Here is a 72,089-nt window from a genome sequence, read left to right as displayed (position 1 = left end):
AACAAAGCAAACAATAGAGATATAAAGCTGGGCATGGGGCACATTGCTATACAGAAGTGTGTGCAGAAAAAGTAAAAATTATTCGTAATCACCAACAATAAAGAAATAACTACTAGTTGCACAGTGACATATTTCCTCAAATTTTTCCCTTTGTATGTGTATATATACAAAAGCACTCACATATATACAAATATCATTCTACAAGGACAATTTTTAACTCATCTCTCCCCATGACCTTGTATTATGAGCATGTCCCCATGTCCTTAAGAACTTCAAAATATCCCAATTCATAAATATGTAACAATTTTATTTTTCTCCTGTGGGTATTTCAGTTGTTTTCAATTTTTGGTATTATTATAAGTCTGCAATGAACATTCTTTGGGGTGTAAATATCTGCATCCTCTGATTATTTTATTCAGGCTAAATTATTAGAAGCAAAAATACTAAGTACTGGGGAATGAGTATCTCTAAAGCCTTTGCTTCATTTTGCCATACTGACCTCCAGAAATCTTGATCAATTTTTCCTTACTGCATTAGGAAAGCATCGTTAATAAATTTTCATGGACATCATTTTATGAAGGGAACCATACTCCATTCAATATACAGCTTACATAGAGTATATCTAGCTTTGGGCCACTATCTTCAGAGCATCTCTCCCTTCACTTCCTGTTCTTACTTGGAGTGCTTCTGCATTACCCTGTCCTTAATCCATCATTGTACTTTGGAGTAGGAGGCAGATATCTTGTCATTCAGTTCATAGGTTCCCAGATTAAGAAAAGCCACACTTGGACTTGATGTAGAAACCCCTGTGAACCATCCCCTAATGAAGAGACAATCCTACACCACTCAGACATACTGGAGTTTGAATTTGATATCATGACTGGGGGGACTTGGGGGATGTCATCCTCAGAAAGGAGCTGAGTGTACCTGGCATGCAGGAAGGAAAGTGGCCTGAATTTAATTACCAGAGAGGTGAACTATGGCGATTATTTGTGCCTGTGGTGGATTTGTACTTCCCCTGGAAGTTAAGCTCATATGACTAGTTTTGGTCAATGATACGTGGGTAGAAGTGATGGTTCCTTCACTGGCCACAGTTACCCAGAGAAACAAACTCCTGTCTTCCTTTTTAGAAAGTGGTGCTTCCCGAGATCTGCCACTTTTGTCTCCCATCTGTCTGTTCCACGGCATAGTCTCCATCTCCCTCAGTAATTATTCCTATTTATTCTCGGTCCTACTCACTCAGAGTAGTGCTTTCTCCTTTAGAAATGAATGTTGATGGTAATTTCTAATATTTTCCACAATTCGCCCTCTTCACACTACTCATTCTTCCCTATAAACTCAGTACTTCATCAAGGATTCCCATGAAGATTTTGCTGACCTCAATTGCTTTTGACCGTACTTTCATAGAACATGGAGTTTGTAGGATTTCTTTGTTTCTTGAAGATTCATTTTCCTTTCTGACTATATAGCTATAATGTGTTTTTAAATTATTATTTTAAAGATGATAAATTGAACTCGGGGGGGTATGTAAAATTCCATATTCCACAAATGTTAGCACATATTTATGTCACTACCACCTCAATCAATATACAGAACAGTTCCATCACCCCCCAAAATTTCCCCTGTGCTATCTTTTTATAGTCACACCCTCCCTACCCTTAACTTCTAGTCTGTTCTCTGTCACCACAGTTTTGTCATTTAGAGACTGTCATATCATTGGAATCACATAGTCTATAAATTTTGAGATTGAATTCTTTCATGCAGCGTAACACCTTGAGATTCACCTAAGTGGCTGCATGTTTAACAGTTGGTTCCTTTTTATTGCTGAGTAGTATTCCATTCTATAGATGTACCAGAGGTTGTTTATCCATTTATCCACTGAAAGACATTTGAGTTGCTTCCAGTATTTGCCATTATGAAGAATTCTATAAACATTCATGTTCAGGTTATTTTGAATGGGTGTTGAATTTTGTCAAAAGTTGTTCTTTTTTTGTATCAATTGATACAATTATTTTTTTTACACTATTAATATTGTGGATTACATTGATTGGTTTCCAAATATTGAATCAGCCTTGCTTTCCCAGGCCTCATTGCCTGTGGTGTATTATTCTTTTTATATATTACTGGGTTCAACTTGTTAATATTTTTTGGAGAATTTTTATATCTATATTTATGTGGGATACTGACCCATAGTTTTCTCTTTTTTGGGGGGTGGGGTGTTGGTATCAGGGTAATGATGATCTTATAAAATGCATTGGGAGGTATTCTTTCCTCCTTGATTTTCTGGAAGAGATTACATAGCATTCATTCTATTTCCTTAAATATTCAGTGTAATTTGCCAGTGAAATGATCTGAGACCATAGACTTATTTCTCTGAAGGTCTTAAACCTTAAATTCAATATCTTTAATAGTTATAGAACTGTTCAGGTTACGTATTTCATCTTGGGTGAGTTCTGGCAGTTTTTGAATCTCAAAGAATTCACTCATTTCATCCAAATTATTAAATTTATGTGCATGGAGCTTTTTTGTAGTGTTCCCATTTTATCATTATATATATATATATTATATATATATATATATATATATATATAATATCTGCAGGCTCTGTAGTGACATTTTCTGTTTATAGTTTAATACCACTATGATCAGATGTAGAGTGTTTATGCACTTTCCTTATTGCCCTGTATGATTTTCAGAAGTGGAAACATTTGGAACTTTCTTTTGCATTCTTACTAAAACTAAAATATGAGAAAAACTTTCCTCAGACTTCCAGTGCCTCATCTCTAACCTAGGTCCAAAGATTTAGATTTTAGGTGACAGAGCAACTGTCACCTAAAATGGAAGGAAACTGAGTTTACTGGCAACACTGTATTTCTGCAGGACTGAAACTGGCAGGTCATAACAAACTAGCAATAAAGGAGATTGTCTCATTCATTGGGTAAATATTCTTTGTGGTTTCCAGAAATTATTTGGGAGCAGAATCCTAAAGGAAGAGTGCATAAGTACAGAATATCACATTAGATTTCAATAATTTTAAGAAAATTTAATTTAAAAAAGACATAAAGCACTGTATTTAATAATCACCACAAATTATAAAATACATCAGTTCTCTATTATAGCCATAAGCAAAATATTTATAAAGTTGAAGAAATTTATTTTTTAATCTGATAATCTTTTGACTTTTTACTCACTTAATCGCCATTTTAGTATGTTGTGTTTTGCTGAGCCTTTCTAAATTTGCCCATCACTTCCTGTTACAATTGTTTGTCAAATTCTACAAATGGCCCTATTGTCATTCATTAGTTAATGTGAAGTACTCTTCCAAAGGATTTATTTGTTCTCATGTTGTTCTTTTTAAAAAGGAGAAAAGTAACCTAATAAATCCTGAACAAAGCTGCACTTTCTTAAACCCCCCAAAAAGTTAACTACCTTCTGTGAATTCATCATTTTAGTCTATTCATTTATATAAATTAATATTTGAGGGTATCTCTACATCAATCAATTTTACTGGCAACACTCTCAGATTTTGTTTTTGTTTTTTTTGTGTGTGTGTGGTATGTGGGCCTCTCAACTGTTGTGGCCTCTCCCGTTGCAGAGCACAGGCTCCAGACACGCAGGCTCAGTGGCCATGGCTCACGGGCCCAGCCGCTCCGCAGCATGTGGGATCTTCCCAGACCAGGGCATGAACCCGTGTCCCCTGCACTGGCAGGCGGACTCTCAACCACTGCGCCACCAAGGAAGCCCTCAGATTTTGTTTTTTAAAAATGTCTTTATTAAACTCTCATTTTTGAAGGATATTTTCACTGCTTATAGAATTCCGAGTTGGCAGGTTTTTTCTTAGAGCATGTCAAAAATATCATTCCATTGTCATCCAACTTTCATCTTTTTTTTTTTCTCCTCAGAGCTGATGTGTTTTATCCTCTGGATGCTTTCATGATTTTCTCTTTGACTTTAATCTTAAGCAGTGCCTAGGTATGCTTTCGTTTTATAGAAATTCTTGAATCTTTGGCTTGATGTCTTGTATCAGTTTTGGAAATTTCTCAGATAATCTCTCTTCAATTATTGCTTATCCCCCATTCTCTCCCTCTTCTCCTTCTGGGGCTCCAATTACACATATGCAAGAATTACTCTCACCATTTGCCATATATATCTTGTTCTCTTTTGTACTTTTCATCTTTTTTATTCCATACTTTCTACTTAGCAGTTCAGTAATATTCTGCTGTCTAATCTACTGTTAAATTCATTTGATGAAATCTTTTGATAACTGTGTTTATCAACCCCTGAATTCCCATGGACCATGTTTATAGGTTGCAGTCCTCTGGCAAAATTCTTTTTAATCTATTTTCTTAAATATATCAATCACAACTATTTTTTTTTTTCCGGTACGCGGGCCTCTCACTGCTGTGGCCTCTCCCGTTGCGGAGCACAGGCTCCAGACGTGTAGGCTCAGCGGCCATGACTCACGGGCCCAGCTGCTCCGCGGCATGTGGGCTCTTCCCGGACCGGGGCATGAATCCGTGTCACCTGCATCGGCAGGCGGACTCTCAACCACTGGGCCACCAGGGAAGCCCAATCACAACTATTTAAAAGCATCTAATAACTCCAATACATAGATCACCCTAGGGTCTGTTTTTATTGTTTTTTCTCTTTGTTTTTGGCCATTCTGTCCTGTCTCTCAGGATGCCTGACAATTTTTTATTGAATGCCAGGCATGTGTGATGAATTATAAGGGCTCTGGATGATATCTTTCTTTACAGAGGTTGTTGGTTTTTTATTGTTGTTGTTGTTGTTTGTTTTGTTTTTCCTGGAAGACAGAGGAGTTACAGATCACTTTGATCCAATCAGATATAAGATGATTAAAATCCAAGAGGTCTTTGGAAATATCTGAATCCAGTTTTTCTATTTCTCAAACATTGTGAAACTGCCTAAAGTTCTAGTTAGCATCTTAGCTTCCACTTTCTGCTTTGTTGCTTATATTCTCACTGTGTGTGTCTTATCAAATACACTTACAGGGAAAAAAATTGTAGAATATCAAGCTTACTTATCTGCAATTCCCTTTTCTCCAGGGTCTTGACCCCTGAAGTCTTAGCTACTTTTGTCATAATGAGCTCCAAATTTTGCCTACCCAACTTTGTGAGCCTACCAAAAGTTCTGAGACTTTTCTTTCTGCTTATCTTCACACCCATGCCACTTTCTTATTGGAAACTGGCTTCACAGGATAATCAATAAAGAACATCAGGTTTACATCAATGTCTTGCTCTTGTTTCCAGGGTTTTATCCTGTTAATCCTAACAGGTTGTTAGTTGTTCTCTGATGCTTCCAAATGCTATTTGGCTTTTTTTGTTTTTTGTTTTTAAAAATTTTTACTATCTTTTTTTTTATTGTTCTTGTCAGGGGAAGGGAGTCGATCTGATATAAACTACTCTGCCATAGCTAGAAGTAGAAACTTTCTAATAAGATTTTTACATCATTCTCTATATTCTTACTAAACATATTTTCTCCCTGTCATTTTTCACTTACTATTTCAATTGAAAGAGATTTTACTATTATCATTAATTATATAATGTAGCTTTTTAATTTCTTTCCATTTATTTAAGCCTATAGCCTTATATATTATTTCTTTTTAATCTCTAAACTTCATCTCATAATCCAAATTCTCTGTAAAGTTTCTGTGTCTAAAATAGTATCCATTATTATCCTTATGATTAAATGACTTATTTCTAAAGTTACAAGAAAGGTATTAGGATTTTTAAAAATCTGGCCCACAGATATTTTATTCATGTTGGTATAAATTCTTTTCTTCTATCATTTATTTTATTTCCATAAAGAATTTCAAATTCCCTTGCCTAGATATCCATCCTTGCTTTTCACAGTTTTTAATAATATATTCTACTTAAAGAGAATTTGAAACTTAAATTTTTCTGGGACGCTATAAATATTCTACTTGTATGAAATTTGTATTCAAATAATTGTTTCTTTATTACTTCATTCATATGAGTAATAGTCTCAAGAGGTATGACAAATAATTACATGGATGCAGATGTCATGCAAAGAATGCAAAGACTGTGAATTTTACTCATAATTTACTCTCTTTCATGCCAGTAATAAGTTTTAAAAAAATAAAAACTAAAAGAACTACTTTGTATTGTTCCAGATAAAGTTGAAAAGTTTGAAGTCCCATTTTGAAGGGAAAAAATTCTTATAAATGAATACTACGGCTTCCTGCCACACAGATGTCTTAAAACATAAGTTTTCAGTTCTGTTTCTATCAGAAATTTACCCTCCCAGCATAAAACTTCCCCATGTCAAACTCTCCTCAGTTGTTTCTGAAAGCACCACTGAGCTCCTTCTCACATGTGTGCCACAGCTGATCCTGCATGTGGTTCTTTCGGCCCAAACTCCTGGTCAAGGTACACTTTCCTTTCTTCTCTCCTGATCCACGTTCTGAGATCGCCATGATGCAGGAGCAGCTACACGCCTTGGATGATGGCCTTTGCTAACACCCAACCAGCCTAGGAGACAGACCCTTCCATGATGCAGCTATGTTCAGACGGCAGCATTTAACAAAATTACTGTAGTTTCTCTGACACAGATACCAAATGGAAGGGTCTCTTATAAATGCTACCTTCACAGTTCAGTCTCAACTTGCCTTCATGCTCTCCATGGGTGTCCCCACCAGCCTGAACAGAGTAAGGGTTTGGCTATCCTAACCCCAGGAATGCTCTGCATATAACTGTGCCTACGGGTCCAGGATCACTTAAGATGAGAAAGAAAGATTGTTTACCTTTCCTCAAGTTTAAGGTCCTAAGATTAGCTCCTCTAGCTCAAGGAGGACTGAAGAAATGTCTCCTTCACAGGGAAGTCTAGTCCTCGACCGCAGGAGTGTGTTGCATCGCAACCCCAACAGAACAATGGCACCAGAACAGAACAATGCAGTGACAGCCATCCCAGATTCTGTCTTAACTCCTGGTGACGTTTAGGACACAAATAGTCCCGTCCAGGTGGAGCTGTAGCAAATCCAGTCCTGTTCTCTTTGACTGTTTTTTCTCCAGCCTGAGGTCAAGATTCTTTCCGGAGGGCCTTCCTTCAGTTCTCTCCAGCTCAGTGCATCCCATGCAAAAAAAAAAAAAAAAGCTAACCACCACAAATTACTTGTGGAAGAGCATTTGCAGTTTCACAAGGTCATGCAAAAGGATTCTAAATTCATTACCCTAGACACCCCACAAAAATTCAGTCTCAGAGGCATGGTCTGGGCTTGAATACACCATGCACTTTGTATCACTAGACAGAGCATTCGGCAACAATGTCCTCTGCAGAAAGATCCACCCACAGATGCTTGATTTTCATTTGTATGACTCGATTATCCATTCTAGAGGCTTTATGCAAAATACAAGAATGGTACGGCCCAGAGATAAGCTGTGCCTCTAAGTTAGCAAGCAGAAATGCTGGCTACTTTTTAAAAAGTTTCTTCAGCTTCTACCATTCAAAGTTTCAAAATGCAGCTGGGCCACCTCGTCAACCCGTGTTCCCAATGACACAAGATGCAGGGAAGGCAGAAAGAATACATGGCTGGCTCAGCTCCTCTGGACTTAGCTCTTGACCAACTTATTTAAATCATGATTCCATCAGTTATTATGTATCAGTACTTATGTCACCAACATTTCCAATCAGGCCCCAACGAGGGTCCTCCTGCCCAGTGTCACTGGAGCCAGCAGAACGAGACCGAGTTTGGTTCAGAAGCAAAGCAAAGCTTTCTTCCTTGAGCAAAGAAGTTAGAGCAGAGCATGCTCTAGCATATACGCAATCCAGGACAGGCGCGGGCGGGGCCGCATTATAGGGTTGTCCTCAGCGGGGAGGGGGCAGAGTTCTCCTGGGGGGGGCGCAGGCACGTTGATCACACTCCAGATCGCCGCGCCGGTTGCAGCATCTCTGCACACCACTTGCCGCCGCCATCTTGAATTGAGGTGTCCTGGGAGGGGAGGGGCTTCTGCACACGGCCCGCTGATCTGACAGGTCTGCGCAGCCCTTCGGCACTAGGAACTCTGGCCTGAAGTGGCGGGTGCAAGACCTCCGCATACAGCACCCTATGAGCAAGTGAAACTAGACTAAGCACGGAGGAAACGAAAAAGGTTAGGCGTGTTTATTACCCAGATTCTATTTTTATTTCCCGGGAATGTTAATGGGCCTTGCTGATGACACTTATAAACAAAGGTAATAAGACTTGACGATGTCTGGAAGTGAAACAGAATGACATTTTAGTTTCCAGTGCAATGATAATAAAATTTACCCCAAAAGGACATATAAATGTCCCATTTAATAATTAAAATTCTTCTTCATTAGGTAGCTGGGTGGCCGGATCTTGGTCTGAAGACTTCATAATTAGGCGGAGAGATAGAATGGCCATTCTCAAACTGCCACAAATTTACATCTGAGAGATTGAATTGCAGGGGTAGGAATTTGTAGTTAGGATGGACACCTTCCGTTTGGGAAGGAACACTATGATGAGCATTTCAAAGTCAAGAACCTAATAATTTCCCTTCAGATATCTCTGATCGTGGCTGGAGGAACCCCGAGGCAAGTGCTTCAGCCTGAGACACTGAATATTCTGTTTAATAATGTTAAAGATTATCTCACAGGAAGTAGCACATCTCCAATGAAGGATTTTTTACTCCAAATTGACTGTCACTTTCCGGGTCTGAAAAGAAACAAGGTTGTGGGAGCACAGAGTCTGGGTGAGGAAGGCGAAGGGGAAAGGCTGAACCCAGCACAGGGATGCCAGGGGCACACCTGCCCTTCCTCTGCCTGCACCCGCTGCCCTGGGGCTTGGAATGGCCAGTTCTGTCGGGTCATTTGAGTTTCAGCTCAGATGTCACCTCCGCAAAGAAGGACTGCTTCAACCTCCCTGTGCATGGCAGCTTCTAAGATGGCTTCTCACTGTTACAGTCTTCAAGGAAGGAAAGGAAATTATTTTCAAACGCTTCACTAAAGAAAAAAAATTTACCACAGTTTAAAAATCTTCTCCCTCTTTTGTACACAGGAACGTCATTTTTTATCAGAACCATTCTTAGAAATGTATGGCTCCCAGCAAAATTTCAAGAAGGAATTCCCATATTGTTTGTTAGGTCAAAAACCAAACCAAACAAACAAACATAACCGATTTAACTCTTCCCACCTCCTAAGCATTATAAACGTTGCAACCAAAGAAACTAGCCAGAACTACAGCACCACTTCTGTTTTCAATTTGCTTGCTAGGGCATTTTTGTATTTTCACCCACGCTGTTTAGATCCTTTGAGGAATCAGTGATGAGTTCTAATTTACTAAGTGTGTAATTTGGGCAAGAAGCAGTATTGACTGCTTTCTTTGTATAAGGCGACATAGTAAGCACCTTTTTGGAGGGGGTTAGTGAAGAGAATAGACCTTTAAAGAGCTTATAATACAACTGGGAAGGGAACAAGGAGGAAAAGAAATCACCATTTAATGTGCATCTGGCAAAGCCCTGTGATGTGTTCTTTGTGTACTGTACTGCTTTGAGATCCTGTTGCAAATGATAGAAACTGATTCTGGAACACTTAAACAGAAAGGAAATTTACAGTTAGCTTACTAAATCTAAGAAATAATGGGGAATCAGGTTTGGGAAATGATAAAGAATGAAGGAAATCTAAACAGAAGAGACTTGGCTTAGAAATACTCTGATTAAGGTTATGCTGCTAAAATCTCTCGCAGTAATACCGGGACTGCTGGAAACTCTCCATCCCACTGGACACTTACCACTACCCCAGAAAATAATCTTTGTTCCCTGCATCACTGCATCACTCCCCAGATTCAAAGTTCCAGCTGGGAGTGTGTTTGGACAAGTTTGGGTCATGTGCTCACTCCTAGCTGTCGCAAAGGAAACGGTCCCCTTTACCTTACCACAGGTACGCAGAACCCTGCCCCCAAACAAACCTGATTCACTGATGAATGAGCTTTGAAATGGACAGAAGATTTGGATGTTGGGCAGCCAACAGAATAGCAAGTGTTCACAGCTATCTACCACTTTGGTCTCCTAATATCTATATGCACCACTCATCCTTTATGTTAAAACAAACATTTACATGTCAAAATAAATCCTCCTTCCTAATATAATACAATGCTTGGCAAAAGCTTGGAATGTAAAATATTTAATGGTAGAATCACCATTCCAAAATGTCAAAATAAGTTGGAATAATGAGCCAAACCTATCAGTTTAATAGAGAAACAAGTTAAATCCTTAGGTTCAAAATAGCAATTTAGTTCAAAATACACAAATACAGAACTGGAAAATCATATTTAAAACATATCACATTAAAAACTACCAAAACGGGCTTCCCTGGTGGCGCAATGGTTGGAGGTCCGCCTGCCAATGCAGGGGACGCGGGTTCGTGCCCCGGGCCGGAAAGATCTCACATGCTGCGGAGCGGCTGGCCCGAGCCATGGCCGCTGAGCCTGCGTGTCCAGAGCCTGTGCTCCGCAACAGGAGAGGCCACAGCAGTGAGAGGCCCGCGTACCGCAAAAAAAAAAAAAAAAAAACCAAAACAAAACCCGGGGATTTGAGTTGACTGCAAGTATGGTGAGAGTAAGGCTGCCAGGTAGATGACATTTTGACTACAATGATGTGCGGTGCCCAGAAGAAGGACAGCAATGGTTCCCCACTCTCTGCTTTAGTCGGGCCATAAGGTTCCCATTTCTGGATCTTCGAGACAATACGTAGGAGAAACACAGACAAATTAAAAGAGGAAAACCCGGTGCAGGAAAGGTCTGGAGACTGTGTCATATGAGGAACAGCGGAAGAAAGCAGGAGTCGTTAGATAAAAGGGATACGGTTTTCAGACATTTTAAGGGTTGTCATGCGGAAGTGGTTTGAAATTTATGATCCATCGCTCCGCATAACAAATGCTTAGTCAGGGTCTGACAGGAAAACTGTCTCCATGCCTAAACCATGTGGCATTCAAGCACAGTTGCTGGCAGGCAGACCTTTGTACAGCACATCCTTTCACAGAGAATGTCAAGGGCCGTGTCTCTGGAGCATCCCTGAAGTTTGACCCTTCCCATCTGTAAACATGACCTGGACTAAACATCAAAAACATCAGAGAAATCTTTTCCTCTATTTCCACTACATTCTGAAATGGCTACCAGAAGGAGCCTTGAAAGTGGGGCCAGCTCAGCAGTACTGAAATGAGACAGACTTTCCTCTGATCTCTTTGGAAGAAGATACTGTAAGAACCAAATCTGTCTACAACCTTAAGGACTTCATTTATTTACTCATAAAAATCTACTGAGCACTGACTCTGGGCCCGTCACTGTGTTGAGAACACTTAGATAAAAGACACCATCTTTGTTCCCAAGGAACTCACAGTCTAGTGGTGATATGGGTAAATAGATCATTGTAATGAAACTCAATGAAATGTTATAATCATGAATATTTTCCTAGGTACATCTTATAGTTCCCTACTTGACATTAATATTAATAAATCATTTTGATTTTTTAAGTTTTCCATACTTAATTCTAAATGTTCTGGGGATTAACAGATGCATACTTATTACGAAAGATATTTCCCTTCCTAATTAACTGAGGTTATTTACTATTTAGAGACAGACGGAGGATATGGATCATTCCCAACACCTGAGGATACATGTTCCCAAGAGTTGAAGATACATGCAAACTCTACTAATAGTTATTATGTTAATATTCCATAACTCTGATCAAGGTTATCATCCAGTCCACTTTCCTGGATTTACAGTATCTAACTCTCTCATCTACCTATAGGAATCTATAACTGCTATACAGGATGATCCATTTGGTGTGTTTGGGATTCTTAAACTATGTAAATATGTCTTTGACTCTAAAGACTTATAAACTGATAACAACATAAAACATATAGATGCCTTTCCACTTAATCTTTTTCATAATTGAAATTTTTGTTCCATAATCAGCCCACAGATGTTATGAAACTATTTGTAAATAATTCTTAATACTGAAAAATTTTAAATTCATGAGTTATAATCCATAGCAATTTTCCAATGATTTTCTATCTTAAAATTTGCAGACAAATTGTTCTTAGAGGATTTCAAATACCAATATTTTAAAATAATGATAAGCTGTTAGACCTAATTTCCCTCCAACTTGTAATTTAATACATATACAACACATGCTCAAAAATTTCCAATCTTTCTCAACACATTATTAAAGTAATAAGGAAAACTGGACCACTATCAGAGATGTCACAGTTCTAATGGAAGAGTTAAGGACAGGAGGCAGGCATTTGTGGGAACAATTCTACTTTTAAAAATGGGTAAAAAAGGTAAGTCATTTAAAATATGTCATGTGAATGCATGAATATGACTTCAAATTGCTATTTAGTTACATGTCATATTGTAGGCTATTAAAACTGCACTCCTGCAGCCTATCGAATGCTAAGTTGACAAACAAAACAGTATTCACTTTTTTAACAAGGGTTTGCACTAAGAAGAAAAGAAAACAAAACAAACCCACCTACCTAAATATGTTAAAAAGAAAAAAATAGAATAAGAGGTGAGATTCTTCCCTTTCAAACGTCCTCCTAGAGCTACCAAATATTTGCATTTATAAATGAATTGATACAAATGTTTACCTTGAGATTAACAAAAAGAAACACATGAGGATCACTGCTAAGACTTGGTTTACACAGCTGGACTTGGTTTCTTTTTCACTTGCTTCATCAGAGACCAGACTGCCTTCATGTTTAGCCACTCTGCTTTCTGCAGAGGAGTCTCCTGTAGTTTCTTCATTAGCCACCCCAGGCTTTTCTCTTTTGTTTGCATTTATTTTTATCTGAAGAGCTGTCCTGTCCTGGGCCTTTCGTAGCGTTTTCAACATGCACTTGCAGGCTTGGCTTCTGCTCCTTCGGTTGAATGGACCTCCTTTTTTGCCTTGTGGTAATGTTTGCCTTTTCCACTTACCTAGAACAACGTTTGCACGCGCTGCATTCTTTCACATTCTTTAAAACTGATACAAATGAATTGTGGCTACTTCCTGTGGCGTTTGTCTGACTTGTAGGCACAGCATAACAGAATCTTCTACTGACAATCCCACCTTGCGTCAGAAAATGCCTCCCAACTGATGTATTTAGCATTAGCTAATTTCTATACTCTTTATAGACACAATAAATGAGCCAAGGACACCAAATAAATGACAAGGTTCAGCAGTAATAAATTCTAGTCCCTTCATCTTCTTTCCAAAACTTAATGTAATTTTTTTTCCTTTTGTTCATCATTGGGGAATCATGGCTTTTTAATAGATTAAATGTGTTTAAGTTAACTGGAAGATTTATTATAATTTTTAATGTCACAACTTTGGCCAGCAGTAGCTTCAGTGGTAGATTTTTAGGTAGGTTCCTATGTCTTTTTGGTATGAGTTTATTAATCTTTGAAAGCTTTCTTGCTTTCTGGCACAAGATGATCCAAGCTATCTGGTATATTTCTAAGCCAAGCATAGACTGAGATGTTTCTCCAAGGATCCTTAGTTTCCTTTAGTGAAAAAATACAGAGAGCAAGAACTGGGTGATAGAGTGCAACATGGGGTACCACTGTCCCTAGGTTATTGCAGTATCAAAGGTACAAATTTTTCTTTTAAAGTTTACATCGATATTTCTAATTCTGTTCTAGAATTACAATGTTCCTATGTAATTTGAGGGATTCTATAATTGTAGCACTTTTTCTCTTACACAAGCAAGAATAATTCCTATTTTCCTTATTGAACTAAGAGTTCCAAGATACCCACCCCAATATCAATATGGACGATAAAGTACTAACTAAAACTCAGTATTTTCTGGGTAGCCGTACTGTTTTGAGAAGGGATCCCAGGAAGGATGGGATCCTTCCAGCTACTCAGTTATAGGTTCACTCTTCAGCCTTCATTCTCCGTGGCTATGTAGGTGCTTGTTCGACAGATAGTTTGCTTCACTTTTTTCAACTGGTTTTGAGTCTGAGGTCTTTTGCATCCTCATCACTGCCAGCTCTGCACTGTCAGAAGTGGAAGCTGTGGGTCACTACCCTTCTTGGTTCTAATACCCAGTTTTGGAAGAGAGTCCAACAGCTAGTCTAGTTCACTCTGAGAGGATGGAAATATTTCCCTATGTGCTCCATTATAACTTACTGCACAATTAAAAGTACAAATTCATTTATCCAAGGGGATGCTGGGCAAATTGATTCTTCCCACTTCTCTTTAATTTCTAGTAATTAAATTAAATTAAAATTTAGCTCTCCTAAATTTTGCCCTTATCATAAAACTCTTTAAATGTACCCTGGTCTCTTTCCTAAGCCAAAAGCACTTCCTTGTATATAACACAAAACATTTTCTCATTCCCTTAGCAAACTGATATATCATGGAATGTTGTATTTGCATGAATGAACCTAAGTGATTGTCCCAGTGAATACCACTTCCATCCAGCCTGGGGCCAATTCAAAGTGTTTAATTTTCTGCAGGAAGATCAAAGAAAGACTTTGTGTGCAAATAACATTACATGTAAACTCAAGAGTTTTGAAGTTTAGACTAAAAGTCTCTCCTTTGACCCATGATCCAAAATTCACTTATTTTGAATATATCATCTGATAAATTTTCATGTATCAAAAACACATATCTTTAATTACAGATGACACTGGTGTAGAACTCCAATTTTTCAGTCTTGGACTCCATTTTTCAATCTTCCAGAAACTACTTTAGAATATCAGAAAACAAGCAGAATGCATCAAAATGAGACAGTTCAATAGAAATACTATGTACCTTTACATAAGGTAATTGCATATTTTCACTTCAGTTTTTCTGTCACTTATAGAGAAAAAACACGACATCACATTTAATTTACCAGTTCCATTATACAATATAGGTGTGGTTACCCTTTGAAATTTTAACAGGTTTTTAATTTAAAAAACACCAAATTTTGGAATAAATATTATTTAAAAACCCACCAGATTAATTTTTGTTGTTGCTATTTTTCAACCCCTGTTTTTCTATAACTGGGACTTTTACTATTTAGGACAGATTTTAAAACTATCACATTTTTCCCTTCTCAGACTCAGGCCCAAGATTCCGATCCTTTCCATGACCTTATTTTTTTCTTATTCGTACAAAGTTAAATTTCTCTTCTTGAGTTTAAGTCTCTGATATAAAAAAGTGTTCATTTAAAACAGCTTAGTTCATATAATATTTAACTTTATATACATAAATTTATATGTCATCCTATTTTTTTAGCTAAATATATTAAACACATTCAAGCAAAATATTCAAATTCTACAGATATGCTTCTTACCAATAAAGCTTCATAGTTTCAATTAAGTGTATGGTTTTTGTTTAATTGTTTGCTTGTTGTTGCTTACCCCCCCCCAAAAGATACTCACTCTTTAGATTCTAAGATCTCTGAATTTTACATTTTGAATTTTAAAAATGTTAAATATATTAGTAGCCTGCCAAGTGTAGTTTGTTCTGTCTTGCTTTTCTGTTTCTTGTTTTTCTGTTTTGTTTTGTTAATGCACACACACTTATTTATGATTATACATATTTAAATATGTACTCTGGGGGGAATTAGTCCATTTTTATCTACATCCTGTGACTCTAAAAGTAAGGTTCAGGCAGTGGAAGTGTTGATTTCTGTGAACAGACTTCTGGCGAGGCCCCTTTTTCCGTTCTGTGTGGGACACTGCAGGACTGCACTTCCTTAGGTGAGGATCCAAACCCATTACTTCTAGGCTGTACTCTTCTAATCCATGGGGATGTAGTGATCCATCTCAGGGACTTAATCTTATTTCCAGACAATCTATAGAAAACTTCTTTTCACCAATGGGGACCCTCACAGGAAGGTAGATTTGGGGCTAAGAGTGGAAGTTTACAGCTGGGCTTTCATTACTTTTTAATAATAGTTACATTTTCCCACAAGAAAGTCTTTAAAGAAGTCATCTTTTGCACTTGGTGGCACCATACAGATAGCTGAGAGGATTCCCCTGCATTTTTTCTTCATGCTTTTAATGATTCTGCAATCTCTCTTGCATATCGGTGGGGAAGGCAGTTAGGAATTTGTCCTTTCCAAGGATACCATGACTGCATCTGGCCATAGTTCCAGGTTGAGTCTAGGACCATCATGTTGCAGAAAACCAGTGGGGCCCACATTTATCTTGTTTGAACAGTGACCCCTGGAGTTAGGCAACAAGGCAGTTCTGTCAGGATTCAGCTACAATTTAGGATCATAACTGATAAACAAGATTAACTAATTGATTAACATGATTAATTTGGTACAATTCAAATTGATACGGAATGGATTACAAAATGGTTTAAAGATGACTGGAAGAGGTGAGGTGCTTCCTTTCCAGTTCCTGAACTTGAATCAAGGCCTGCACATGGTAAATTAATCGAATCTAGGGACAACCAGTCACAAAAGATATTTACAACAGGAAAGTGTTCTTAAAGACTAGGCAGGCAGATAGACAAACTCAATTAATAGTCTGTTTCTAAAATAACAAAGCCTAGGCATCCGTGCAACACAGAGGGAGGTAAGGAGGTGACATAATAAAGAGGATTAAAAAGCAAAGGATCAGAGTTCTAACCATTTGCTCACTCCCTCCTAACCCGCTGACCACCTCTGCCTTCTCAGGGTTTCTGTTGTTCCAGATTCTATCAAACCTACATCAAATTATTGTGGAGAAAAACCACACACTTAGAATTTAAAAATAGGTCCATACTCTTTGATAAGAACTGCACTGCAAGAAAGAAGGAAAAGAGTACTCACCGCATCGTAATTAGGTGACCACCACACCCCTGTTTTTTAACACATCAAAATGACAGGCTTTCCTTTAAACATAATTTCAACCTTAGACCCCTTCTTAGAATTGCTTTGTGATCAACAGCAGAAGTGGAGCCTCATGACACTCAGGTAGGGAAAAGGAGAACTCGTGAGCCTTAGGGAAGAAAATCAAAATCAAATCAATTAAAAACTAACACTAGGGGCTTCCCTGGTGGCGCACTGGTTGAGAATCTGTCCGCTAATGCAGGGGACATGGGTTCGAGACCTGGTCTGGGAGGATCCCACATGCCGCGGAGCAACTAGGCCCGTGAGCCACAGCTACTGAGCCTGCGCGTCTGGAGCCTGTGCTCCGCAACAAGAGAGGCCACGATAGTGAGAGGCCCATGCACCGCGATGAAGAGTGGTCCCCGCCTGCCACAACTAGAGAAAGCCCTTGCACAGAAACGAAGACCCAACACAGCAAAATAATTAATTAATTAATTGATTAACTCCTACCCCCAACGTCTTTAAAAAAAAAAAAAACGAACACTAAAAGTGTTAGTTACCAAACCTCAAAAAAATAGCTATTTGAAAGAGATGCCTTTGGCAAACCTTTGAAAGGAGGCACAGTGCTCGAATGGCAAAACACCATGGATCTATCATTTTTGGAGAATTGATTCCTTTATTTAACTATTGGCAAGCAGTGTTGTCTTATTAGGAAGGGCTGATTTTTTTTTTCGTCAAATCTCATCTACCTGAGGATGGATCAGGGTGGCTCTGGACAGGACCTCTGAGTCCAAGGGAGGTGGGAAGATGATCTGTGGGAACCCTTCCCTTGCCAAGATTCTGCAGATGCCACTATAACCATCAAGCCCCAGAACAAGGAGGAAAGAGAAGAGGGGATGGAGGAAAGAAATACACCTGACAGTCAAGTCCCAGTGCAAAACCACAGGTCCTCAAAGTTGGGAACATCAGCAACTGACATTTCAGTCAGTCTGCATCATTGCCTTCTTGTCATTAATTTTGGTATCTTATGACCAGAGTTCTTTCAAAAGGGATATATTTCCCAAGTCTCCTGTGGCGAACATGAGCCAGAGGAAGTGGGACACCACGAAGTGACTGTAACCCTGGAGTTCGGGAATTCTGCCCCCAGGGTTATGCTAGAGTATTCAAATGCCAGCAGGGTTTTCCTGCCAAGCTGCAGCAACAAGCAGACCACTACCCAAAACAGTATCCTAGAACTCTGCTGGATAAACTGTTGGTGACACAGGTTTAGACAGGATGGAGGGGAGAAACATCACCGTGCTTCAGCCATATGGTCTTCCAGCCCCCTTGCTGGCAGGTTAGAACAGTGGAGCCTGTTCTGGAGAATGTCATTGCTGCAGTCCTTGGTGGCCATGAAAACTCAGCTCTACCCTCAGTGCACACATTTCATGTGAACAAGGCAGTACACAGTCCCATGATCCTGGGTCTCTACTACATTCAGCAATGCAGTAGGGAGGGACTCTTCAGAGATGAATCAAATATTACTGCAATATGACAGATTTTATTCTGACCTCCCTTGAACAAAATATTGACATGAGCCAAATCTCCCTTGTGGAATGCATGCAGCAAATCTTTTAAATTGAGATTAGAGAATCTGTGTAAAGGAGCTTACTCTAAAATTTATCTGCATTATTTATAAGAAGAAATTCATGATTAAATTATCATGAAAAAATATTTAAGTGTAAATATTTTTACACTTAAGAAGTGGAGCTTTTCTTTCCAAGTGGGGCACCCAATATTATGCAAATTACAAATGATTTATTTGTGAAAGCTACTTTCACAGAAACAATCCTTGTTTAACTAATTATCACTTTAAAGTAATAAAACTAAATTCTTTTCATAGGGTGTGAATCATACATTTCACTTCTGGAGACTATCTACACACAACTAGTACAAATTAAAGAGGTATCACCATAGGAATCGAATATTGTAACTTGCTGCATGGTTTTGTATTTAGACTAATTGAAAATAATCTCTGCTTGACCACAAGCCCATGCTTTCTCCTATTCTAGAAACACAAAGGTGATGTCTGCTGAGGAAAACAGAGTGTACAGACTTGCTCCTTACCCCAAGACAAATCTAAAGAAATTAAAATCTGAAGAAATTAAAATAGAGCCTAAGTAAAAGACAGAACTGGAATTCATATGGAGGCTGCCTAATTTTCAGGACTATAGCCATAATTATTATACGATTTCTGCTTCTCTTAAGCCCGTGGTAGAATTCATAAACTCTTATATTTGAAAGAGATCATAAGTGAGTCATTTAATCTAATCCTCCCCCACTACTCCTACCATGCAGAAATTTCTTCTTCAGTATCTTTAAAAGAAAGAACAACCAGGCTTTATTGGATATTTCCAAAACTGGAGCTTCTTTCTTTGGAAGATAGTTCATTTCATTGCTGGACTATTATAATGGTTAAGTAGATCTCCCTGAATCCAAGATGACATTATAAAGATTTTTTTCTGACCTCTTTCTCCTCTAAAATTCACTAGCAAACAAGAACAAGAAACAGAAATAGAAACTCTAACATCAATGAAATCAGAACTGAATCCAAACCACAATGAATGAGGACTACAACACAAGACATAATGGCAAATGATCCCACAGAAAAAGTGTGCTTGACAGAAACTGGGTTGGAAGGCCACAGGAAAGGCAGTGAGAAAGTGAAAAGCAAGCTAATTTGCCTGGTAGACTCTGAAAAGACTACTAAAGAATTTCAAGTTAATACTCAGCAAGTGGTGATACTATCAAAAGTTACAGTAAGGCAGGGGACTACAATGGGATCATTTGATGGCTAGTCTTTTGTTTGGTTGGTTTTTCTATTTGGTTTTTTAACTAGGAGAACAGTTAAACCGAAGGGTCCCCAACTCCACATCACAAAGTCAAGTAACCTCTCTCCACCTTTTTGGGATACCTGAGGATTGTTCTCTGGAGAAAGTTAACCAGAAAGGTTCTGGACTCAGGGATATGAGGCCCAGAGGAGGACAAGGTGAGGAACAAATTATAAAGCGGGAAGGAGGTTAAATACATGAGTCTCCAGATTTAAGAACCCATTAAGCACCCAACACAGTAAATGAAAAAAGGCCCACATCAAATTTTATTATTGTGAAGCTTCATGATATCAGAGATAAAGAGTAGATTCTAAGAGGTTCCAGAGAGGAAAAAAGAAATAGATCATACAAAGGACCAGGAATAAAATTTTAAGAAAAAAATTTAAAATGAATAGACAAGGGAATAATGCCTTAAAAACTTTGACAGAGATGTAAAAACGTTTTATCCAACATTTTTTTTTACATTTTGTAAAAAGGTTTATATCTAACCAATTAATCGAGTAAGTACAAGAGTAGCAAAAAGGCATTTGAGGAGTACAAAGTTTCCCATAAATGCTTTCTCAGGAAGCCAATAGACAATATGTTTCACTAAATGAGGAAGTAAACCAAGAAAGAGGAAGAATGGAAATTAGGAAACATGAGAAAGGTAAAGGGAATTCCCAGGATGACAGCAAAGGAAGTGCTAGGACCACAGCTGTGCAGCAGACCAAGAAAGTTACCAAACTGGACCAGAGCAGGAAGTCAAGGCTCTGAGGGTGTTCGTATGTGGAAGTGATGTCTCCAAGAAATATCAGAATGTATAAAATTACCTGATAGATTTGATCTTGGAGGAAATTGCATAGAGAGGTATTTTATAGAGTTCTTGTACAGGTTGGGAAGACAGAGTGTTCTCAATACCAAACAGATAAAAAGAAAAGGTAATCATTAACTCCAGGAAAAACAGAAAATTGCAAAAGAATGGAACTATTATCACAATGTTCTACCTGATTTAGCATTGAACTTTATTTCAATAATGAGAACATAGAATATGAATTAAAAATTGAGATGTAATTTTCTTGAGAAATAAGGAAAGGAAAAGTGGTGTAAATAATTTAAATCTTTACTTATCATTATGGGAAGACAATAGGTAATGTCAAAAACTGATGAGTTGACAGATAGCAATCTAGGCATCTTATTTACAAATGAGAAAGTAAATCACAGAAGCAATATCTGTAATCGTTTAATATTTTTGCCTGGGGAGCTTTGGGGAGCATGGCAAAGTTGGAGGAAGGGATAGTGGGGAGAACAAAGGAATACTGTTTCTCGTGATAAGATTTTTAGTATCATTTTCAACTATTTTCTTGTAATACTTACATAACAATGTTATTTTCAAAAAGTAAATTTATTCCTTACATTAGCTCAAAGATTGATTTTATAATAAAGCACTGAGCTCTATTAATTTGTCTTTTTAGTTGCCTGCTCCAGTTCTTTGAGCCTCTACCAGGTTACAGATAGATTCTTGGGAGCCACTAGTTAGTGTGTTTGTATATTCATTTTAATTGTAATTAATGTGTACAGGCATACCTCATTTTATTGAGTTTTGCTTTACTGTGCTTCACATATATTGCATTTTTTACAAATTGAAGGTTTGAGGCAACCCTGCATCTAGCAAGTCTATTGATACCATTTTTTTCTAATAGTATTTGCTCACTTCATGTCTCTGTATCACATTTTGGTAATTCTCCAAATATTTCAAACTTCTTCATTATTATCATATTTCTTATGGCAATCTGTAATTAGTAATCTTTGATGTTATTATTGTAATTTGTTGGAACACCACAAACCACGCTCATATAAGATGTGGAACTTAATGGATAAGTGTTGCTTGTCCACCGACCAGCTATTTCCCTGCCTCTCTCCTTCTCCTCAGGCCTCCCTATTCCCTGAGACATGACAATATTAAGATTAGGCCAAGTAATAACCCTACAATGGCCTCTAAGTGAAAGGAAGAGTCATACATTTCTTACTTTAAATCAAAAGCTAGAAATGACTATGCTTCGTGAGGAAGCCCTGTTGAAAGCCAAGATAGGCTGAAAGCTAAGTCTCGTGCACAAGTTGTGAATGTAAACATTCTTGAAGGAAATTAAAAGTGCTATTCCAGTGAACACATGAATGATAAGAAAGCAAAACAGCCTTCTCACTGTTAGGGAAAATGTTTTAGTGGTCTGGATAGAAGATCAAACCAGCCACAATATTCCCTTAAGCCAAAGCCTAATCCAGAGCAAGGCCTTAACCCTCTTCAATTCTATGAAGGCTGAGAGAGGTCAGGAAGCTGCAGAAGAGAAGTCTGAATCTAGCAGAGGTTGGTTCATGAGGTTTAAGGAAAGAAGTTGTCTCCATCATATAAAAGTATAAGGTGAAGCAGCAAGTCCCTGATATAGAAGCTGCAGCAAGTTATCCATAAGATCTAGCTAAGATAATTAATGAAGGTGGCAACACTAAACAGATTTTTAGTGTAGACAAAACAGTCTTATATTGGAAGAAGATGCCATCTAGGACTTTCACAGCTAGAGAGGAGGAGTCAATGCTTGGCTTCAAAGCTTCAAAGGACAGGCTGACTCTCTTGTTAGGAAGAGAAGTTGAAACCAATGCTCATTTGCCATTCCAAAAATCCTACGGCCCTCAAGAATTATGCTAAATCTACTCTGCCTGTGCTCTATCAGTGGAACAACAAAGCCTGGATGACAGTACATCTATGTACAACATAGTTTACTGAATATTTTAAGCCAACTGTTGAGACATACTGCCCAGAAAAAAAAGATTCCTTTTAAAAGATTACTGTTCATTGACAAAGGACCTGGTCATCCAAGAGCTCTGAAGGAGATGTACTATGAGATTAGTGTTGTTTTCATGACTGCTGACAAAACACCCATTCTGCAGTCCATAGATCAAGGAATTATTTCAACTTTTAAGTCTTATTATTTAAGAAATACATTTTGTAAGGTTATAGCTGCCATAGATAGATTTCTCTGATAGAGACAGATTTCTCTGATAGAGATAGATTTCCCTGACAGATCTGGGTAAAGTAAATTGAAAACTTTCTGGAAAGGGTTCACCATTCTAGATACCTTTAAGAACATTCATGATTCATGGGAAGAGGTCAAAATATCAACATTCACTAGAGTTTGGCAGAAGTTGATTCCAACCCTCATGGATGATTTTGAGGGGTTCAAGACTTCAGTAGAGGAAGTAACTGCAGATGTGAAATAGAATTAGAAGTGGAGCCTGAAGGTGTGACTGAATTGCTGCAATCTCACAGTAAAACTCTTAACATGAGGAGTTGCTTCTTATGTATGAACAAAGAAAATGGTTTTTTGAGATGGAATCTACTCCTGGTGAAGATGCTGTGAAGACTGTTGAAATGACAGTAAACGATTTAGAATTTTACATAAACTTCGTTCATAAAGCAGCAGCGGGGTTGGAGAGGACAGGCTCTAATTTTGAAAGCTCTACTGTGGGTAAGATGTTATCAAACAGGATTGCATGCTACAGAGAAATCATTTGTGAAAGGAAGAGTTAATCAGTGTGGCAAACTTCACTGTTGTCTTATTTAAGAAATTACCCCAGCCACCCCAGCCTTGAGCAGCCACCATCCTGATAAATCAGCAGCCAACACTGAGGCAAGACCCTCCATCAACAAAAATATTCCAACTCACTGAAGGCTCAGATCATGGCTAGCATGTTTGATCAAAACAGTATTTTTTAATTAAGCTATGTACACTGGGTTTTTTTAGACATAATGCTATGGCACCCTTAACAGATTACAGTACAGTGTAAACATAACTTTAATATACACTGAAAAACAAAAAAGTTCATGTGACTTGATTTATTGCAATATTAGCTTTATTTTGGTGGTCTGAAACTTAACTCGCAATATCTCCAAGGTATGCCTGTGTAAGTCAATTCTGGATTATCTGGGTAGCTGTCATTTCGGTGTTACCATGTACATCGTTCATTTTGTGCCTTCATTATCATGTGTACATCTAGTTAAGTTAGCACCAATTATTTTAATAATTGCAGGAAGATGAGAAAGAGCAATAAATGATGCATTAATATCAAAGGAAGTCCAGTTGAAATTATGGCAGGTCATATGAAGGAAACTTATGTAGTAATCTGAATGGACCAAGTGTTGATGAAATTGAGTCATTTCATAAAGCCTATTGTAGAAGAGTGCCAGGAACTCAAAAGGACCAGTAGCCAGTACCATATTCATGTTGCAAGTAGCAAGTTGAGTTCAGCAAAATATTATCTGTCACATAAAAGTAATGTTAGTTTGAATTGTATTTATTGGTTCTGTAGGGTTTTCTAAATAATATTTTTTTAATTGTATCATATAATAACTAAGTATCACAAGTTTATATATATAATTAATATATAATATATATTATATATTAATTATATATATTATATACATAATTAATATATACTAATATATATAATTATATATTATATATAATTAATTTCAACATTAAGTTATTCTGTTAAGAGTATATGTACATTACTTAAATTTGAGAAGCACTGACTTATTGTTTGTATTTACTGAGAGATCTCTCTGGGCTGGTTTGCTGCAATCCAATATGAAATATCACTCACTGTGGCCCTCACCAAGTACTCATTAACTTCGAAGGAAGTACTTTTTTCTCTCACCCATTTTAATTCAACAAGTTTATTATCAAATGATGCAGTAAACAGCTTCACTGTCTTCCTCTCTGGAATTTCTTTATCCTGACCTCCACTTACTGGATACTCATCTATCTATAACCTATGTCTTCCCTTACCTCGGAGAAAGGGGCGAAAAAAAGTTGGGGAGGAGGATATTTCAGTTTCCTTTTGCTACTATAACAGGTTACCACAAATCTAGTGGCTTATAAACAACACAGACTTCTTCTTTTACAGTTCTGGAGGTCAAAAATCCAAAATGAGTTTCACTGGGCTGAAATCAGGTGCCAGCAGAATTGCATTCCTTCTGGAGGATCTCAAGAAGAATGTGCTTCCTTGTCTTTCCCAGCTTCTAGGGGCTCCTCACATTCCTTGGCTTGTGTCCCTCCATCACTCTGACCTCTGCTTGGATCATCAAATCTTCTTTTCTGATTCTGACCCTCCTGCTTCCCTCTTTCATTTACAAGGACCCTTGTGATTACAAGGGGCCCACCCAGTAATTCTGGATAATGTGTCTATCTCAAGATCCTCAACTTGATCACATCTGCAAAGTCTCTTTCACCATGTAACATAGCATATTCACAGGTTCCTGGGATTAGGATGTGTAAGTCTTTCTGGTGGCATGATTCTGCCTAACACAGTGGGTATCAGTTTGCCCAGCCAGTCCCAAGAGCAGAAACTCTGATGGGGGAACCCAACTTGGAAAAGTGTGGGAACACATTCTCCAGAAAGAGAAGAAAAGGGGGATGGACGTAGGTTAAGAGAAAGAGGCATTATATGGTGAATGAAGAGGAGGTTCTTTTTCTGAGGAGGATTAAGGAAAAGGTTGAAGGCTTGAGATGGCGGGAAAGACTTGGAAAAGTCACTGTGGAAGGTGGGAAAGCCTGCAACTAAAGAAAAAGCAACTGCTTCACCAGGGCTTACCTGAGTAAAGGCAGTTACCTGAGTAAGACATGGGGTCTGAGGTCACGCCAATTAGCATGTACATGAAGATGGCACTAAACCCAGTGCCAAAAGAGCTGTCTAAATTTTTATTTCAAATTTTAGGACGAAACCAAACAATGACATCAGAATTAAAGTGCTTCTACCATCTCCTTTTTGTTATGCCATGTTTCTTCTTTTTCCTTGATTCCTATAAGAAACTTGACACTAATTAAGCTAGCATAAGAAGGTGGTAAAAAAAGAAGATGAATCATAGACCACACTGGAAATAAACCAAGAAATAAGAAAAACTGATCTCTGCCCCAAAGAACAACAATGGTGAAAAACTGCACTAGCAAAGGGGCTATGTACTGAGAGTTTAAATATTTTTTAAAGGACAAAACATGGAGTCTGATAAGATGTACCAGCTGCTCCTCTTTTCTAAGACATTTGCCCAGGAGACAGCTACTAAAGCTTGAGTGTACTTCTCTCTTGCTGTGTCACAGGATGTCCCTCTCCCCTCCCCACCCCCTCCCTGCTCTCCTGCTGCGTGTGTGTGTGTGTGTGTGTGTGTGTGTGTGTGTGTGTTTGGTTTCTCTCTCCCTCCTAAGAACTCAGCCCCCGCCTGTCTCCTGCTGTTGCTGCTGCTTGACTAGCTTGCTGCCTCCTGCCTCTCCTTTCTCTCTCTGCTTAGCGCCTTGCCTTCTGGTAAGTATGCAAACACTCCCCCAAGCCCTGTGAGATGATGTAGGGTGCGGTTTGTGGTGTTCGAAACTTGCAACTTTGAGACTGCCAGGGAACTGTTGAAGAACTTTCCATTGTTCTATTTACAATTAAAATGTGTTGCTCAGGAAGGGATGTGTGTGTGGGAATCTGTTGGGACTGCCAGGACAACTGAAAAATTCTCTCTCAGAGGAGGCAAAAGATGGGCAATGAAGTTTATAGAAGATAAAACAGAAATAATTTCTTGCTGTAAAACTGATGGATAGAGAAAGAGAATTTAAAAGTAACAGAGTTCTTTGACTGTTTTTTTCCTCTTGTGGATTTGTCTTAAGGCTACTTTTAGGAATTGAGTTGTCCTGTGGTTTACAACAGCTCAGTTATTCTGTTTTAAAGTAAATGTGGAGCATGAGTTTAAAGGAGATCCATGGACTTAATATAAAAAAAATCAATGATTATGGCCTCTGATGAATGAAGAATAAATCAAACACAAACAAAACACTAAAATTCCTACGGACAGTCGGTTTTAAATTCATTGCTTTAAAGTTTGGTTTACTTTAGATTTTATTTCATCCTCAGGAGGCTCCCTAACACTTTAAAACCCACATATGGATTTAAACCAATAAATGTTTACTGTTTTCAATTTGATTTAAAAAGTATTCTCTTCCCTTGATTTCCAAAGATGAAGTGCTAAAGGCCAGGGCTCCTTTTAGAAGAGCTTAAAATAACTTCTGGCTGGACAGCAGGTGCCATGTGTCTTTCTCCAAGTTCAGGGGAAGCATAAGTTATATATAGATGTGTGTGCCCAACAAGCAGGGGTCAGGATAAAGAATTCCAGTGATGAAGACAATGAAGCTGTTTACTGCATCGTTTGATAATAAAGATGGTGAATTAAAATAATTGAGAGAAAAAAGTACTTCCTTCAAAGTTAATGAGTACTTGGTGACGGCCACAGGTAGGTGGCAATGTCTGTACATTGAATTTTCTGTTCTTGTTTGCATTCGAGCATTTGACATCGCCTGCCCTAAGAACCAGAGGAGGAAGCTGCATAGTACATGGAGCAGTATGTTTTAGTTTTCGCTTTCATGCCACCACAACAGCAAAACCTGTGTGTTATTAGGACCCTGTCATAATTGTATGCTGCTAATTAGCAGCATCACCATTAAGTATTATTTACAAATAAAACGCACCATAACTTAAAGGTCTAAGCCAAAGGTACTGCAACACTAGAAATGGTGATAGCCAGAAACCCTCAGCCCATTCCTCACCCCCTATTTCCAAAGAGCCCATATTATACCTGGATTATTCTCCTAGTTCATTCCCTCCCTGCTTTTTAGACATTTCTACTTCTTAAAAAGTATTGTTATCCTAGACCTCCTTGACTGAGAAAAGAAAGTTGTAATCTGATTTTTTTCTAAAAGAAAGTCAGTTTTTATATCAGAACAAAAAGGTATAGAAACTCAAGGAATTGTTATTATGAGCATCACCATGTTTCCATACAAGTTCATTAGTTAATTTATACCTTTCCTCATTCTATCTTATTCCAAAAATGAGGCTGGTTTGAACCTCAGGGGAAAAAAAAGTGTTTTCCTGATTGATAATTACATGTTGCTCATTTGGGAAAAGGAAAATACTAGACAAGCAAGTATCTCCTGTATCCAATATAATAATTCATTTATATTAATGGACTCATACTAATCAATATGGATTAAAATAGAGTTTAGAATGTTATCATTATGAATGATTTTAGTAAGGTCAATGGCTCTTGTATTCAATGTTTTAACTTTGGGGAAAAAAGCACCAATTTAAATTTAAACATTAAATGTATACATCTATGTCTTTATAACAATTGTAAATCTACATAGAATTATATGAGAGAATGGTAACACAGACTGGCTAGTCTAAGCAAAATGACAAATATGACCATGAAAAACGGTATCTTGAATTACTCTGTTAACGTCAATAATAGGAGATACTATAGGAATTTAAAGACCAAAACCAAAAATATGCTAATAGTATGACTCGATTTGGAAAGATGCTTCTCACTGTTCCTACTCAACTAATTGCAATATTGATGGTTTGTGGAAGTACATTCATTCTATGTTAGAAACTGTAATTAGTAGGTGCCCATGTGGGAATAGCCTTACAATTTACCTGTAACTGGGTTAACTACATCAACGCTGTCTGTGCTTACCACCAGATACCACTCCCAGTATGGAGACCAATCAGTCTGTACAGCTGTCGGGGGAGCCACAGTCAACACCTGTGGGGGACAGTTCAGTATTGCCCAGTCAAAATGGCCTGGAGAAGCAAGATGATCAGGATTCCTCAACCCCACTCCCAGCACCTGAGGAGGAGGCAGGTGTGCAGCCTGAACGAGGAGTCCATGATATCTCTGAAGAACTGAACCGACAGCTGGAAGACATCATTAACACGTACGGGTCTGCTGCCGGCACGGCAGGGAAAGACGGTCCCACCATGGCCAAGGAGCAGCCTGAGAACATGGCACCACCCGACAGTGAGGACAGGGACTGCGAGGAGGCCGCTGAAGAGACGGAGAGAGAACCTCCGGCCTCTGGAGAGCCGCCCACAGCCAAAGAGCCTGTCAGCAATAAAGAGCAAAAACTGGAGAAGAAAATTCTAAAAGGATTAGGCAAGTAGTTACGTTCTAATGCATGACTTTTCTTTGTATTATTCCCAAAAAGGGGCACTTCCTCCCATCTTGCTAAGAGCCACATCTCATATTTGGATTTTACCACAATAGCTTCCTTCAGGATCACCAGTACCTTACTGTACTTATCCTCAGCCCCTTAGTGGTGTGTTCCATTACTACATATATAAAATATTTTTTAATTTAACAAAGCTCTTCAGAAATGTATTAATTATAGAATGCTGAAAATCTCAGAAAACAATTTTATTCTCATTAGTTCACTGGTTCAGCAAATATTTACTAATGCCTAGTCTCTATGAGGTACACAAAGATAAAAAAGTCTTTGGTTAAGGAGCTCTAGGTCTGGAGAGAAAAACAGATGTGTACACTAATTGTTATATAGGATAAGTGCTACAACAGGCACAGGAAAATTGTTAGGAGAGCATGGAGGATTGGTAACACCAAAAATGGCTGTGAAAGAAGGATGAGAGAGTTAATTTTTCAGCTATAAGTGAGAGCATGTTACTGCACATAGGAGCATCTGCCTGTCTCGGTGAATTTCACTGAAACACTCACTACAATCACCACCTCCTATGTGATACATTCCCTAACATGCCCAGGTAGCGTTAGCATCACCTTCCGTCGCTCTCCATGAAATTTTCTGCAGCAATCATTTGTTTATATACCTGCCTCCCAAGCTGGAGGGAGAATCTATTGAGACAGTGGTCACATCTTACTCATTTCTGGAAGACAGTGTGGAAGAGTAAAACAGATCATGGGCACTGGAGTCAGAACTGGGTTCAGACTCCAGTGAACAGGTTACGTGTAAACCCCAAAGTATGTCTATGCTGTCACAGGACCTCACTTTGGCACGTGAAACCACTGCTGGCAGTGCTTTCAAGAAGGGCTAAAGGACACATTCAGACAGCTACTTTACCTACTGAGCATAAAGATCAACCCAGATAACACCAAGTTCTAAAGTACAAGATCAGAATCACTTTAGAGTTTTGGAACTCTGGAAAACAGAATAAAGTTGGTCTGTGTTACAGAGCTATTTTTTCTTCTCTATCCAAGGCATCTCAGAAATAACCTTTTGCATTAGTCATTGTTAAACTTTCTGTAAGATAAAACAAAATCACATCGCAGAGGTAAATGATTTTAAGTATTCCTAACCAGGAAAGTTCTCTGGCTTTATCATTTTGAAACTACATCTACATAGCAATTTGTATGTGTTATAATGGGGGGATAGGTATGAAGAAAGCAGGGGTGAAGTTAAAGATGACCAATTTTGGTTTCTACTCTTGTCTTCCACGAGTTATTTCAAAGTCTGTATTAACCTCATACTTACCAAATAATCAAAAAAATTCCCAGAGAAAGAAAAAATTTCACAACTAATTCTGCCACTTTCTATAAGTTACCAAAGTTCAACTGAATGTGTTTATCAGAACCAATGTTTGTGATCAGAGTGCCCAGGTGGGTCCACTCTAATTACATGTGTACAAGCTGCTGACACGTTCATGATGTTCCTCTGAACACTATCAGTATATTCTTCTAAACACTGTACTATTTCAGCTATATTTTGAGTTAAAACAATATATTTTTAAAATTATTTATTTATTTATTTTTGCTGTGTTGGGTCTTCGTTTCTGTGCCAGGGCTTTCTCTAGTTGTGGCGAGCGGGGGCCACTCTTCATCGCGGTGTGCGGGCCTCTATCGCGGCCTCCCTGTTGCGGAGCACAGGCTCCCGATACGCAGGCTCAGTAGTTGTGGCTCACGGGCCTAGTTGCTCCGCGGCATGTGGGATCCTCCCAGACCAGGGCTCGAACCCGTGTCCCCTGCATTGGCAGGCAGATTCTCAACCACTGCGCCACCAGGGAAGCCCAAAACAATATTTTTAAGCTAATTTAAATATATATATATATATATATATTTTTTTTTTTTTTTTTTTTTTTTTTTTTTGCAGTACGCGGGCCTCTCACTGCTGTGGCCTCTCCCGTTGCGGAGCACAGGCTCCGGACGCGCAGGCTCAGCAGCCATGGCTCACGGGCCTAGCCGCTCCGCGGCATGTGGGATCTTCCCGGACCGGGGCACGAACCCGTGTCCCCTGCATCGGCAGGCAGACTCTCAACCACTGCGCCACCAGGGAAGCCCAAAACAATATTTTTAAGCTAATTTAAATATTTTAAACATCATTTCAATTATCTGCAAGTGGTTTTAACAGGTTTCTTGGCTATTTATCAATTAAATGATACTACACTATGGTCTAGACCAATGATTTCAAATTTACTGTGCATTGGAATCAAATGCAGAATTTGTCAAAAAGGCTGTTGCTGAGCAGAAAGATTCAGAATTGGTAGGTCTGGACTGGGGCCAAGGCACCCTGGGTAATTCTGACACAAACAGATTGTGGAAGCAGTGGTTCTGATGCTTCAGAAAGTTCTTCCTCCACCCATTTGGAGAAAATATAAAGTGCCGGCTGTGGTCTTCTTTTAGAAACTATTTGGAGCTTTTATAGAATATTAGTATGTCATTCAATTCATACCTGAAGATATATCTTTAGTCTTTGCTTACATATTTGATCAAAGATGAGTCTTTAATTATTGTATGTTTATCAAATAACATTTGCTTTATTGATACTTTTGAGATACCGAAATGTTCTGACTCTCTAACCCCAAATTTTCCAAAGTATGTACTTTGGGATATTTGACATTTCAGACCAAGCTTGTTTCCTAACTGCCAGAATTCTCTGACCTCTAATATATACAATAGTGAAAAATCTCCAATAGTGATGGGCACAGTTTACAACATTTCCTGAATTTATTGGACCAAAAACACCCTTCTTTCACGGAACACCTTTGAATATTTGGGAAATGTCTCTACAACCCAAGCACTCAAGACTTGTTTTTCCTTTACAGGCCACATATCCTCCCACAGTTAACACACTATACACTGGAGCAGCTGAGGGAACACTTTAAAATCTCTTTAGTTGGTGGAGTCACTTTCTCCTTGGCATTGACTAAAACAAAAAACAGATTCCACATTAGACGGCACCATGACATGTCCTCTTAACATCTAAGTGTCCCCCTGCCTTCCCCCACCCCATCTTCCAGCCCACAAGTGTCTTATTAATCTCTTCTCTGTCAACGTTATGTGGGCTGCACAAGTCCCACATAGTAAGAAGCACAAACAATGATAAAATGTAATATCCTTTCTGATATTTAGACTGATAACTGATTGAGTAGGAATTCATAGGTTTGAAGCATAAACCCACGAGAAAAGCAAAGCTGATCCACAGGTCCATTCTGAGCTCAGAATCTATCTAGTCAACCCATTGATTTACTGAGAGGGAAATTAAAGCCTAGAGAGTTTTAAAGTCTGCCAAAAATAAAAATTATTCAACTAATTGATGTGGTTGTGAGATTAGTCATAAAGAAAGCAAGATGCAGACCTGAAGTCACTAATATTACAGGGCCAAAGATATATAAAAATAATTGGTATGTTGGTTGAGGAGCATTTAATTGAGCTATAGTTCAGTTCATTGGTTTCACCTTTCCAGTGACAGGTGAGTTTCAGTTCTACCTTCTGAGTAGCATCTTGACTAGGACATTGATTTTCTAAAATCTTTTGGGCCATTGACTTACTCTGCCTTAGAATGGTCACCTTCCCAGGTAGTCTGTTTTATAAGATTTTAGCTTGATTTTTCTCTAGTTTCACTCTGAAAAGGAAATAAACTGTTGCTTTGATACAAATGCTAAATTTTCTGGAAGAAATGGTAGAAAACCAGAAGAATTTAGGAGAGAGAGGAATCCACAGAGACTGAAGGGTCCATGAGTAGATTCACAGAGAAGCTCAAACTTAGGCCAGATCCTGAAAGGAGAGGAGGGTTTAGAGGAGTAAGTGAAATAAGGGAAAAAAAAATTTGTCTTGGGCAAAATGATTAGTACTTTCTTCTGACTCAAGTTGGGAATGGATGTATATATTTCTTACTGCTTTTTCTGATATTATTCTTTTTTATTGTAAGGTTTTGCTTTATTTTGTTTTCCCTGGAATAATCTCCTCATTATTAGGCTCAAAGTTGTTTTCTTCCTAAGAAAGTTTTCTTTATAGTTATAGCTAAGAAACTGCTAGCAGTTTAAACACATAAAGCCGATTTTTCCTCTTGTGTCTGACACTGTCACCAAATGACCCCATTTCCTAAAATTGTAATTATAGCCTTTCTTAGAAGATGAGTGGGTCTCTGTCTATCCCCCTCCTCAACATAATCCCACACAGCACTCTAGTCCAGTGAAACCAATGGAAGTTTACAAATGAAGCTCTCTGATGTTACAAAGTTACGTATTCCATACATGCTTGTCTCCAGTTTCTTGGATTTTTTTGTTGAAATCATTTTTGAAGGGTAGACTGATGCATCTGAATGTTAAACTTCTATACAAAATAAGAGAATATGAGAGCAGAAAGACACCTCAGTGAGTGTGACAATAAAAAAAAAAAACACCTGTTCACATCATTAAAGAAAACAAAAGGGGGAGAAGATACTGAATGTGGAGAGAAAAAGAGACCCACTGGACTCACTCAAGACACGATACGGTTTTCTACGTCAATACTCACACTGAAAGGTATGCTAAGCATACATTAAATGTCACAGGGGAGAGTAAAACCTGTCTTTCCTCTAGCTGATCACAGAGTTGTCTTCTGGACAGTGTTTACTTGACTTACATGATATTAGTGCACAGGTTGGCTTTGTTCCATTATTACCAAGATTTACTAAACACTTGCCATGGGCCAAACACTGTGCGGGGTCCTGGGCCAAATCTGACCAACAGTGCAGTCTCTTGCCTTTAACGGATGATCCTCCAACTCAGGACAGCAGTCATCACGTGAGCACAAACTGAAGACAAGGGTGAGGGGATGGCCTGACCAACACAAGTCTGTCCCTGCTGCTACAGAAATCACTCAAAGCCACGCCTGGTGGCGGCGGAGCGCAGAGCTTACCAGTTTAAAGGCAGTGTTATGCCACAGGCCATATTGGATTGCTGGTGGGGCACCACTCACCCCTACCTTCTCCCCTGTCTCAGACTGTGTCTCTAATCTGACCTGACTCACTGGGCAAATATAGATGAAACCAGCTGTTAGGAATGAGGTCACTTTTTTCAAAAAAAGTTTCCTTTAATTTCTCTAGGTTTCCCTGGCATCAAAATTCCACATGGGAGTGGAGTGATTTAGAGCAAGTAGACAAACCTTGGATTCAAGTCTTGGCTCTGCCAGTACTGATTATGTAACTTTGGACTTCTCTGGGCTTTCGATTCTTAATCTATAAAATTAACCAGTTGTCTGGGTGCTCTTTGAAGTTCCTTCTAGACCTAAAATTCTTTGATGCCGTTAGAGTTACCAGTTTTAGCAAATGAAAATACAAGCTGCCCAGGGAACTTTGAATTTCAGATAAACAAACCATTATTTTTTTACTACGAGTGTGTCCCATGTCCTGTATTTCATCTGGCAATCCTAATTCCATGATACATCTGCCTCTCCAGGATGAAAGCAAAAATTCCAGCACAGGAGACATGGCTGTTCTTGGGGGAGAGGTTGTCAAAGTTGTTAATATTCTTAAGCAGATTTATATCAGGAAACTTGGGCTCCACTGTATGGTCTGACCTCCCAACCCTGATTAGAAAGGGTGGCTGTCACAGGTGGGTGAGGACGGGGAAGCTGCTCCGCCTTGACCCTACTGTTTGCAAAGATACATTCAGTGGTACATACACGTAGGCCTCAGGGTCCGGCTCCTGCCTACAACGCTCAGCCCAGTGGGCACTGAAAGACAAGATTTCCAGGCATCATAGAAAGGCTAACCAGGCAGTTTGAGCTGAAGAGGACAAAAGGAAGAACAATGGGGAAAGAAAAGAAAGAATCTGAGGTTCACTGTCAAATAATCATGAACAGATGAGTTTTTAAATGTAGCATAAACTCCGAATGGAAACAGAAAATGAAACTGCCAACAGAGATTAAGGCCTGGATGAGAGAAGGGAAGACCTGGGGAGGCTAAATCTGCAGCCAGAGAGACACAGAAAGGCCTGTGAAAAAAAGGCCCTGCATGTCTTGGGTCCATTTTCTCTATGTTTTGACTTTATTCCCCACTTGTTAGGAAATACAATCAGAGTCATTCCACCCAAACTTCATGGAGTAGGCTCATGCACAGAAACAAGAGAATTGGCTCCCCCCGCAAAGAAAGAGCAAAGAGGTACTGAAGGAACAAAACCAAAAAAATGGGCAGACTAAACTGTCATGTTTCTCTGCTTCAGGCTGGAATTTTAACAGCTCCATGTATTAATCCTGGCTGTTTCACAGTAGTCAGATATTTGGATAGGCTGGTTTGCTTCTTTTTTTAGATAATTAACATGGGGAAGTGGATGACTATTCTTTCATAAAGTCAGTGTTTTTTATTCTTTTGAATATTTTCAGAATGTTCAAAATCCCTTGGAATATTTAGAACATGGGGGGAAGTAACAAGAATGCATTCTTAGGATGAAAATTTGGGGACTACCCTTATAGCAGACATTTATTGAGAATCTACCATGAGCCTGACACTGTACCACACATCTTTACAAACTTCTCATCTAATCACTTATTCTGCAAAATGGGTATCATTCCTTCATACAGGGGAAAAAAACCAAAATTACATCTGTGGCTCAGACAAGTGAAGTGGCTTGGCCAAGGCTGGATAGCAGCTAACAAGCAGACAACCTGAGATTCTAACTCTTATCATCTGACATCAAGTTCAGCACTTATATTTTAAAATGTCTTTATGGTTTTTGTTTTCTTTTAAGGCAAAGAAGCCAATCTGCTAATGCAAAATCTGAACAAGTTGCAAACTCCTGAGGAAAAGCTTGATTTTTTATTCAAGAAGTATGCTGAATTGGTAAGTGCTTTGATTAGCCCTTTTTGTCAGAAAGATTCAAGCTCTGGTTAGAGCTGAGAAAAGGATGCTGTTAGTTTTTCAGGTATATCATTATAGCTGGTTACCTCAGACAAGTCAAAGCCAGAATTCATGAAGGCAGAATTTTTAAAAAAGAAATAATAAAAAGAAACAGAAAAACTGAGGAATAACAGCAAAGGGAAGAAAGAGGATACAGTTGGAGTCTACTGCACCTTCAATTATGTGCATAATTCGGGAGATGGAAGAGAGAATCATAGATAATTAAAAATTGTGAATATTTAAAAGTTCCTTTTGCCTTTGCAATAAAACAGAAATACCCTAGAATAAAGGTAAACCTTCATCTGGTTCTTGTACACAGATTTTTTGAGGGGGTGGTCCCCTCAGGAAGGCAGAGGGTTGAGTTAATCCCACCCCTCAGTTTGTGACACATGCTCGTTTATTCCTGATGACTTGATTGATTCATTCATTCATTCATTCTCTTTGATCTACATTCTTCTCCTTGTCCCCCACGATGGCAAAGCATTTGACGTGGATTGTTTTGTTTCTGGTTATAGGTCCTCCCATGCAGTCTCCCTCTCAATAAGGTAGGACCACTGGCAGGAAGGGAGGCCACTCCCAGACTTCAGAGAATCTGTGAAGTGGATGGTCTCCTCGCCAGTACTCTTATAATAGGCCAGTTGGAAGAAAGAGGAGGGTTCAGTGAAGCCAGACCCCCTAGTTTCAGTGAACCCTCACAAAAACTGGCTAAAGGAGTTGCACCTGAGGTTCGTGCACCACCCCTGAGGTGTACGAGACCCACTGAGGAGATGTGGTGTCCTCTCAAGTGAGGCTGGGCAATGTACCTCTCTCTCATTTCTGCTTCTTCTCCTCATTTTTTTCCACTTTCTTATTTCTTTTGGAGAAGCAGTGACAGGAAAATGAAACTTAAGCCCCTACACACAACAAAACAATTCCTCCAGGCAGTAGATTGAACTGCCCCTGAAGGCAGATTTACCTTACAGCAAAGAAGCTTAAGAGTCAGTGCCTCTCACTTGCATGGGCCCCTCTGAGGCCCTGAACATAATTCTCTTTTTTTTAATTTTTTCCTTTTTTTTTTTTAAAAGAAGGTCTCCAAAACTGAGACCCACAAACCCCTCAGGTCTCTGGCTGCATCGTATCCCTATTGAGGGAGTAGAGTTTAGTGAGTGACTTGTTTTCCTTCTTTTTTTTACTCTAATTTTAGCCCTGTGACCCCTATTTATTCTTTCCTTTCTTCCTTGTACCTCGAGGCATCCTGTTATGCTGAATTGTCACGCAATAGACCCAGAGAAATTCTGAAAACCTGAATGACTAGTGATTGCTTAACTCTACCAACAATACTTTTAAATTATTTTTTGATCACATAAACCACATCACAATAATATAAGGAAAACGTTGAATACACAAGTAAAAATATCTCTAATCCTACAATCTAAAACACAATTGTTGATTTATCTGTCTTCCTTTCCCGTTCTGCTATACATTCAGAGACACCTTTTGTATAACTACCATCATAAGGTGCATATAATTTAGTATCTGTTTTTTTGGCTCATATGACAGACATTTTCCCATGTAGTTTGTAGTCTTCATAATTATATTTTGTCAAAGCTAGGTAATTTTCCATTAATTGACTTTATCTACTGGTTCTCTAATTTGGGGACATTTAGACTCCTTCCAGTGTTTGTTTTACCAAATATTGCTGCAGTGAACATCATCATGCATGAGATTTGTTCATCCTCTTTTATGATCTTAGGAAAAAGTTTCAGAATTGGGATTACTAAATCAAGCAGTATAAATGCTTTTTTAAATGGCTATATTGTTTTCCAAAAGAATGGTAGAAATTTATAAAGCAAGTAATAGTGTATCAATTTTATTGCAACTTGTTTAACATTGGCTGTTAACCACTCATGGGCAATTTCAGTGCCATAAAATGGTAGGTGTCAAATTTAATATTTTTCCCCCAAATCTGGCCCCATCCTCACCTGTCCACCCTTGCTCTTTTCAATAATTACTACATTGATTTCCCTTTGCCCTTCAATTTATTCACTCATACCAAGGCCATTCATATTTAGTTCCTAGTGCCATGTTGCATGCTTGGATGAACTGGGCATCTTCTAGACTACTACTCTTTATGGTGCTGTAGCCCCACAGCAGAATATCGGGAAAGAACCACTTATCCAGTCTTTCCAAGATTTTCTTCATGAGCCAGGGCTGTTCACCCTGGTCTCCAGGAACTCCCCAAGCCCACTCACTCTCCTAGCCAAGAAGTCAACCCCACAGAGGTTATTTTTCCAGAAATTCTACTCAATTCAAGTCTTAACTATACTTTGGCATTTGTATCATACCCCATAATAAACTTTTAAACTCAAAATATCATTCTAGAAAAAATGAATAGGAGAAAATTGACCCCCAAACCCCATCACATATCCTTTTCAGAAAGGAAAAATTATGAAGAATTTCAATCTTTTACTTGGACACTAAAAGCTATTTTCCCTGCTCACTGATTCAGATATTAATACAGAGAGTGTCTGAAATACAAGTGTTAACATAGAATAAATCATTAAATTCAAGGCTGTGAATCAAACTGTCACCCTAGCTCACTCACCCTTACAGATTCTAAATCCTGTAATATCATCAACTATTGTATTTATTAATAAATAAGGATAAGTTCATTAATAAATAAGGACACCTCATGACTAAATTAAGAAATGACCTGGAAGAAATGTTTTTTGCAAATTTCCTCCATTTAAAAGTAGCTAGGTTACTAGCTACTTGGCATTAATTTTACTTTTTTAACTTAATAGTAAAGAAGAAAGAGAGAACAAGAGAAATTCCAGATAAAAATCTTATATGCCTGTTAGAATTGTACAGAAGACACATGTCTAAGGGTATTATTAAATCACAAGGCCAGCATTTGACTGAAGTTGACCCAGCTGCAATATGTTTGCTTTCATTCATTAAGAAACCCCATATGCATTCACATAAATCTTAAGTATTGAACAAAATTAGCCACACTCTAAAAAAAAAAAAATCGTCAGCAAGTTAAGGGGTTCTATTTAGAGCAAAGCAAGACAGACCTAGCTATATTTCAGATGTGTATGATCCTGCCTTAAAACTGGAACATTTAAATGGCCAGTGAGGTATAGCACAAATCCTCTCTTCCAACTTATGAAACACATGCAAGGTATCCTCCTCCTGATGCTCAGATAAATCCACACATAGGGCAGTGTTCCCCCAAACAGGGGAAGTTTTGCCAACCATGGGCCAGTAGGCAATGTCTCTGGAGATACTCTGGATATCACAGTTGGGGGTGCCACTGGCATCCGGTGGGTAGGGGCTGGGGATGCAGCTAAACAGCCTACAATGCAGGGGACAGCCTCCACAGCAAAGGACGATCTGTCCCCAAATGTCAACAGTGCTAAGGTTGAGAAACCCTGACAAATGGTTTAATCTTCCAAAGGTAAAGTCTGAACCAAAACGGCAATAACAATAATAGCAACATATAAATGTCAAGAAAGGACAATAGGTCATGTAAAGTACGAACACAAGTATGAGAAGTTTCACCCCTGTCTAATAACTATGGTGCAAAATGAGGTTAGCATGAGAAATATATAATAAAATATAACTAGTTTTCCAATTGAACCTCAAGAAGGATACCAATTTCAATCAATATTTATAGTAATATGGACTTAGTTTTTCCTGATGCTAATTCTCACTAATAAGTAAAAAATGTCCTGAGGTATGAAGATAGAATATCATGTATGAATACCCCCAGCTTAATCTGGCAAGGGTTTATCATGGACATTTCAGGCTGATGGGAGGGAGGGAGGAAAGGATTAAAATAAGATGTAAACTGAAGAAAGTGTGGCTGTCCTGTTCATCTAGTTCAGAAAGAACAAATGCTTTTTCAAGACAGGGTAACTGAGACATGTATCAGGGCTCACGTTGTGTGTGTATCCATTTGCATCTGGCTCTGCGAGGTACCAGGAGCACCTGGGGTCCAGAAGCACCCAGAGGCTCCCAGGCCTTTTCCTCTTCATTAGCCAACAAGGTCATCATTAGGACGAGTACCCTCCTGGCCTATGCACCATTCAGGTTCTAAGGGAACTAAGTGCAGCAGAGGAAATGGGTCTGGAAAAAGGCTCCAGCTTGTTCGTGGCCACACTGATCATCAATCTGGGATCCACACTCCTACTACGCTAGTCTCTGGAGGCTGAACCCCAAATTCCCCCCATTCCAACTAGATTTCCATAAAAATGTGTTGCCAAGTTTACCAGATAAAAATACAGAACGCCCAGTTAACTTTGCATTTCAGGTAAACCAACAACATTTTTTTTTTTTAGTAAAAGTACCTTCCATGCAATACTTTGGATATACTTTTACTAAAAACTTATTCCCTATTTATTTGAAATTCAAATTTAACTGGGTGTCCTACATCTTACCTGGCAACCCTACCTCAGAACTTTAGCATCCCGAGATGGAAAGCCCAGGGGTTCATTGGTTTCATTTTCCATGCCGCCCTTGATTTCGATACTTTAGCTGTGGCTGCTGGAGGAGGGAGAGAAGAGGCCCCACCTGTGCTCCGCAGATACAAGTGTCATGGTTTATTCACCATAAGCACAGAGGGTGAGGGAGATGGGCAGGGAAAAAGGCTTGTTAAGGATACTTGCCATGTGTGCTGTTGGGTTGTTCAGTGGCTATTTCTGAAACTTTGGTGACAGATCATCAATCCTTAAGTAGTCGAGGGGTACATTCTCCACTCCCCCTTTCTTATAACCACAGACTTCATCTTCTGTTTGCTAGGAAGCTGCTTTTCGCTTTCCTACTTTTAAAAATAGTTACTAAAGCTTGTCTTGAGAAAGAATTGTGAAAACTAAACATAAACCAAGCAGACACACCACTGACTATCCTCCTAACGCAAGGCATTATCATGAATTCTGAGACATGCTTCTATACTGACTGACTTCATTAGACTCAAGAAAGATAAAACTGTTTCTAGACCACCAAGAAGATCAAAGCAAGAGATCAATAATAAGAATGATGAAGGAAAAAACCCCATAAATGTTATGCTCTTAAAACCATATCTGCAAGTACTGCCAAGTTAACATTTATGAAGTTCTTTTGATTCCAGAGGGACAGTGATAATAGCAAAACATTTTCCAAACAATCATACAGTGGTCTTTAGGCGTTTCCTCTTTGGGTCCTTTTCTATCAACTCAACAGAGATCCCTGCCGTTTTCTTTCACATTTGCATCCCCACATCCAGCTGGATGAACATCGCACTGAGCAAAGGAAGTTAAAACTCCTACAGAAGAAACAGGCACAGATCCAAAAAGAAAAGGACCAGTTACAAGGTGAACACAGCAAAGCTATCCTTGCACGAAGCAAACTGGAGGGTCTGTGCCGGGAGCTGCAGAGACACAACAAGACACTGAAGGTATGTGTCACCGAGGCCCCACATAACACACCTTCTTGCATGCTCGGTAGGCACAGGCTTCTGCTACTTATGGTAAGGGTGTGAGTTTCAGAATCAGATACTAGCCCTGCCACTTGCTCACCTGTAACTTGCAATAAATTATTTTACCTCCCAAGCCTGTTACCTCATCCATAAAATGAGGATTATACCAACTTCGCTGTGTGGTCAGGGAAAAATTAAATGAGGCCACACGTGTAAGGTGCTCACATAGTACCTGATGTGGAGCAGAACTTTAGTAAAATGTGTGCCATTCCTCTTCCTTATGTTGAGTTTGTTTTGTTTTGTTTTTTAAGGTAGGCCTTAGTTCTACTCTTTAAAATACAAATTTATAAAAATTCAACATTTTTTGTACGATAATGAAATCTGCATGACATGAAATAAATTGACACAAAGCTAACTGACAGAATAAGGCAAGATTCAGAGCTAAAATGTCAATAGTCCTCTGAAAAAAGAAGCTACTCGAAAAAACAATGAAGCTCTTCAAGCTTAATTATTCAATCTAAAAATAATAGACTGATCACTTCAGTCAGTCTGCATGGGTTTCATTAATTACAGCGTAAGCCTCTAGCAGTGTGGTTAACTTGATTACACACAGACACTAGCTCCATCCAGTGAAGCAAGATGTAGGGCTCTACAAGATAATACTGCATGCATCCACAATCCCCTTTCCAGCTGAAGATCCTAAAGCTTTTGACAAACAAGAATTAATTAGATAGCAATATTCTTGTGAGACAGTTATTATTACACGTGTTTAAAAGAAGATACTTTAAGAAACAAAGAGATTAAGATCATCGCTAAGTTTTTACAGTGGAGTTAGGAAGAAAAATAGCAGGGCTTCCCTGGTGGCGCAGTGGTTGAGAGTCCGCCTGCCGATGCAGGGGACACGGGTTCGTGCCCCGGTCTGGGAAGATCCCACATGCCGCGGAGCAGCTGGGCCCGTGAGCCATGGCTGTTGAGCCTGCGCATCCGGAGCCTGTGCTCCGCAACGGGAGAGGCCACAACAGTGAGAGGCCCATGTAACGCAAAAAAAAAAAAAAAAAAAAAAAATAGAAGAGGATAATGGCTCCTCATATTCCAAAACTGTTTTCCGATATCTGGGAAATGAGAGACCAGTGTGATGAACTCTAACTCTCAAATTATGAGTTGTAGGGGATGGGCTTCTGGCATCTCTTTAATCATTGCACTGGGACAATCGAAACCCAGGTTATATGGGAATGGGGTCATCATCCTCAACTTCAGATATGTAATCAAGTAATAGCACTCTGTGCTTACATAAATCTCCTGGCTTTCAGTAGTGTTGTATAGTAAGGAGATAAAAGTTAAATTTCCTTTAATGATGTGGATGGAATGATGTGGCTTGATCTCTTTGGACAGCATTCAAAGACAGAATGATGAAGTGGCAGGAGATCCTGTAGCTATACCCACACACCCTCAGTAATGGCTTCCAGTTATGGAAATGGAATTAAGTAGCATTATTATGCCAGGACTTGTGCTGAGTGCTTTTACATACACATTAGGTGTAATGTTCCATAAGTAAAAATTAGCTCTAGATCATTTATGTCTTTACTGAATTTTTGTCTTGTTGCTCTATCAATTGCTGAGGGATGGGTGTAAAAAATCTCCTACTATAATTGTGAAATTGCCTACTTCTTTCTTTTAATTACATCAATTTTTGACTATAGGAATCATCTAGTTTAAGCTATTCATATGTCTATATGTAAATTAATAATTTACTGATTCATTAAATAAACATATACTGAATACCCATGGATTGTGTCCCAGGCACAGCACAGGTTCTAAGATGCACAATGATGCTTGAAAAGTTTTCTTAGTTATTTCAGATTTTGTCCCTCAATTTTCTTTTCATTATTAATTTTCACTTTGAATTTTGTGCATGATAAAGAAAATTTTATCTCAGACATTGTCCAAATGATTGCATTTTCTTTACCAGTGGACTCAAATTTTATGATTGCAGTACATTTATTTTTCTCTCATTGAAAAACAATGTAATGTAAAATGCAAGACGCCATTCTGTGGGCCAGGATTGGGTGCTATGATGGTCTGACATGTGTTTAATGCCATATTAACAGCCATACCTTCTTTCTCTAGCCAGTGGCCAGTGAAAAACTCAGACTCGCTGGGTAGCATGGGGTGGTCCTTTCACTTACTCAATCATTCATGGATGGAATAGTTATAAATGCAAATGACATTCAGATCATGGAGTATAATTCTACGACTAGGAGGTTGTTGGCTTCTAAACTAATCGGGAACAATAAGGAGACAATCACTATCATCACATGTATATTCAACTGCTCTTAACAGACGCCAAAATCACTTTTAGTGAAATACATATAGTAAGTGTTAGCATCCAAAGTTCAGGGAAATAACATCTCCAATAGTTAATTTCTTCAGATTAGGAAGTGTAGATTTCTTCTACAATATCCCTAAGAAATTTCCACTCAATAACTGTTTATACCATGAATAAATTATGATTCTGATATCAGGAGTCATATTAGAGTTAGAAAATATGCAAATATTGTGAAGAAAGGGGATACGTAATGATATATTAAAATATTTCCAGAGCCTGTATTTTCAGCATCAACTTTTATTTTGATCACATTATTCTACTGTAATAATAAAGATTTGCACAATTACCTCTGTTTCAATCAGCATTTCTTTTTAAAAATCCTGTTACATAATTTGATCATGGTAGGCAACTAAATGCAGTATAATTTTACTTGCCAACAATGAAGCAAGCTTTCATAATAACAATTAATCAGAACTAAAGGAATCCTAAAATGTCTGTTTCACTTGTCAGCAGTGTCTCTATCTTTGGTATGATGTAGCAAGATTAAGCCCTTTTATTTTAAAAGAATGAGAGGAATAAGTACAACGCAAATAATTCTCAATATCGATATGGGGGAAATTTGGGTACATTGTCAGCAGTTAGCAATGAAGGGAGACTTCTGATTTAGGAGAAAAGAGAACAGAAATGATATAAAAGTTAATTTTCAATTCTTAAATGTTAACAAAGTAGAAGAGGGGAATATTAGATATTTCATTTTAGAGTTAAAGAAGATTTGAAACATCATATTGCTTTCAAATTCAAAATTTACACTGAACATTTCAATTACCCTATGTGACACAATGGATGATTGTTCCTTCAAAAAATATCCAGCACAGGGGACTTCCCTGGTGGCACAGTGGTTAGGAGTCCACCTGCCAATGCAGGGGACATGGGTTGAGCTCTGGTCTGGGAGGATGCCACATGCCGTGGAGCAAGTAAGCCCATGCGCCAGAACTACTGAGCCTACACTCTGGAGCCCGCGAGCCACACTACTGAAGCCTGCGCGCCTGGAGCCTGTGCTCCGCAACAAGGGAGGCCACCACAAAGCCCATGCACCGCAACGAAAAGTGGCCCCCGCTCGCTGCAACTAGAGGGAGACCACGTGCAGCAACCGGGAGCCAACACCGCCAAAAATAAATACATAAATTTATATATATTAAAAAATATCCAGGGCCTCCCTGGTGGCGCAGTGGTTGAGAGTCCGCCTGCCGATGCAGGGGATGCGGGTTCGTGCCCCGGTCTGGGAGGATCCCATATGCCGCGGAGCGGCTGGGCCCGTGAGCCATGGCCGCTGGGCCTGCGCGTCCGGAGCCTGTGCTCCGCAACGGGAGAGGCCACAACAGTGAGAGGCCCGCATACCACAAAAAGAAAAAAAAAAAAAAAAAAAAAAAAAAAAAAAAAAAATATCCAGCATATTTTCTAAGATTTCCTTTTACATTCTTGAATTGCTGTAATTCATCTATGGTTATCTTAGTTTCCTTTTCAAGCTTTTTGATGAAAGTTTTTTTTTTTTAACTAAAAAAAAATTTATATTGTGACCACTTATATTTAAAAAACTTGGGCAATACAATTATGTGATTAATATGCCATCATTTTTATAGAGGCATAAGATCTATTGTTCTTCTTTCTATACCAAACCAAAGGAACACGTGATATGTCCCATCAATCAGTAAAACCAAGTGGCCTTTTTTTCCAGGCTACAGCCAAGAGATCAGAACCTTAGGGATGCATGTCTGTTAGAAATCCCTGCAGTTTGTTCACTCAACAGGGGACCCGTTGTCTTTAAAACAAGCCTACTCATCACCAACTATCAAATTCAAGGCCCTTGCTGCACCTGCTCTGAGTGACCCTGTATTCACAACTGAAACCTTTGCTCAAACATTTATTTTGGGACTGAGCAATGTTACCTCTAGAGAGCTGAGGAAAAAACATCCTTCTTACCCTGCACACTAATCTTTCATTGACCAAACCCTGAGTTCTGTAAACCCTGGTGCGTGTAAACCAGCATAACAAAAGAGTTTGCTTTCTATCCCCAGGAGGAAACCCTTCAGAGGGCACGTGAGGAAGAAGAGAAAAGGAAGGAGATCACAAGTCATTTCCAGAGCACCCTCACAGATATCCAGGCCCAGATCGAGCAGCAGAGTGAGCGAAATATGAAGCTCTGTCAGGAGAACACTGAGCTTGCAGAGAAACTAAAAAGCATCATTGATCAGTATGAGCTCAGAGAGGAGGTGAGAACCACATCAAACAACTTAGAAGCACTGCATATAAAACCGGATCTGGGTTGTGAAGGTGGGGAACCTGGTTAATGACAAAGTTATGGCCAGCCCTCTCGACTGATTAATATTTAGGATTGGATTTCTTTTACTAGCCAAAATAAAAACAGATGGTATTACAAAATACCTGGCTGAAAGTCATACAGGATTTCTTCAAAACTGGAATCACTGCAAAGCAAAGGTAACAAATGGAAAGTGGTGGGCCGTAAACACAGTTATTCCTGAAAATAATATTTCTCAGCCTTTTTGAAACTCTCTCTACAGAACCAAGAAATACCTCACACACTCCCTCTTAAGAAGTACTATGTCATCTAAATTAAAAGTCTGCATTGTATACACCCCACAATCAAATAATATATAAAATATTACTATATAGTAATTATAGTAATAATGGCATTATTATTTATGCTTAGCTTGTGCCAGGCAATGTGCTAAGTATTATACTTTACATACAATATGTCATTTAATTGTCTCAACAATCTTATGCACCAGATGATAACATACTATCCACATTTTATAGATGGGAAGCAGAGGCTACGAGATTCAATCACTTATCCATAGACACAAAAGCCAGTGTTTTCAATCACTTATCCATAGACACAAAAGCCAAAGACAACAAAACCAAAGAGTTTTGTTGTCAATGGTTTACATTAGGGGGACTATAAGGATCTTTTATTATTTCAAAATTAAACTTTAATATTCAATATGTTTTTAAGACTCCAGATGCCCCCTCAGTATTTTGACATATCATATCCCTTTTCCCATCCCACCCAAATTTTAAATATCTGCCTTAAAATGTAATATAACATAGTCAAAGTAGCCCTGTTGGCAACATGCTAAGGTTTTATCAAGAAAAAACCTGAGCCAATAGAAGGTGGTAATAGCAGTTAGGTAAATCAAGAAACTCCTCACAGTAAGCCATGATGCCATGCTACCATTTTATCTTGTCACGAAGATCAAGCCTGCTCCGAAATGGAGGTCCAGGAGAAAACAAAAGGGAAGGAGCGAAAAAGAAAATGTCCATACTCTTCAGAGAGACCTCATAGGGGCATGGCCTGGTAGACTAGTTGTATATGCCTAGGACTGGTTCTAGGTAAGGCCCAAGGATGGAATTCCACATGTCCTCTTGCCACTGGGACCTCCTAATGGCCAAGAAATTCTCCACACTGAGGGAGAGTTGGAAGATGCTCTTCACCACGGTAGTCAAGAGGTCACGAGGCGTGGAGGAGGCGGCAGCACATCTGCGTGTCAGTTCGCCTGTGACCCTCAGCCCTGTCTTGCCCACCAGAGAAACAGAGCTGATGTCAGGGGCTCCTGTTTCAGTCCCAGACCCAAGGCCACAGGCTGTCACCTCAGGGCTTCCTCACCACCCTTTGAGGCAAGCAGGTAGAGGAGAATTCACCATGATACACTGAATTAATGTTGTGATTAAAAGTGGTTTTATATTCACAGAAAGAGCCAAAATACCAAGTGACAGTGCTGTAGCCCTTGCAACATACATCACTGTCTGTGCTGCCTAGCATAATTACTAGCGCCATCTCTAATAGTTACCAAATTTAGAAAAACACTGTTCGGACCTTTTGGAGTTAGCATTGCTGAACTCTGGCACCTCCACCTTTTGCAGCCACTTTTGTGTAGTGCAAAATGCAGGGGACTCCACCAATTTATGACGTTCATATAAAACCGTAATTGATGCCAATGCATTTATTCCCCTTTTTTTTAAAATCTTAAAACCCAGCGAACACGTGTTTAGGTCAACATTACTTTATTTTTTTACATTTTTTTCAGCACCAATAATCAGTCAAGCTGGATAACGTGCACTTTATTTTTCCTTAGCACCTGGACAAAATATTTAAACACAGAGAACTGCAGCAGAAGCTGGTGGATGCAAAACTCGAGCAGGCGCAAGAAATGATGAAGGAAGCAGAGGAACGACACAAACGTGAAAAGGAATATGTACTTATCACCTGAGTCTGTGTGCTTGTCTGGTCTGCCTTGGGGTCAGAGAACCTCTGAGAATGTTGTTTTTGACAACGGTCATAGAGCACTAGACTGATGGAGAAAGAGCCTAAGCTTCCCTGGAGAATGAAATTGGCTAGCCCAGTAGGAAACACTGTACCTACGCTGTTTTTTACCGAAAACAGTCATGCATCCATTCACCAAACCTTTTTCAAACACCTTTCATGAGCTATGCACCCTTCTAGGTGCTGGGGTGTAGCGGTGAACAAGAAGGAGAAGGCCACACTCCAGCATGAATCAAACTGGGAAGAGACGCAATAAACAAGAAAACAAATAAGGAAGGATAATTGCAGATAATAGTAAGTGCTACTAGGGAAATAAGGAGGAACCTCGAATGGGGCAGAAAGAGAGGACCTACTTTAACTGGGTGATCAGGAAGGCCTACCGAGAGGAGGACGCTTGAGCTGCGCCCTGCCTGATAAGAGGGAGTCAGAGAGGAGGTCTCCAGCAGCAGTGTCTGCAGAAGAGACAAAGATCCTAACGCTGGAACCAGCATGGCATCCTCCAGAAAGTGGAAAAGGTCAGGGTGGCAAGAGCAGGTTGACCCATGGGAGAAAATTTCAAAATAAAATTGTAGACGTAAACAGGGGCCAAATGGTATAGCTTTGTAAGCTTGAAATGTAGTTTGGATTTTATTCTAAATGTAATAGGAAAGTACTGGGTAGTTTTAACAAAGGAAGTGACATGATCTGCTTTGCATCTGCAAAAGCTGAATTTGGCTCGTAGGTGGAGAGTGAACTAAAGAGGGACAAGAAAGCAAGAAGAGAGCTAGGCAGCAATCTGGGCAAGATCTGATGACGGCTTGGACTGGGGAGGTGGCAGTGGAGCAGGAGAGCTGGATGTGGATAAAAGTTATGTTTTTAATGTAAAACCAACAGGCAAGGCTTTGAACAGGAAGATGGTGACAGTGAGGAAAGGAAGGAGTCAAGGATGACTCCTGAGTTTTTGGTTTAAGAAACTGAGTGGTGGCTTTTACTGACATCTCATTAACCCCAAACACTCCAAAACAGATGAGAGAATTGAGGCTCAAAAAGGATATGTGACTTGTTTAAGGTCACACACTGCTAAGTGACCAAGATGTGTTGGTCACGTCTCCAGTGTATCTGTCCCCAGAGCCCAAGCTCTGTGATAGTACATCACACTCAGAGGTGTGTTTCAGAGGCATGAGTTAAAGCACGTGTCTGTTGCTGGGGAGAGAGAGATTTGACACAGTCAATGGACCAGTTGTTCAAATGTAGCCATTTAACAATTGATCACAAGCTCTGCATTTACCTAAAATCAGACAATAATCATTTCAATTTGTTAAAATAGCAGTTTTTTTTAAAACTTCGGTTTTCAAACTTGGCAACAAAAGGATGAATTCTGGAGAACATAACCTGGTGGACGTTGCACAATTTCAAATCAGATGTCCATGTGCTCTTAATAAAAAGATTAATTTATTAAATCCATCTACAACCTAGCTTTCAAAGTAAGAAATAAAGCATTTATTATTCAGAATCCAAGGAAACGGATACTCCACTGTTGATGTAATTACTCTCAGGTAAAATATGCTTCCTACAGAATATCAGTACCTTTGGTATTTAATATATGAGGCATGACAGAGGAACAACCAGGTAAAGATTCATGTGAGAGAGACTGGGGGGCAGCCACGGAGTGACTCAACCTTAGCAAAAAACTAGCATGCTGCCCTCTTTTCCTTCCCTGATTTAGCAAAACAGCAGGTACAAGTCAAAGAAAGGTAGTCCCCCTCAGTTCTTCAAAGCTAGCGGCTACCTTCCTGGGTTCCAGCTCTGACACTTCTTTTTGAAAGTGATGAAATATCAAGTCAGAGCTGCGGGGTAGGGGAGGGGCCGTTCTTCATTTCAAGAAGAACAGGCAGCCTCCTTCTTCCTTCTTCATCGGGAACCACCCATCACAACAGGGCCCCCGTGTGTCAAGCAGGGGCCGGCCGTGTACATGGCAGCCACACAGCTCAGATGGCCAGAGGGGGCGCTGCAGGTCTTCCACTCCGCAGCTGCCTCAGACCCCTCTTACAGTGAGTCAATTGCACTTCTGTAACAATTGATCCTCACTGCTCACTGGGAGGCATGGAGGGACATATACAACCCCCTTTTACAAATGAAGAGGTCAAGACTAACTTGGATAAGAAAAAAGATGCCTCCAAGTTTTTACAAATAATGATTTTATTATTTTAGGTTCTGATAGCAAAAATGAACATTTTTTTTACAACATGAATAAACAAAAAAAAAATTATATCAGCCTATGTTGAAATAAAATAGAAACTTCTTAACTGACAGCCACCTGACTGACTAACCAGGTTATCCATGATGTTCACCATTCTCTGGAAGCACGCTGACAGGTGCCCACAGCATGCTGAATCCTGGGGCTAGTTAGCCACTCTGGAATATCTACACATGGTTGCCCATGTTCAGTAAGATAGAGCTTACTAAGAATCGGGTCTTTGCTCCCAAACCTTTTCTTCCCAGTTATCCTTGGTTTTGTATTATGTAAATCCACAGAATGATACATAAACTGATGAAATATGTGTTAAAAGAAAGAGTTGTTTCTAAAAAAAACTATGCTTAATGATTTGAAAGCCTAGATGTAGGCCAATAGCAAAACCACAATTGTCAACTTAGATGTGAGCAACTATAAAAGACTGGAAGAAAGTTGTAAAACTCTAGAGAATTATCCAATCAAGCTGCTTTACAAATATCTTAGGTCTTTAGGTTCTAGCAGTATTGTTTTAAAAAAATTATCAATCTTATATGCCATATTATAGATATGATTCTCGTAAAAACAAGCAAAAACCCTCCGAATTCCAATCAGAAGATACATACCCAAAACAAAGATCACAGCCCTACATCAAAACTGATAAATAAATGAACATACATCTTAAGTTAAAATAACATGTCTTACATATGTATGTGTCATTTTTACGCCTAAAACGACTTTTTCAGTTTAACCCATGAGTTCCAGTTCTGATCGTGTTTGACATGAGGGCCTTGGTTGTATTTGAAGGGCTGCCTTATAGAAGAGGGGTGAGACTTCTTTTGTAAACCTTATATAGGATTTGGAGTAACAGGTCAAATTTTAACCTGGTGTTTCTCAAAGAATAATCCATGGACCACCAATATCCAAACCATCTTGGGTATTTGCTCTAAGTACAGATTCTAATCACATCCTATACTTCCTAACTTATTTTCTCTGAGAAGGATATGCAGTTTAACATGCTCCTGAGGAGATTCTGATGCATACTATGGTGGAGAACAGTGGTCTAATATAAAGGAACAGTTGGGTTTAATATAAAGGATCAGTTGCTCACAACAATGCCCCAGGTGGGAATATTATGGAAATGTTCAAGCAGAGGCTGAATGACAGTTGGCCAGTATTGCTACAGACGGGTCCAGAATTTGGTGGGAGGTTGAATTTCGTGTGATTCATGCTTGAGTTGGAGACTTTTTTCCTCTTTTTTTTTTTCCATTGGAATCACTAATTTTTAGTTGAGAATCAAACTTTTTTTTTTTTTTTTTTTTTTGCAGTACGCAGGCCTCTCACTGCTGTGGCCTCTCCCGCTGCGGAGCACAGGCTCCGGACATGCAGGCCCAGCGGCCATGGCTCAAGGGCCCAGCAGCTCCGTGGCATGTGGGATCTTCCCAGACCGGGGCACGAACCCACGTCCCCTGCATCGGCAGGCGGACTCTCAACCACTGCGCCACCAGGGAAGCCCGAGAATCAAACTTTTTAAACTAGTTGTCTTCTTAGCTTTCTTAGATTCTTTACAAAGTTCCCCCAAAATTACTTAAGAGGATTACTTAGCAAGTAATTAAGTTTACACGCAAGTTACAACAAATGGTAATCTAAAAGATAAGTTGACAGTCTTTCCATGCATTCTCTCCTCACAGTTGCTGAACCAGGCAGCAGAGTGGAAACTTCAGGCCAAAGTGCTGAAGGAACAAGAGACAGTCCTGCAGGCTCAGGTGAAGTAGAGGGACAATGCATGGGTGTGCCCTCCTTGCTGTGAACCAAAGGTAGTCTGCAAGAGACCTTCCATGTGGGAGGGGAAGTAGGGACAGGAGTTGGAAATGAAGAATAACTTCATATTTATTATTTTTAAGTAAAAATAATAGTACAGTATTATATCTAAGAAAAGTAAATGCTCTGCACCAACAACTTCTAGTCAAAAGGTCTGCTGACATATCAATACAAATGAGGGTCAACCAGAATAAGCTGGTGGCCAGGTCCTCGCCTACCTGTTCATATGTCCTCTCTCTCCTCCCCCATTAACCTGTCAAGGTAAGGGTAAAATGTAAACGGTCCAGATGCACCCTCTATAATTGTCAAGACTGAAAAGTTCCTTACTTGTTTGACATGATTTATAATAAAAGGAAATTAGAAAAATAGAGTCAGCACCCACGTTTCTGTGCTATCAGAGGTTGGCCTGGTCAGTGCCACATGATTAGAGATGGCAGATGTCAGAAACCATTCTGATTTGGCTTCGTGATGTTATGTGTATGTTTTGATTAGACTATGGGAATTCGTATTTCAGGCTCAAAAATAAAGCCTCATGCAACAGCTGGCTCTGGAGGAAAGCCAGGCCTGTCCATCGTTCTGGTGCCCTTGGGGCTCCGCCCCTGCTGGCAAACGTTCCCTATCAGGTTCCAGGAGAGCCATCCTGCCACAGGCCGGGCCACAAAGGGGCTCTAGCTCCCCTGCTGGGAGAAATGCCCAAGTGCTAAAGGGACTGTAAAATCTCACAGAGCAAATTCACAGAAAGTGAGAAAATCAGAAGCCTTCCAAACTGGGCAGCATTAATTTAAGATTTGAATAATTCACTTGTAAATGTTTATGTGCTGACGGCTGAATATTTGTTCATTGTGAAAAAAAATTCTTCACCGTATGAATGAACAAGTTCAATGAATACGTGTTCATTTTTCAAAAAGGAAAGTAGGAACAACAAGAAACTTAAAATCACAAATTATACCACTACACAGACAAAAACATAAATAACATTTTGATATCTAACCTTCCTAAAGCACACCTTTCCAATGTGTGTACAAAACGCAATGATGAATTGTTTCCCCCACTAATATATCAAAATAGTTTTAAAATATTAATGACATAGAAATACCAACCGTAATATTTTTTCACTATTAATAGAATCGAAGGACTAAACTCTAAAGTTACAAACTCAAGGTCATCCTTTAGGCAGTCACGGAACACATCATATCATGGTGTGGGGTGGGTGGCAGGCAGTGGCAGTTTTCTAACCAGAGGCAGGCAGGGGGGAAAGGAGGTGTGACCTCACTGTCCAGTGATGGGGGTGCTGCTGGGGGGAGAGTCCGGAGAAGCAAGTCAGGGCTTCTGGCTCTATCTCTGTCCCATTCACAGCACAGAGCCTTGAGGGATACAACAGGCAGTACTTGAAGCTATTCATTGTTCCATCTGTTATAAGCAATCTCTACTCCTCTATGCTAAATGAAGAATAGATTAATACCATTAGACTCTGGGCTAGAGAGTGACTCATTTGGCTGGTATCAGAATCTAGGTCTTTAATGACCTGTGAAATAACATAAAAGTGTGATCCAATTTCCCACCTATACCCACTCAAGTTTGAAAAAGTATGACCCAGGGTTCTAGACTTGCCAGTGTTCCTCGTTCATCCCTGATACTGGGTCGAACCCAGGGACCAGGGTCAGAGTCCTGGCTCTTCTACTGTGAAGCTGTCTGATTCTGTGCAGCTCACCTAAACCTCCCTGGACCTAAATTTCCTGGTCTGTAAAATAAGAATGTTGTAATGGATCAATGATCCCAAGCTGGAGTCCTCTGACCTCTGGGAGGCCCATTACTTTTCAGTATTTCCAAAACCTAACAGCACATAAGGCAGCAGCTACTATCTAAAATGTAGTTGTTTCTGACATTATATCAGCTTTTGCTTAGCAGCATGGATGGCAGTTATTCGTATGTTTGATTAAGTTTATAGAAGGAAAATGAGTTAATGAACATGTAGTATATGCAGTTTGTTTTCAAGTTATACACTCAAAACACTTAGCTCAGGGCTTCCCTGGTGGTACAGTGGTTAAGAATCCGCCTGCCAATGCAGGGGACACGGGTTTGAGCCCTGGTCTGGGAAGATCCCACATGCCACGGAGCAACTAAGCCCGTGCACCACAACCACTGAGCCTGCACTCTAGAGCCCGTGAGCCACAACTACTGAGCCCGTGTGCTGTAACTACTGAAGCCCACGCCTAGAGCCCGTGCTCCACAGCAAGAGAAGCCACTGCAATGAGAAGCCCGTGCATCGCAACAAAGAGTAGCCCCCGCTCACCACAACTAGAGAAAGCCAAAAATAAAAATAAATAAATTAACTAATTTAAAAAAAGAGTAGACACATTCAACAATTAAAAAAAAAACACTTAGCTCAGTGCCTGCCCCCATAGTAAGCATAATTAATTCAACTAATATTTACTGAGCATCTAAGTGCTAGGCATAGTTCTAGATGTTAGAAATATAGTACTTAATAAGAGAATCAAAAATCCCTGCCTAATTAAACTCACAATCTAGTGATAAATATTAATTAAAATGCTAACAACTGATTAGTGTATGAGCTAATATTAGTATTATTTCATAGGTAAGGATCCACATAGTGATATATGAGACAAAAGAAGTCTTTATTTGAAAAAAAGTTTAAGAACCACTGGAAAAGATGATCTCAAAACATGTTCAGCTCTAGTTTATGAATGTAGAGAATATCCAGAGCTGAAGAACTCAGCTAAACTAGATAACCCTGCCTCCTCCATCACCTTGCTTTCCATGGCACGTGGCTCTCTCTGTAAGGACCCTCCCTTGTCTATCTCTTTTGTCTTCAAGGCATTTTCAGAACTGCAATAATTACTTAATCATCACGAAGAATAAGAGGCCCCAAATCCCTATGTGTAATAATGTTTAAATGAGCTCCTCGTGAAAAATATCATCATTATGTTTTTTAAATGTTTAAACCTTGAAAAACAAAGTCTATCACAGATGATCTTGCAAAGCACTCAAACACTTCCTTTGGTTTGACAATTAAAGGAGGTGGATGGTAGGAAGGAGAGGCCTTAGTTTCCATTTCTATGGTCTGAGCAAAGGAAATATCAAGGATAGATTGTGTTTTCCTAGGCAGAAGTCACTTTTCAGTCATAAGACAACAGCTTGCCAATCTGGGGCATGATTCTCACTTAGGGAAGAGATGTCCAGCTTTCAATTATACAAACCAAGGCAATAGAGTAAATGTCAGAGATGATCAATGGGATGCAATTGTGGCTACAAATAGAGTGTTCACTGGATCGATAAGGATGAAGATGGCAGTAGATGTGGGAAGTCAGCAATACCAACACAACATAGCAGCACAGACACAAAATACTACCCCAGGGGAAAGATCAGTGAGTCAACTGTTAAAGATGGGTAATCATAGTCTTTAATCTCAGAAGGCCTCACCTTATCTATATAAGATGAAAGGAGATTCCTCTGCAATTACTATTATAATTGGACTAGTTCCCAAACCAAATCTCCCAAGTTGGCTAAGACAATTCCTGGACACACTTCTGTTTCATATATGCTATGAATGTTTGTAATTACAATTTGTGCTCAGGTAAAAGAATGTGTGTGCCACTCCGCCCATTTAAAAGTGAAATGTCAGGGCAACTGTTGTTACTAACCCTAGAATAGTTTGTTTCTATTTCTGCCTCTGGTAAAAATACTGAGGAAGACCTCTGGATGTTCCTTCCATGCTTCCCTGAAATACCAAAGTGAAAGAGGGAATATGACATATCAAACATGCATCATGTCAGCATAATAGTGAGAGGGAAAATATGACCAAACACATAGCCATAAAGTAAACAGGAAGTGTGCATTTTAGCTCGTATCAATAAAGAGTGTCAGAGGTGGTTACTTGAGAAAAGTATAGTCCATACAGGTTTTGCCACCTATGACAAAGAGGTCAAATAGGAAGAAAAGCAGACTATTAAAACAGTCACTAAAAGGAAGAAATGGAGAGCTATCGTTTAACAGTTGTAGAGTTTCAGTTTGCATGATGAAAAGTTCTGGAAATTGGGGTGCACAACAATGTGAATATACTTAACAAAATTGAACTATATACTTAAAATGGTTAAGATGGCAAATCTTATGTGTATTTTATCCAATTTAAAAGATGAAAAGAGAGAAAAAGTTGATGGTCACTAGAAAAAAGCCAGAAGTGGTAATGAAGTGAGACACTACTTCTTAGAACTCTGGTATATCTGTCTTCTCCACACCACAAGAAAACGTGGGGAAGGGAAACAAAATCTACCCAATTTATACACCAAAAGAACATTTTGAGGGTGGGAGGGAGGGAGACGCAAGAGGGAAGGGAACAGATGTATAAGTATGACTGGTTCACTTTGTTATAAAGCAGAAACTAATAAAAAAAAAAGAAAAACAAGAAAAAAAGAACATTTTGCCCAAAGAATGAGGAGAGAGCTGGCCAGGGTGGGTGTGGTTGCCCCCGTTGAGCCTGTCAAGGTTGCGCAGGTGAAATGGACCGCACACGTGCCCACTCCTTCCCTTCCTGTCTGCAGCCTACAACTAGAGGGCTGCAGGAGAGGGTCTGGGAGGACCAGCTCAGGAGACCATATCTGTGAACCCCCTGTACTTCTGCTGGAATTACTGAAAAGCTGGAAAAAGAAAGAGGAGAAAGTAAGGAAAAGAAGTGAACAGGAGGCTTGGCCAAAAAATGCAAATGAATGGATTTTGTGATAGGTGAAGAGGATCAGCTGGGGGGTAGCTCTCCCCACCTTACACCACGAGACCACGGGCAGTACAGGCAGCCAGTCCCACAGGAGTTTACCCTCAAATTGAGGGACCTGACCTATTCATGCACCCTGAAATCAATTCAGTGGATCTCAGCCAGTACTTCGGGAAAAAATGAAACAATTAAATAGACTATGTCAAGAGTGCATTGCACATAATGATCAAGTACAGTTGACACTTGAACAACATGAGTTTGAACTGTGCTGAATCTAATTACACGTCGATTTTTTTCAATCGTAAATACCATAGTACTGCAGTATCCAAGGTTGGTTGAATCTGCAGATGGGGAACCGCAGATATGAGCACCCGGGAGTACAGAGGGCTGACTATAAATTATACACAGATTTTTGCACTTCATGGAGGATCAGTGTCCCTAACTCCCTGAGCTGTTCAAGGGTCAGCTGTATTGTCTTATGCACTATGTGTGTAAAACCCTAGGGTACCTTCCTGGCCACGAATTCCCTTCTGCCACTTTACCCTGTCTTTTTAAATCTGTATGCCAAAGAATCACGAGAAAAATTTTAGGCCACTAGAGTTACCTCAAGTTTTATCACATATCCACAGAGTTAATGATTGATTTCAAAATGATGGTCAGCTGTTGTCTGACTTGGGAAAATCTGTGTCCTATGAAAAGTTTTACGTTATTTTGTTGTTCTTGTGTACTGCAGTAAAACCTCTGCTATTCTGAATCATGTGAGAATGAGCCATTCGAGATAAGCAAATTTTCTTGGTTCTAGGGGTTGTTTGATTCCCACACACTCCCTCTAACTCCCATCCCCAAGACTGGGAACTCTCCAACCTACTGGCTTTTGGTCAGTCACTCTTCTCTGCCTTTGAAAGGACAGTCTCACAAGTACCACCAGCCAGATGGCGCCCAACTGTGGACTTGAGGCTGTTCCAGACAGTCAAGAGTACCAAAGTCTCATTTGAAAATGGAAACTTTCCATGTTAGTAAACAAGAATCATCCATATTAAATCTCCACTCACTCAAAACGTGCTATCCTAAAATTATTTTCAAAAGCAAGATTTTATTATTGTATCACTGTCAGTAACAATCAAGTATTTATACACTCTCCTTCCCTATCCTGCCCTATTCCTACCCCAAATACAAGCCTCAGAATTAAGGATGTGGAGGTACAAAGCCTCTTCTCCATACTCCCAAGCTAACCCGTATGATGTTTTATTGGTGCAAATTAGAAAAAGGCATTTCTTCCTCAAGGCCCATTATTTCCATGTATAAAAAAATTGGTATAATAAACTGATTTTGTTGAAAAGGGACAATTAACTGCTGTTGGCTAGAGCACTGCATTCATAAATACACAAAACCACAATGTCAAAAAGGGAAATGACAATTGCTTATAATAGCACAACCTGCATAATGGCAGCAACCCTAGTCCATGTCTGGCCCATACTTGTCTTCATTTGTGCTTCCTTCAAGACCAAGTTCAAGGCTCACCTTCTCCACAAAAACGTGGCTCAAATGATCACCTGCCACACTCACCTCCTTCTCTGATCAGTACTTAACTGACTTGGTACTTTGTATTCACTGTCCTATAATCAAGTTGTCTTTGGGATTATCTTCCTGTCAGGAGTGCAGGTCCCTCAAAAACAGGAACTACAGGTTAAATGCTTTTGTACGCAGAGTCCGTGCTTATGTTCAGTGCTCAAAAAATGTTTGTTGGTAAAAGTTATAATGAAATGGTGATGACATATTTTATTATTTCATTTTTCTTTAAAGAAGTACTTCAATCACACTCACTGACCTGGGCTGATCTCGTAGTAAAAAGAATTGAACATATCACTAACATTGTATTAAAAATTACCTTAAATCATTTTTCTTCTCAAATAATAAACAATGACATGTTGTTTTGTTCTGGGAGCATTCTGAAAGCAGTCCTAAAACAGATCTACTCTTTCCCCTGTTTACAGCTTACTGTCTACTCCGGAAGGTTTGAAGAGTTTCAGAGCACACTGACAAAAAGCAATGAAGTGTTTGCCACCTTCAAACAGGAAATGGAGAAAGTGAGTATTGCTTATCCCCCACGAAATACTGACATCTTCTAGTTCGACAGGCAACACTCCTTTGGGTTCATTGTTCTCCTGCTAAGATATTTCAGTGCATTTCATGAAGTAATGAAACATTTATACATGCAAATGAGATTTGGACTGTATTTTTTAATTGGTAAGTATCTGGTGAATTAGTCTTAGGAAGAGTCTGAAAACACTAGGATACATTTTCACTCTGAGGAAGAATATTTTCTTTTTCTAGGCCATGGAGAGGTGTAAAAAGAAAAGAGCTAGAAATTTAATATTATGTTGTTTATACTGAAGTTAAAAACTAATCTTTTAAAGATTAAAAAAATTAATTTTCATACAAATATGCAAAAGCAGAATGTTAGAGTAGAAAATACCATTTCATAGGATCCTTCTCAGAAGAGAATATATGTAATAAGATATAATGGACAGGGCCTTGAATGAGGAGATGAAGTCTGGGTGTGTTTTTACTCATCAAGTAGCGGTGAACAATTCACTTAACTTCCCCCTTATCTATAAATTAAGAAACGATTTCCCTTGCCTACTTCACAAGATTGTGAAGTTCAAATAAGTTAATGTATTTTTAAGGGTCTTAAACTTTTTTAAAGTCTTTTACAAATATGAGGTGCTAATATTATTGCTGGACATACTGTTTACATTTTGTTTAATTCAGTGTCTTCCCAAAATAAAATCAGCATCAGAATTGTGTTTCTGAACAGGCACTGGCATTAACCCTTTTTAAGTGTAGAAAGCATTCTTTGAAAAAATTTTCATAAACTAATATGATAAATTTCACAATTCATGAGCAAACTTAATGGGCCAACATTTGTTAAAAGTTACAGCTTTCTCACTCCACGATGGATCCATCCATTTAAAAAAAATTTTTTTAATTATAGAGTTTTAATTTGGAATAAATATTAGAGTAGGAAAAATGCTGTTATTTATTGCAAAATTACATAGTTTTAAGATTGGAATAAATATTAAAGGAGGAGTTTTCTATCTGGAGTTCATTTATAGACTCTTAGCAGAATTAGCAAAAAAATTTGATATGCATATTGCATTTCTTTAGGTGTGGTCCCATGGATTTCATCAAATTCCTAAAGGGGCTGATGACTTTTAAAAGTTTAACTCAGTTAAGAAATGATCAAAATAAAAAAGCACTCAAGGCTCACGTAGCTTCTCTATAGGGCCCAGGGGCCAACTGCCTGGGCCCAGCCTCTAGCCTCCAAGCAGACCCGCCTCAGGCAGATTAGCATGAAGCAGCCAGTGCCCAGGTGTGGTTCATCCAGGGTAACTGCACCTGAACACACGCCTTGTCCTTCACTTCAGGCAAGCAGAGAGGAGATCCTATAACCAGGAACGTGAGTAGTTTCAGGTCTGAAAAAGCCAGGCTGCATTTTGTTAACTTCTGGATGCCCTACACCCAGCCCCGGCCTGGCAACTAGCATGCACTCTGCACATGTTGCATTAAATGAAATAACTCCAGCCCTACTCTTCTGCTAACTCACCTGAATACTCCTCCACCTCTCTGAACCTTAGTTTCCCCGTTTATAAAATGGAGGTGAAAACAGAACCCTCCTTGGGGGACTGTCTCAAGGATGAAAGCAATAACGCATGTAATCACATTCTGTGAATCCTACTGCACTCTACAAATGTGAAGGCTGAGAAAGCAGAAAGTTGCCTTTGTGTGGCTACTTCTCAGATGTGCCCAGATATTATCAACATTTTAACATCTGAAAAGCCAGGCTGACTTTCTCACTAATAGTCTTCCATTCAGTACAGTAAATAATCTAAATTTCAAGCTTATTCTTGGAACTCAATAAGGCTATTTTTATTTTAAACAAAAGAAAAAGCAATGACAAAACAGAAAGGCCTTAAGTAGTTTTCCCGTCTCCTTAATTGGCTCTGGTGCAAGTAAGCTCGTTCACCACTGACCGAGATGATTCAAAAATAAATCATGAGTCTCCACTCAGTCATCATTTCTTGACACTGAATTTTTGCTTGCTTCAGCAGCTAGTAACGAAAGGACTTTTCTTGAAGTCACATACGGAACTGATAGTTTCTTTGATATATTAACTCTTCAGAATGAACATTAAAACACTCATTTTTGTAGACCACTAAGAAAATGAAGAAGCTGGAAAAGGACACAGCCACGTGGAAAGCTCGGTTTGAGAACTGTAACAAAGCTCTGTTGGACATGATTGAAGAGGTGAGGAAGTTTTTCCCCTTGTTCACCTTCCCTTGTCTGGTCAATATATTTATACTCAGAAAATAATTATGGTCTAATACCACAAAATAATTACTTTTGAAAAAGAGCTGAATTTTTCTGGGATGTGGTATATGATATTGTAATAAAAATAATTAGAGCAAACGTCAATTTAGTAATTTAGTCTCAGGTCCAGACTCATAAAGAGTGTTGTGACCCTAAGTCACACGCCTACTTGTTGATTCCAAAGCTGTCCCCAAAGCAGCACCACACCTGCTGGACTGTGAATTCCTTAAAGGCAGGATGAGTGTTTTACCTGTCCTTGAATTTCCCTGGTGCCTGACACATTACAGGCGCAGAATAAATTAATTAGTGGATCTGACCATAACTGAGAGAAGACACGAGCCCAAGCACCCAGGGTATGTGCTATTTTATAGACAGATACGGAGATATATTGTTTAATTCCTCCAACAGGCATTTAAATACTGATATTACATCAGGCTCTGGAGATTCTGAGACCATAAAGGCAAAGATACATGGTCCTTAACCTGAGAGGCAGGGCTTTCAGGTGAAGCCCTCTCCACGTAAAGAAGTGGAAAAAGAAAAGTCTTAAAAGGTACAGAGTAGCACAAAGGTGGGGCTTAAGGAGTAAGATGATTTCATACACAAACACACCAACATTTCTAGAGAAAAGGAGAACTGAACAGTTCAAGCAGCATCATGAATGAGTGTGTGGTGAGTTTCTCTGGATATAATTACTGTTCTAACAATTCATCCCAAATTGCAACCAATTCCAAAGAGATGTGCTTATTATTCATAAACATAAATCAAACAGTTGCTGGATTAGCATAGAGCAGTTTATCTACAGAACAGATAAGGCATTGCTGATGGCCAAGACCCAGTCCATCTCAATCATTTTGCCATAAACTTCTACTTACGCCTTCTAAGTCTTAGAAGCAGAAAATTCATCTATTATAAGATTTTTAAAGCCCTAGACTGAAGCAGAGAGAAGCTTTGCTAACTCTCTTTTCTAAAAAAAAGAATACGTGGCTTAAAATTCTACCAGTCTCCAACACAGTACAAAACTAGAAGTGATGTCCCTGACCAAGTATCTGTCCAGCCACCACCCTGTGGTCAGAGCCTAACAGACAAATTCCTGGACAAATGGTTTTGCTTCTCTCCATAGAGCATCCTGGCAATTTGTCTTTTCAAGTCGTTTTATGTGTGTGTGTGTCTGTTTAAATCACAGAAAGCACTGAGAGCTAAAGAATATGAGTGCTTCGTGATGAAAATCGGAAGGCTGGAGAACCTCTGCCGAGCTTTACAAGAGGAGAGAAACGAACTCTATAAAAAAATTAGAGAAACAAAAATGCCTGAAAAGGATGACCAAGGTCAGCTCACCTCTGACGACGACGAGCCAGAGTCAAGTACCTCCGTGGGTGAAGAGGCTGATGCGGAGGAAGCCAACGTTGTTCACAATGCTGTGCAAAATCTGGCCGCGGCCTTCATGGTCATTCATCGTCCAGAGTCAACCCTCGAGGCGTCCAAAGAAATCCAAACAGAAGTCAGCAGTCCTCAAGGGGGCGGTGGCACGGCCCTCACGGGGCTGGAACAAGCCCCTCTGAGCCCAGCATGCCATTCAGGGAGTCCCCTGCAACCCCCAAGTCCTCAGGCTGAGGCGGAGGGAGGCAACGAGGCAGAACCTCCCCTCAGATCAGGGTCAGGAGCACAGGCCCAAGGCAATGGTCCCCCTGCTGGACCACAGGCTGATCCGCAGCCCCGGAAGCCAGAGGCAGCATTTTCCAGCCAGGCCGCGGAGCCTCCGGCAGAAGCATTTCTACGTGAGATGGAGGCCAACGCGCAGCCCCGGAAGCCAGAGGCAGCATTTTCCAGCCAGGCCGCGGAGCCTCTGGCAGAAGCGTTTCTACGGGAGATGGAGGCCAACGCGCAGCCCCAGAAGCCAGAGGCAGCATTTTCCAGCCAGGCGGCGGAGCCTCTGGCAGAAGCGCTTCTACGGGAGATGGAGGCCAACGCGCAGCCCCGGAAGCCAGAGGCAGCAGCTTCCGGCCAGGCCCCGGAGCCTGCGGCAGAGGCCTTTCTATGGGTGATGGAGGCTGGCGGTCGTGCCCCGCTGCCCGCAGCGGGAGAGCACGTGCCAGCTGGGGAGTCTAGATGTGAGCCCAGGAGGCAGCCCTCAGCAGCAGCAGCAGCAGCAGCAGAGGGGCTGCCAGGAGGGGCCTCAGCTGGGCCCCCGCTGCCCGAAGTGGCCGACACCAATCTGGAAGGAGTCGACTAAGCCTCCTCTGCCTTCTGAAGCTGTTCTTCCCGACTTTCCATCGTCCTAACAGATTGTCTCCTGAAAGAGGCAATAAGGGCTGGGGACGTCTAATGGAAGAGACTTATTTAGAATCCAGACATTTTAATATGTTATGCGGAGTACCTTCAGCCTTTGCTATTTGTTCTCAATTTATAACTGATTTGGAGCTTTTCTATTTAACACTGATAGGATAATTTTCTCAAATGGCAAGAAAACATACGAGTAGCAAATTTATATTAATTTGCCATTAAGATGGTACTTAATTCAATTTCTTAATCAACAGTAAGATTTGGTGTTTAAAGACTCCCATCACAATATATAAATACTGAAAATGTGATGCTTTATTTATTTCCATAGAGTTTAATAAGTGCCATAGTAAGTAATGGATGACCAGGTTCCATTTAAACATTATATACATTGTGTGTGTGTATATGTATATGTATGAATATGTACATATATGTGCTTATGCACTTATATATACGTGTATATTTTATACACATATATGCAAATATATATTACACATACATTTCTATCATCTCTTTTTGGCTTTCTCTCATGCAGAATATTTAGATGCTTATCAAAAAAATTATCTCTTACTTGCACCTGGGACTACAGTAGACTAATGCTCTGTGAATTGGAAATAGGTTCAGAACACAAATATTAGGCTACATAATGTTGGGTAAAAATAAGTAACCCAATGGTAGGTCAATAAATTCAACCAATGGATTAAATGACAGAACAGCATTGGGTTAGATTGCAAGGCTATACAGAGCACATAGACACAAAGATGGCCAAAAGAGGCCCTAAAAAATGGGGGAACAATCACAGCAGTAGACTGCTCACCTCTTGCAGCTGCTTCTCCTACACAACTCGGCCCCTTGCCTTGCAACACCCTCATGTGGTGAATCAGCCCACTCACGGCTTCCTGCAAGGAAAGGGTTGGAAGTGGGAAAGGGAGGTGGGGATAGAGGGACTGAGCGCCCTCAGGCTGAGAGTCTGTGCTCTGGTCCCCCGGCTTTTGAGCTAGAGGTCTGGAGAGAGCATATTCACCTGGCCCTGCCAACTCTTCAGTTGCCTCCCTGTTGTCTACCACTCTCTCCAGAGGGTTTCCCCACCACCTCCTGCTGTCACTGCCCTAGTCTGTATTCTCAAAGCTTCTGCTCCTTCTTTCCAACCCTCTCCTTGGCAGCAGGAAATTACATTCAGCCCTCATCTCAATTATGGCTTAGTAAAAGCTATTATTTTTCCAAAACAAATCCACACAGGGTTTAAATATGAGTGATGAGGCTTGCAAACCAACACATTTTCTGCTTTGATGAATTCTGTACAGCCAGAAGTTCAAAGCAAAAGACAAGTGGGTCCCTATTCAAAATGACTTGAAAAATAGGTGAGGATTTAGGAGACGCAAAACCTAGAAACACCTGGGGTTGTCTACATGAGTATTACATTATTATTGCGTGACAAGAACCTCTAATAATACTGACAGCATGAATTACTCTATCTAGAGTAAAGAGAGACTGCAACAAAGAAACAGGAGGGAAGAGAGGGAGGGAGGGAAAAAACAGATCTAACCCAACCCTACCTTAAAAGTTGAACTCAAGTAGAAAAATGGTTAAAAGCAAGATTCTCTACTACTCATCCAAGAAATCATTTTTCAGTGTTGCATGTGGCTGTCTGCTAAAGCACACAAAGTGCTTGTAGGCAGCAACCATATGCTATAAGAATTATAAACTACATAATATTTGTTTGAAGCAGACAGTGAGGGTAGTAACAAAATGCTAGTCAGGAAAAAAAAATCAGGAAAAAAGCATATGCTATTTGAGAACCCATGTATTTTTAAAGGCTTAAAATTTTATAACCACAGGGTATCCAGCCAAATTCAACATTAACTGAAAATCTTAGCTACTTAAACATTCATTTAATTCAGAGTCAAATATGCACTACAACAATCCAGGAGGGTCTCCTTTCCCATTATTTACAGAGGCTGAACTTCCAAGAATGGGGTAAGATTAGATAATCATAGTAAAGTCTCACTCTGAATGTTTAGCAAGAGAAGCAGGCAGGAGACGAGCTGAAATCCAGTAAATCAAATATTCTAATAAATATTCTAAAAAGTTCATTTTTTTTAATCCAAAAGCTTTCATAGCAACACGTTACTCACTATGGTGTATATCTTGGGCAGATTTTCAGATACAATAACTTGCCTGAAATTTGCAAGGCTTAATACAGGCTTTGGAAGAATTATTTTAATATTCAAAGAATGTTTTATTATAGTCCTTTGGCCTTACTAATTATAACAATAACTCATAAGGCCCAAAAGAGTAAGGAATTTCTGTTCTTTATCAAGGTCATATAACTATTTCTAGAGATGCCAAGTCTACTTTCCAGAAACACTGAAGTTATTGGTGTTTTCTAAATTAAATAACTATAATTTATGTATTTACTAAAAAGGCACTTCTCTTCCCAAATGCTCCAGTAGTGGTTTTATTTTTAAATTTTTCACTTATATTTATTTTTACTTATGTTACTTCTATGTTTCAACAATACCTAACAAAGATTGTGGTTATATTCTCTTGGTTGAATTTTTGGTCTATGAGTAGAATGTACATGGAATGAACACTTTGAAAATCTTGGTGTGGGTGTGTGCACACGCGTGTGCTTGGTGAGAGAAAAGAGGGAAGGAGGAAGGGAGAGAGAGAGAGAATGTGACGGCCCAGGCCTAATGAGAGAGCAGAACCCAGGCTCCTCGGCCTGGCCATCCGCTGCTGCAGACCTATCACACTTCAGTTCCAGTCTCCCATGAGACCATGTTTCCACAAACTTCTCTGGCGTGTGCCCTCTCAGAAATATTCTGAGGAGTAAGGGAGGGAGTGTAGAAGGTGTCAGCTTATTTTCCTTTCTCTACCTGCTTCAAGACTTTTCTCTAACAAGACCAGAAGAGGCCCACGGTTCTGCCTTTTGCTTATTCCCTCTCCCCAACCCATCTTGATCCGGGAGGGGCTTCTGGAACGCAGCATTTCCTAGCATGCTTGGAGAAGAGGGTTGTTTAGCTAGAATGAAAAAAAAAGAAGATTAAACCTTGCTTTTTTCATATGGTATAGATACACATTTTTTAAATAGCTCTTTTTTAAAAAAAATAATGAAAGTATTATGTGTTTGTTGCAAAACTGAAGCTGCTTTTCAATAAGACTAAGAGATAGCGAGGAGAGAGATCATTTCGGGAAAATTTCCTTAGCCCCTGCTCTAACCAGTAGTTAAATCCAGTATTTAGAAAAAGTGAAAGTAATTAAAATGTAAAGGATTCACTAAAAGAAGATATGAAATAAAAATGATAACTCCGGTCTCTAAAATGTGTTCCCATCATAAACTGGCAAGTGGGATTTAGGAAGTAAGTAGGCAAGTAGAGTTTATAGGTTAAATTTTCACAAGGCTTAACTAATTTCCGTTTCTGAACCTGAAAAGTAAAGTTATCATTAGATCAACCATGAGAGCATTCCGTGAGAATAGAAACATTCACAAGTGATAGCAATAAAGGTTTTCCTCAATACTGTTCAGTTGTATCCTCAATACCTGAGGTCGAGTCTGCTTGGTGGTATTCCCTGATAGAATTTCCACAAATGCTAGTTACTGATGCACATGTGTGTGAATGTACACACACACATGCACACAACACACATGTATAAAATTTGACACAGATTTAATTCTGTTCCTATAGGTGAGTCTTTACACCGGTATTTTCAAAGGATACCTACTATCATGTTTCCTGACAAGGGCAAAGTATAAAAAGGAATCATTTTCTTCATGAATAAGGATATTTGACAGAAACATTTAACTAGCAAAAGAAGCCTACAAATTCATTAATCCATGGCAAAAAAAACTATTCACAGAAGCTGTTTCACTCTATCAGGACATAAGAAACAAGATAAATCACTTCAGCAGGACAATCAACCTTGGCAAAATCTGAATGCAAGTCCTTCCTGCTGGATATTAGAGCCTTGGACTTTCTGTTAACATCGACGTTGATCCCATTTAATTAATTAATTTATTTGCAATACATGCAAATATTTTTGAATGAATGAATGAATGAACTGTTTATTATATTTAAAATTTTTTTACTCTTTTTTAACCCCAAGTTAATTTTTTAATTAAATCCACTTTTTAGAAATTTTATACAGTTTTTAAAGGTTACTTTCCATTTACAGTTATTATAAAATATTGACTATATTTTATATTTTAACTTTGAATTTTTAAAAGTGGCATATCATAATGTTCAATTGCCTCATATCATAATTAAAAGATACCTAGGTGTCAGATTCATTATTTCAGAACTGACAGTCAATGGATGACATAACAAATAACACAAAACCACCATAACAAGAAAAGTAAGAAGACATAGGTTAAGAGAGGGGAAGAAAGAAGGAGAGAGAGCTATTATATAAAAGAAAAAATAAAAAGATGAAACTTTAAGACAATTAAGAGCAATAAAGGAAGTGGCACATCAATTGGTGGTCCCTTCTGTGAAAGCAGGATTATAATAAAGGGCAAGAACCATAATGACATTCACACACCTCCACACCGTAATGTCAACTTGGGGAAATTTTTACAAACATGTTTCTCAGTGTTGTTGTTTTATTGTCTTCCTTCTTGGTGCCTTTCTTTTAAAATAATAAATGTGGTCTTTTTAGTATTAAAATACTACAATTATAGAACATTTAGAAAATAGAGAAAAGAGAAGATTTACCCAATACTCTATCACCCTAACAACCACTGTCAGCATTCACTATATAATAGTGTATTTTATTATATTATAAATTTATTTTATTTATTTATTTATTTATTTTTGGCTGCATTGGGTCTTCGTTGCTGCGTGCAGGCTTTTTCTAGTTGCGGCGAGCGGGGGCCACTCTTCATTGCAGTGAGCGGGCTTCTCATCATGGTGGCTTCTCTTGTTGGGGAGCACAGGCTCTAGGCGCGAGGGTTTTAGTAGTTGTGGTGCACCAGCTCAGTAGTTGTGGCTCACGGGCCTAGTTGCTCCGTGGCATGTGGGATCCTCCCAGACCAGGGCTCGAACCCGTGTCCCCTGCATTAGCAGGCAGATTCTCAACCACTGCGCCACCAGGGAAGCCCAAATTACCTATCTTTTTTATTTAACGTTGTGTTAGTTTGTCTTTGGGGGAGGGTGCAGTAGTTCAAGTGAGAGTAATAGCTGTTAATAGCTGCCAGCTTTGTGCGTTCACACTGTGTATTCAAATTTTATATGCTTACATGGAAGCATATTATACTATTTTTAGAATAAGCATGACTGTGCAAATACAGATACACAGCACACTTATATGTTGTGTGAAAAAGTTATGCCATGCAATGCACTTAAACGTTCCACCACACATATACAAATTTCCAAGTAAACCTACTGGACATGGGCTAGAGTAAGACGTCTAAACTTAACACAGCTCAAAAAATTATATAAATATCAAAAACCAACTCTAGAGAAATACAAATGCTTTAAATAACAAAACAAAAAAAAGTCCAACTCCAGTTTATGAAGTGACAGGAAACATATGATAATACCATAAATCATTACATTGGCTAAATAAAGGTCAATGATCTAAAACAAATCTAATCTCTTTAAAGTTAATGAGACAGTTAGTGGCTTTGTTGCTCTAATGAAATGATGGTCACCATCACTAGCTATAGCATATCTATTAAGTAGGGCCAGGCTAAAAACTGTTGTGACCTGAGATTGCTCTAATAACTACCAGGCAGATGCAACCAACCATGGAATATTCAGGGATCCCATATACTAAGAAAGTCAGAGTTGAAATTTATAGAAATAGTACAACAGGGATGCTTTCATCACATCTAAAGTCACAAGGTTAAACATATGTCAGATTGGAGGACTAGCAGTGTGAGAGTATAAGCAAGATTTATTAGAATACAGCTAATGCTCTACCCAAACCAGTATAATTCCTCATAGACTATTGTAATATAGTGTATATTATATGTTAAGACTTGTTTTCTTAATAGTCTTATCAAGAAGTTATTCCCTGGAATAAAATCAGTCAAGTCCAAAGTGAAAAGTGTAGGATAGCACTGGTCCAGGAATCAGGCTGTTGAGTCCCTTGTCCTTGTTCTGCTACCAACCAGCAGGGTGACTTTGGAGAAATCACTTAATATCTCTGGGCCTCAGTTCACTCATCTATAAAATGACAGCCTTGGATTAGATGAGCTCTAAGTTTCTGACAGCTCCGAATAAATTCTCAAAAGACTTAGGAAGTTATGTGGGTTTTCTACTCTCCAGAGAGGGTTTTAGTATAAGAGATCTGCATATCACCTTGGGCATGTCTGTTAGAAGTTAGGCAAGGGGAAAGAGACAAGAAATTACTCTAATAAAAAGTTGTTTTTAATTTTAAAATTTAGACAAAGAAAAGGTTAATGGGTAAATCACAAATTCTTTGATTTTTCTCAATAAATATTGAAGTCTTTCTATGTGTGAGGTTTGTGGTCACCCCTGGTCAGAGCACCAGTCAGAGCTCCCAGTCAGAGCACCTGGTCATCTGACTCAGGCCTGAGTGTCCCTCCCACTACTTGTCTCACAAATTTCAGCAGCCAAACAGCAGGAAGGAAACTTCTGGGAGCATTTTTATTACAAATGCTACCCAGATCTCCAGGTGAGAAAGTGTGTGCTCCTGGTAGAGAAGGAAGGTTATATGAAATGTGTGTGTATGTATAATGTGTGTGAGTGCGTACCTGAATGTGAGGGCATGTATGAAGATGCATGTGCAACATGTATCAGTGTATGTGTGTAGTTTTGTGCAGGTGTGTGGTATGAATGTACTTCTATGTGAATGTTTATAATTGTATGTGACTATATTTCTGCATAATAAGTTGACGTGAGCCTACATAAGTGTGTGGCTGTGTGAGAGTTTCTGGCGTGTGCAAGTTAATGGTGTGTGCACGATGAGGCTGGGAACGGAAAAGCTGAAATACTATAGATGAGGTTTTAGGCATGTGGCTAGCTTGTTTTTCATAGGATCATGTCTTGTTGCAGACTTCTGTTTGCACAGCTAATCCTTTTTTTGCTTGCAGTGTCACAGGGCTCATTCTTCTTTGGCTGACAATCTGCCTCTGAACAAACATGCAGGTGGGTGAGGCTATAAGTGGTAGTGGCAGCTATTCATGAAATACGTGCATACACCACCAGCCCAAGGTGACGGCCACCACTGACTCACAAGTCCCATCCTCAGGCAAGGCTATGGGTATGTCTGGGGACATTCACAAAGACCAGCCATAGCTTGAGCAAGGGACATAAGCAGTGGCAGCAGAAAGGCTAACTTTATTCTGGTCTTTCTACATGCAAGAGAAATTTCTCACATGGTCACTGTTTCTAACAAAGGCGGCATCCTTGGAGGCAGAGTTATAATCTCCACTACCAACCCCCTGAATATCAAGAATGTTTCTCTGAACTAAAAGCCAAGATCGTGCCCAATCTATTTATGCTTTAATCAGTGAGTCAGAGGGTAGCAAACCAGAGTTGATTGCAGAAGCTAGCAGCCAGTCAGTCATGCCCGTGACTCATCCTTTGCGCAGAGGGATTTTTTTTGCTCTGATACAATTCATATCCCCAAAATATCTAGTATTGATGAGCTGTGCTGTCATAGCTAGACCATCTGGCTGCTCCCTCGTCAGTCATTAGAAAACCGATCCAGAAGTCCTCCAATTCAGTCTGGGAGTAATTTAAAGCAATGCCCAAAGGAAGGAGAGTGAGAGTTTTTAAAACAAATTAATTGCCTGCCATACAAGTTAACTGATGATCTTCAAAAGTTAAAGAGAACAAAACAACTAACCATAAATAAAATTAAAAGACAAGAACAGAATGGGAGGGCTTCCCTGGCGGCACAGTGGTTGAGAGTCCGCCTGCCGATGCAGGAGACACGGGTTCATGCCCCGGTCCGGGAAGATTCCACATGCCGCGGAGCGGCTGGGCCCGTGAGCCATGGCTGCTGAGCCTGCGCGTCCGGAGCCTGTGCTCCGCAACGGGAGAGGCCACAACAGTGAGAGGCCCGCATACAGCAAAAAAAAAAAAAAAAAAAAAAAAGAACAGAATGGGAGAAGATAGTCACAACAAATACAACAAAGCATTAATATCCAAAATACAAACAGAAAAAAAAGAAAAAAAACAAATACAAACAGAAATCATACAAAGCAATAAGACAAACAACTCAGAAGAACGTGGGAGAGGCAGTAGGAGCACCCCACCCAGGCACCAGCGATGAGGGAGAGGGGGCATTGTCTATAGAGAATTTTTAAATGGTAATGAGACCAACTGCAAGCCAGCCTTCTTTTAATCATCATCATGCACAGCAATCCTGAATAGCATCAGTGGTAAAATTGTCCTCCCTGGCAGAGATGATCACTCTTGCTGTGTGCCCCATCCCCCATTTGTACACCACTGGCATGGAATAGGATGGGCAGTTCATAGAAGAAGAAATGAAAATGACCGAAACACATCAGGCCAATACAAAGTAAAACAATGAGATGCTATCACTTTTGCTCATTAGACTGACAAAAATTTCAATATTGATAATATCAAATATTAGCAAGGATGAAGCAAACCAATAGTCATAACCTGTGGGCACAGTATTGGGTGTCTGTCTTTTTCTTGTCCATTTGGGCATTTTGGCAGTGTGCATTACACTTTTTCTAATGTGCAAAAGTAAAAATTATTTAGCAAAGAGCGGACACATGGCTCTTGCCTGCCCGCATCCTTTCTTTGGAGGAAGCACTGTGTCCTGGATACATAGAGTCTAGATGGGGCCATCAAGCACAGACCCTTAGCCGCCCTCACCCATCCTAGCCTCCGGGGCAGCCTGAAGCAGCATCACACTCCATATGGTGTTTAGTTCACAGACAGCAGCAGCTCCAGGATTTCCACAGAGGAGGGGATTCAATCTGCTGTAAAGAGGGGCGGGAGGCTACTTGACATGTCATGAAGTTGCATTTGCTT

General features: G+C 39.5%; 1 protein-coding gene across 2 annotated transcripts; it reads left to right on the top strand.

Annotated features, from left to right (window-relative positions):
• The first annotated feature begins 25,890 nt into the window (after positions 1-25,890).
• On the top strand, positions 25,891-63,472 carry TXLNB (taxilin beta). Of its 2 annotated transcripts, XM_081251074.1 has the most exons (10): positions 25,891-25,973; positions 28,186-28,638; positions 35,457-35,548; positions 40,851-41,021; positions 45,444-45,638; positions 47,520-47,639; positions 51,608-51,682; positions 58,458-58,550; positions 60,676-60,771; positions 62,018-63,472. In XM_081251074.1, the coding sequence occupies exons 2-10, from the start codon at positions 28,200-28,202 to the stop codon at positions 63,062-63,064; spliced, it is 2,328 nt and encodes a 775-aa protein (XP_081107200.1). In that variant the 5' UTR covers positions 25,891-25,973; positions 28,186-28,199; the 3' UTR covers positions 63,065-63,472. The 2 variants fall into 2 exon arrangements, with proteins under 2 accessions (XP_081107200.1, XP_081107201.1); XM_081251075.1 differs by lacking the exon at positions 28,186-28,638.
• Positions 63,473-72,089: the final 8,617 nt, after the last annotated feature.

This window comes from Mesoplodon bidens (assembly GCF_964165515.1).
Source record: "Mesoplodon bidens genome assembly, chromosome: 12".
In the NCBI taxonomy this organism is placed as follows: domain Eukaryota; kingdom Metazoa; phylum Chordata; class Mammalia; order Artiodactyla; family Ziphiidae; genus Mesoplodon; species Mesoplodon bidens.
The sequence above is the reverse complement of the archived record's forward strand: the minus strand, read 5'-3'. Positions and strand labels throughout refer to the sequence as shown.

Bases quoted from the DNA above. Each gene is read 5' to 3' on its own strand.
- TXLNB (XM_081251074.1), top strand. From the start codon at position 28,200: ATGGAGACCAATCAGTCTGTACAGCTGTCGGGGGAGCCACAGTCAACA. The intron at 47,640-51,607 runs GTACTTATCACC...CTCTCCTCACAG, and splicing joins ACAAACGTGAAAAGGAATAT to TTGCTGAACCAGGCAGCAGA. The intron at 51,683-58,457 runs GTGAAGTAGAGG...CCCTGTTTACAG, and splicing joins AGACAGTCCTGCAGGCTCAG to CTTACTGTCTACTCCGGAAG.